At 39.2% G+C, this 69,528-nt stretch overlaps 7 protein-coding genes across 10 annotated transcripts in view; 5 read left to right on the forward strand and 2 right to left on the reverse strand.

Moving 5' to 3' along the window:
• LOC146660542 (cilia- and flagella-associated protein 100-like) overlaps positions 1 to 4,498 on the reverse strand; it is an 8,645-nt gene extending 4,147 nt beyond the window's left edge. The window contains exons 1-12 of the mRNA XM_085420460.1: positions 4,396 to 4,498; positions 3,975 to 4,027; positions 3,032 to 3,169; positions 2,871 to 2,935; positions 1,988 to 2,151; positions 1,781 to 1,864; positions 1,514 to 1,653; positions 1,256 to 1,343; positions 989 to 1,031; positions 747 to 892; positions 340 to 469; positions 20 to 222 (exon numbers count right to left, since the gene is read on the reverse strand). Of these exons, the coding sequence (XP_085276586.1) occupies positions 20 to 222; positions 340 to 469; positions 747 to 892; positions 989 to 1,031; positions 1,256 to 1,343; positions 1,514 to 1,653; positions 1,781 to 1,864; positions 1,988 to 2,151; positions 2,871 to 2,935; positions 3,032 to 3,152 (1,184 nt within the window). The 5' untranslated portion in view covers positions 3,153 to 3,169; positions 3,975 to 4,027; positions 4,396 to 4,498. The remainder of the gene's footprint in view (positions 1 to 19; positions 223 to 339; positions 470 to 746; positions 893 to 988; positions 1,032 to 1,255; positions 1,344 to 1,513; positions 1,654 to 1,780; positions 1,865 to 1,987; positions 2,152 to 2,870; positions 2,936 to 3,031; positions 3,170 to 3,974; positions 4,028 to 4,395) is intronic.
• Positions 4,499 to 8,255: 3,757 nt separating this feature from the next.
• Positions 8,256 to 12,117, forward strand: wasf3a (WASP family member 3a). 2 transcript variants are annotated; one of them, XM_085419584.1, is made up of 8 exons: positions 8,256 to 8,446; positions 9,881 to 10,015; positions 10,117 to 10,270; positions 10,359 to 10,476; positions 10,568 to 10,752; positions 11,219 to 11,440; positions 11,520 to 11,824; positions 11,960 to 12,117. In XM_085419584.1, the coding sequence occupies exons 1-8, from the start codon at positions 8,314 to 8,316 to the stop codon at positions 12,115 to 12,117; spliced, it is 1,410 nt and encodes a 469-aa protein (XP_085275710.1). In that variant the 5' UTR covers positions 8,256 to 8,313. The 2 variants fall into 2 exon arrangements, with proteins under 2 accessions (XP_085275710.1, XP_085275711.1); XM_085419585.1 differs by having other exon boundaries at positions 11,219 to 11,417; positions 11,518 to 11,824.
• Positions 12,118 to 14,007: 1,890 nt separating this feature from the next.
• LOC146660544 (V-type proton ATPase catalytic subunit A-like) lies at positions 14,008 to 21,977 on the forward strand. Of its 2 annotated transcripts, none has more exons than XM_085420461.1 (15): positions 14,008 to 14,159; positions 14,697 to 14,805; positions 15,197 to 15,325; positions 15,488 to 15,702; positions 15,790 to 15,927; positions 16,007 to 16,158; positions 16,575 to 16,737; positions 16,865 to 16,973; positions 17,209 to 17,331; positions 18,808 to 18,922; positions 19,138 to 19,201; positions 19,305 to 19,508; positions 20,734 to 20,828; positions 20,994 to 21,165; positions 21,279 to 21,977. In XM_085420461.1, the coding sequence occupies exons 2-15, from the start codon at positions 14,724 to 14,726 to the stop codon at positions 21,369 to 21,371; spliced, it is 1,854 nt and encodes a 617-aa protein (XP_085276587.1). In that variant the 5' UTR covers positions 14,008 to 14,159; positions 14,697 to 14,723; the 3' UTR covers positions 21,372 to 21,977. The 2 variants fall into 2 exon arrangements, with proteins under 2 accessions (XP_085276587.1, XP_085276588.1); XM_085420462.1 differs by lacking the exon at positions 14,008 to 14,159 and adding an exon at positions 14,297 to 14,561.
• Positions 21,978 to 24,933: 2,956 nt separating this feature from the next.
• On the forward strand, positions 24,934 to 31,053 carry LOC146660545 (palmitoyltransferase ZDHHC23-A-like). The gene is made up of 5 exons (XM_085419587.1): positions 24,934 to 25,145; positions 26,230 to 26,357; positions 27,336 to 27,965; positions 29,730 to 29,897; positions 30,095 to 31,053. The coding sequence occupies exons 2-5, from the start codon at positions 26,239 to 26,241 to the stop codon at positions 30,366 to 30,368; spliced, it is 1,191 nt and encodes a 396-aa protein (XP_085275713.1). The 5' UTR covers positions 24,934 to 25,145; positions 26,230 to 26,238; the 3' UTR covers positions 30,369 to 31,053.
• Positions 31,054 to 33,590: 2,537 nt separating this feature from the next.
• Positions 33,591 to 34,973, forward strand: LOC146660546 (lipocalin-like). The gene is made up of 6 exons (XM_085419588.1): positions 33,591 to 33,683; positions 34,075 to 34,214; positions 34,341 to 34,420; positions 34,525 to 34,638; positions 34,751 to 34,852; positions 34,954 to 34,973. The coding sequence occupies exons 1-6, from the start codon at positions 33,591 to 33,593 to the stop codon at positions 34,971 to 34,973; spliced, it is 549 nt and encodes a 182-aa protein (XP_085275714.1).
• A 15,989-nt stretch (positions 34,974 to 50,962) lies between these two features.
• On the forward strand, positions 50,963 to 52,404 carry LOC146660547 (lipocalin-like). Its single transcript, XM_085420464.1, has 6 exons — positions 50,963 to 51,163; positions 51,468 to 51,607; positions 51,696 to 51,772; positions 51,873 to 51,986; positions 52,071 to 52,172; positions 52,272 to 52,404. Exons 1-6 carry the CDS (start codon positions 51,068 to 51,070, stop codon positions 52,289 to 52,291), a joined length of 549 nt encoding a protein of 182 aa, XP_085276590.1. The 5' UTR covers positions 50,963 to 51,067; the 3' UTR covers positions 52,292 to 52,404.
• A 5,104-nt stretch (positions 52,405 to 57,508) lies between these two features.
• LOC146660548 (uncharacterized) lies at positions 57,509 to 67,496 on the reverse strand. 2 transcript variants are annotated; one of them, XM_085420465.1, is made up of 5 exons: positions 67,325 to 67,496; positions 59,517 to 59,606; positions 59,022 to 59,180; positions 58,603 to 58,698; positions 57,509 to 58,192 (listed from the first exon to the last, which is right to left on the reverse strand). In XM_085420465.1, exons 3-5 carry the CDS (start codon positions 59,052 to 59,054, stop codon positions 57,914 to 57,916), a joined length of 408 nt encoding a protein of 135 aa, XP_085276591.1. In that variant the 5' UTR covers positions 59,055 to 59,180; positions 59,517 to 59,606; positions 67,325 to 67,496; the 3' UTR covers positions 57,509 to 57,913. The 2 variants fall into 2 exon arrangements, with proteins under 2 accessions (XP_085276591.1, XP_085276592.1); XM_085420466.1 differs by lacking the exons at positions 59,517 to 59,606; positions 67,325 to 67,496 and having other exon boundaries at positions 59,022 to 59,485.
• Between the last annotated feature and the right edge of the window lie 2,032 nt (positions 67,497 to 69,528).

Genomic DNA, 69,528 nt, shown 5'->3' on the forward strand with positions numbered 1-69,528 from the left:
TGCGTTCAGTGAGACAAACCTGCTCCTCTTCTCGCTGTCCTTGATGTTCCTCAGTGTTTTCAGCACGTCCTCTGGGATGCTCTCAACTTGCTGGAACAGCAGAGATATATGGTGCTCAAAACCAGTCAGCATCTCCAAAGTGGTGAGTTGGGTCGGCCGTTCATCGACGCATGAGGAATACACCTTTGCCACCTTAATCGCCAAATCATTCAACATAATATCCTGTATGTAAGACAGTTGTAGAAGATGAGAGAAAAAAAGGTTCCCCAAGGCTGCTTTGATTTCAAATAGGATGATATATTAAAAAAGTCGAGCATAACGTACACTCTGCATCATTACCTGGTCCTCTGTCTTTATTGATTCATGGAGACGAACACTCTTTTTAAGCATGGCCACTCTCTTCTTTTTGATGTCAACTCTCTCCTTCATATCTTCTACATGCATGTTTAGCTGCTCTTCTTCCTCTTTCCTTGACACAAAGAAGAGTCTATCTATCTATCTATCTATCTATCTATCTATCTATCTATCTATCTATCTATCTATCTATCTATCTATCTATCCTTGGTGCTTTCCTTTTGCTTGGTTAGCAGACATAGCAGCAGTCACATAAATTGTAAGTTCAAAAAGCAACCAACCGCTGTCACGAGAGATCTGCAAGATACTGTGAGGACTTCTTCACAAAAGCCAAAATTCATGCTGTGTACACCTGGCTTTGAAAGAACTGTTAGAAAAACCGCGATTCTCACATTTTCTTTATGGTGACCTCGAAAGTGTGCTCCATTTTCTTATCCATCCTGGTGATGTTGTGAATCAGAGACAGGTTCTGGTCAGTCAGCTCTGACAGCAGGACGATTACCTCCAGGGGATCGAAGTTATATAGTTCCAGCTTGTCCTGCAGGGAAAGGTAAGTGAGCACTGTAAATAAAGCCTCCTGATGAAAATGGCTGTTGCTTTAATGATCTTTGGTTTTAGACTCACTAACTCTGACCTCATAGATTGTGTTGTTTCCATTCAGCTGGGAATTCTTCACCCTGAAATGAAATAGATTTTAAGATCATAGTTTTAAAAAGTTTTATTCTGCTGGAACTCCTACCACCTTCTTTGCTGTTGTTGCATTGCTCCCTGTTGCTCTGATAACATCACAGATTAAATTATCCAACAAAACTAAAACTAATCAAACTAACTAATCAAATTAAATGACCTGAGAATTGATAGAAAAGAACCAACTGGTGATAGTGTGTGTGTGCTTTCTTACACGGCATCACTGTGGTTTGAGAACAGTGTAGACTCACTGGTGGGAGGCAGCACTCTATCTGGAGTGGAATCCAGATCTTTCTCCAAGCCTGTGTTAAAGTTCATACTTACAGATCAGATGTATGTGAGCTTCTATGCCAGCAGTTATAATGCATTCAATAGTAACTCAGACACGGTTTATTTTTTAATAAAAGGCTGGTCTCCTATTTAAGAAACCCACACCAGTCTGACCCGTATCCATTTAATGTTGTTTTCCTACCATCTGGTCTGTCTGGCAAGCCTTTGGTTGTTAAAGTCGCTGCTTTCTGGGCTTCCTGCCACTCGGGAGGAGAAAGCTTGAACAGAACTCTCCTGTACCTCTTATATTCATTCAGAACCTTCTCAATCTTGGCAACTTCACTATAAAGAAGAAAGCTTTAGCATGCTACTTATTCCAAATTTGTCACTTTCTTTTACAGATCTATGCATTAAACCGATGCGTACCGCATTTAAGTGACATGCATGATATTCCTATTGTTAGCCATACCTTTTTAATATTGCTGTTTCATCGGTGACCTTCTCAATCTTATCATTCATTTCCTGTATGGAGCTACGTGAGTTTTTCAACCTGCTAAAAAAGCAGTTTTACAGTTATTACAACAGAAAATTATATTTAAATCAACCCATCCCCTATTCAAAACAATATTTATATCAAAATATCCCATTTTGATATGGGGAATTTTCTGATGCTTACAGATTTTGGGCATCCATAACTTTCTTCTCGACAGAGGTGAGGAATTCTTTCAAAAAGCAATCTTCAAATGCCTTGAAATCTTCAAGTCTTTGTACTACATACTTCTGTGCAGTCATGGCCTTTGCGGTCGTCTTAATCTTTGAACTGATCACCTTATCATCAAACTGGATTATTTAACAACATAAGATTAACATACTGTAAATTTGTCATAATTAAAAGACAGAAAAGCTTTGATGACTGTTTTCTAACAGAAAACGCATTTATTAAAGAAATAATGAAATATGCTAGACTTTATGTGCATACAATTGAAAAAATAGTTCCAGATTTTAGGAAATATAAATCAAGGAAGAGATAACGCTTAAGAGCCAATACGTCCTTCTTTTTTAACAAACAAAATTTGATTTTATTTCCCCCGCTTCCAGTCTCTCCAGGCTGTAGCGAAATCCTAAGTAAGGCTAATCCCAAACATCTTTTCATTCAAATTAAAAGTTTGTCAGATTAAAATCTCTATAGCTTCATTTAAGAGCAGGATATTTGTACTTTTGCTCACATGAATTTTGAAATAATCTCGACCTCAGGATTAGTCCTTACAATTGAGGGATTCTTCTTGGGTCTAGAAAAACAAGCTAAACATTTTAATAGAAGTAGAACAATGTGCAAAAGTTTTGAGCCACCCCTCAAACAGAAATTAGTTTCAATGATTTTTGAAATATGCAACCATAGTTGTACAATTATAAGAACTAATGTAAGAGAAAATAATAGTGTCTGTATCTCTATCTAATTTTGATGGGCTTATGATGGACCTCTAAAGTTTTCTTTTCTTTTGTTTAATGCAACTGCTGATTTTGCAAAAACTATGCCTTAGACCCTTTAATTACATTACCTTTAGCTGCGCATTCTTCTCTGACATGAGGATCCAGTTCTCACTGCTGTCTCTCTTAGAAATGTCTAAGCAAAGAGAATAAGTCATGTCAACACTAGAGAGCAATCCTTCAAACCAAATGTAACCTTTAAAACACTGCATTCTGCTCTTTCTTCACCCACCTTGATTAACCTCAGACGTTGTCATGCCTGTGAGGTCTTGAGTAGGGAGAGATGTGTTTTTCCTCTTCTCCCTTTCCTCCTGCTCTTTCAACAGCAGACCTATCACCTCATTTGTGGACATGCTTTGTCTGTCCTGCACTGAAGACAGTCAAAACAAACCCTAAAAATAGTTTTCAATACAGTGCTTTGAAACAGTTTTTGTGTATGTGTGTGTGTATTTTTCACACTTGCATGTTTCACATCGTTAAAGAAATGCTGCTGATCAAAAGGGACTCAAAGGCTCGTCTCAAATTTACCAAAAAGCATTCCCCAAGAATTTTGTGAAAATATTCTGTTGACTGATGAGACAAATTAAAAGGTTTTGGAAGGTCTAATTCTTGTTACACCTGGGATAAAAACAAAAACATCATACCAACAGCCAAACATGGTGCTGGTTAAGTGTGATGGTCTGGGGAAGAAGCATGGACCATGGATTCATACACAGTGATTTCAAAGACTCGTTGACAGTTATTCCTAACATGTGACTGCAGTTCTTGCTGCCAAAGCTGGTACAATCAGTTATTAGGTTTGGGCGGCAATTATTTTTTAACACAGATTTAGATAGTATTTTTTTCAAAATAAATTAATTCATCATGTAAAAACTGAATTTTATATTTATGTGGATTATCTTTGCCCAGTATTCAAATTTATTTGATGTTCTGAAACATTAAAGTGTGACACATATGACACAGGAAAAGAAATTAAAGAGTGGGCAAATATTTTTTCACAACATTGGAGTTAAGTGCTATATTTACATTTTACAATTTCACAATACTTTTTTTAACCAATAAGGTCCAGATTTCTAAATAAGTACATATTTCATCCGATGAAATGACACTACAAATATCACCAAAACTTTGTGAAAAACTAGCAATTAATTTTTACATATGATTTGGGTGCTTACCTGGCTGTAGTGGCGAAGACGTCTCTTAGCTTGATGCTAGATTCGCTGTTGTTCTTACAAACAGACGTTTAAAGTCAGGTTTAGCCGCAGTTTCTTCAGACTACAAACAGCAACCATATAACAACACACTAATTCATAACAAAAGAAAAACACTGACTGCCCTACTGAAACGTGATGTTGTCATTCTTATCATTTTGTAATTCCACCAAAATCTTAAACTGGAACTAGCGTTAGCTTAGCTTACTTAACCCTCTGTGTAAGTAGAACTGCTAGCTTATTGACACCGTAGTAGAAGTTAGCCTTTATGCTAACTTGTTGATAACACTTTTTATGCATGCTTTAATTTAAAACATGGTGAATTCAGAAATAAAATAAATTACCAAATACATAAAAACTCAATGACTGCACCCTCTGAACATACTCTTTCTCTTTATCCCATGGATAGGAACACTGGAGCTTCAAACTTTGATGTTTAAGATTAAAAGTAACAGACGACTGTCCTGGTTACTGTTGCCTTGTTTTTCTTCTTCTTTGCGACTATTGTTTAAGACTGAGGAAGTGGACAGTGTTTAGAGGAACTGTGTAAAAAAACTGCAAGAAATGTTTTACATTTTCTGATGTTTAGATGCAAATGTTAGTTCCATGTGCAAAAGATGATTAAAAAATAAATAAACGCTCATAACAGTTTCTCATATTTTATGTATTCTTCAGATTATTTACAGTAACGTGCAAAAGTCTTGAGCCACAGCAACTGAAACATGGGGTAACATAAATGGTTTTCAAACTGAGTTTGTATGAGTCTAACAAGCTTGGACGACAATATTTGGTATGACCACTTGTGTTTTTGAATATTGCCTGAAAGATAGAAAGATAAAAATGTTAAGTTGTCTGGTTCATCCCTTGAGCTGGGTGTCATGTTATGCTTGAATGATTCATAGATCACTGGTAAGTGGCATAACAAATAAAGAGAGAAAGAAATAAACAAACCAAAATCCCCTTTAATTAGTCAGATACAAAGACTGTAAAAAAAAATGCAACTGGTGTCAAAAAAAAGAGAAGAAGAAAACTTTGAAAGACCTTCAGAAAACCTGGGGAACTATTGCTAAAGAGCTTCTTTTTTTAATTAAAAAAAGTCTGACTCCTTGGAATCAAAACCAAAAAAGAAAGAGATGGGTGGCTCAAAATCATATATTACTGTGCATTTGAGTGGCTATGACTAATAAATACAGCAAAAAAAAAAAAGTATACCATTATATTAATGTAATCAGAATGTTTACAGCATGAGACAATGAGGCAATACATGAGAATCGTTATTTTGTAGTGCAGACCCAGAAAGAATTAGACCAACACCAAGGAGAGCTGCAACCCCCAAACTTCTATTAGCCCCAAAACTCAAATAAAAAAAGCATTCAGGGCAAGTGTTGGGATATGTCACAGTGAACGAGCCTGGATACTCATATTGAGGAACCAGCTGTCAGCACCTTTTATTTTAAAAGGAAATATTTATCATGTAAAGAGTGGCAATGCTACCCTCAGACTACTCTTCCGTAAAAGACTCTACAGGAGGCTGGAAAAAAGTAATGCTTCAGTGCCCTCTAGAGACAAAAAGAACATGAAACTCTATGTGTCTTGGTGACGTTTTCTGCAAATCATGAAACACTTTAACAAAAAATATACATGAAAAATTACAGATTCAATAACGAGCTACCCCGTGCACATGTATTAGACAGCAAGCGCTTCAGGTCAGATGACAGAGCTCTGGTCTGATAGTTACCAGGGAATGATGAGTGACAAAGGGTTTGATTTTAGGTCATGATTCCAGAGGACTGCAGCAAGCAAGCAATTCATTGCCCCAGAGAGGCAGTTATTCCACAGCAACTGGAAAAGACATCGCTAGATGACAAAGAACCACCTTTAAAGTGTATTTATGCGCATCTCAATTCTTCCTCTATATTTTAAAAAATTTGCTCAATCTGGACAAAAAAAGAAAGGAAAAATAAGGAGTTAACTTTAAACTATCACTTGTACAAACTGCATTGAGACAGCTGGATTAGACAATGTCTCAGAATAGGGTATGCTCCTGTAATAACTGAATCATAATTTCACAGTGTGCTACTTAAAAAGGTTTAAGCCCTGATATGTGGGTTACAGTACTCCCTCCCACAGGCCAGATTATGCCATCTGTGAGAAAAAAAACAGTATATCTCTGTGTGTGTGTGTGTGTGTGTGTGTGTGTGTGTGTGTGTGTGTGTGTGTGTGTGTGTGTGTGTGTGTGTGTGTGTGTGTGTGTGTGTGTGTGTGTAGCTTTCAAATAAAATTCTGAGTGTCTCATTTCACTCTTAATCCAGGTCATTCCTACTGTGATGTTAATAGCCTAAAGGGGACCGACACACTCCTGTTTACGCCAAGTAGTTGATCTGAAGTGAAGTGATAACACACACACAACAGACACCCATACACACAAAAACATAAGGAGCAAAAGTTAAAGAATGCACAAAATTAACCCTTAGAATTGAGAATACTATGCAGATTTTAACCACTGTATATATTAATTTTTTCTGCTAATTAATCACTTTGTTAAAACGGTCAATAAAATTTTTACTGCTTATCAAAAAGTGATAAGCAGCGTCTGTGTCACACTAAAGTTAAACTTTTCATTCGGTCTTGATTTGATGTCAAAAACTTGAGGTTGGCACACGAATATCCGATTCATAGAAGGTTGACTTGTGGCCCTTAAAAATAGGACTAATACATCCTGAAATAAAATACTGGATGCCATGGCGACTGTGATTGGATGACAGGAGTAATCTGCTGACTAAATCCCCTCATGGCTCAAGCTGTGATTTGGACTGGAGATTTGTTTTCAGAGTGAACTCCGCCCTGCAGAGATGACTGTCAACGTAAAGTACACTACAGACTGCAGCAGGCCAGCAAATAGTCTGTTTAATTTGGAGGAAACAGCTTGGACTCGACTTTGACAGCTTCTTCCCTGCGTGCTGACGTGAACAAAACGAGCCAACCGGCAAGCCAACGCTAAAGCTATTCTATGGTAGGACAATCATGACCAAGTTTTCAGCTGCTGCGAATGTAGGTCTGTTGTTACAGGTTGTGTTTTCTGTATTAGTATAAGAAAAACCTTTTTTTTTTCCTGTACAAGTAATTAATAAAATAATTTTAAAAACTGAAACGTCATACTCCCACCCCCCCAGATTCTGTGATTGAAAACATTTTTTAAAATACAATGTTATCATAGAATTGAACAGTTTTGTATTTTAAGTAATTAGTTTGTTGTTTCAGTGAACTTTTATTAAATGTTAACTGTCTAAATAGGAAGCCTGGTCCAGCTAAAGCTAAAGCAGTCTAAGGAGGACAAATAAAAGTTGTATTTTCCAAGGTCACAAAGTTTTAACATGAACATGCTACAAAACAGTCCTTTTGTCCTTTGTCCATTCAGCTATTGGTTATTAATTGATCATAAATAAATACATGAGGCTGAGCTCAAATTAATTGATAATATGCATGATAATAAGAAACTAACAGACAGCCCATTTGCTCTAACCAACAATATAAGCATGTAGTTTTTTGGGAATTGAAGAATGGACCTCTGATGCTACACCAAAATCATTCCCTCAGTGTCAGTCAAGCATTAAATGAGCATCCACTCCATAATTTAACATTTTCTTTGAGCTTCAGAGCTGCAAAAACAGCTGTTAAAATTACATATGGTAGTTTATGTTCTTGTTGTTACCTATATTAACAATGTGCTGGCATGGCCATCCCTTGTTTTCATCTGATATAGATATGTAAACAGGAATGCAAATTCGCTTAAAAAACAGTCGCACAGTGCCTGTGTTAGCTCCCCTTTTGTCACAATAAGGTTCCTGAATAAAACAGATGTTGCAGCGAGTACGTTAACCTCTTTGCAAAAATGGACAATTACATACAATAGGCGTACCACTTTGACAGGTAGTGATAAACTGGGACATTCAACAGCAAGTGGCCCAATGTACAAAGCAGCAAATATTGGAAAAAAAACCCCTCAAAGGTGTCATTTTTGATTTGTCTCTCTATTACACGTTCCCCACACACTTTTTAAATTGTAAAAGCATGGAAAGCTAACAAGCATACTAATGCATTGTGCATTATGCATTACAGGGTTGCTTTTTAAATATAAAGACACATTTAAAGTGAAATTATTAACTTAATTTGAGAACACTAGTGACTGCGTCGACTTTATGCATTAATATGTTGATTGTTCTAGTCCACAGGTTGCAGTAAGCAGTGAGCTGTCAGCTCTGTCCTCTGACTCCAAGCAGCTGGGGAGATGTGAGAAGGGGTCATGCCTCTGGTGAAGAGGAACATTGAGCCTCGGCACCTGTGCCACAGTGCCGTGCCCGATGGAATTGGCAACGAGCTGGAATGTGTAACCAACAACACGCTGTCCGCTATAATTCGACAGCTCAGCAGTCTGAGTAAGCTTACAGTTGATCAGATTCAGAATAAAGTATCAATGCGTCTTTAACCTGTGCTCATTACATGCAATCAAGGTGTTGCCACTATTAAGCAAATCGAAATTTAAATCATAAGGAAAATTATACAGTAAAAAACCTAAACTATCTAAATATTCAGGGCATAATTACTTCAAGTTGTGAAAGATCGTTAGAAGTGATGGGGTGGGAAACTAATTTGCACACAGTGATTTTTAGCTTGATTTATTATGCATTTAACAGATCGATTTGTCACAACTAATACATAATATGGACCAAAGTACTTGGCCTCCTACACCTTACTTCTAGAGGAACTGCTCAGCCATTGAAACTCAGGCCATGAAGCTCCCAGTGCAGTTTTTGTGCTGATGTTAATGCTAGAGGAGCTTTGGAGCTCTGCACTTTCTCCCTGCTCTGTAACTTTACATGCCACTTACAAATGATCGTGGAACATTTAGGAAGGAAGGCATTTCAAAAAAACTGACTTTTTGTAACAGTAACATCCTGTTGCAGCACCACACTCAAATTCTTTAGGAGGATTGACACTTTTGAAGATGTTTGTAAAGGGAGACTGCTTAGTGCTTGAATTTATACATCGGTGGCAGTGGGACTGAAAATACCTAAATTCAAAGATTAAGAGGTGTGACCTAATCCGTTGGCTACATAGTGTATATCAGTCCTGTAACACAACACAATACGCATTGAGTTTTCTGGGGATAATAATTTGACATATTGACATATACCCTCTATGTCATGGGAGTGCTTTTGTTTTCTTAATCCTTTAAAAGGGATTATCAGATAAGAGTGTCACTTAATTGCTGGCTTTGAATGAGGGGAGAAACAAACAAAGAACATATTTTAAGGGTATCAGATTTGTCAGTGTGTGATTTGTTGCAGTCGTTGCTAAAATGCATTTCACTCTGTACACAGGTTTGTGCAGAAGTACAGTGGTTAATGTTAAACATGTTGTTGCAATGTCTGTATAAAGATTAGAAAGCCTGTGTGCTTTTGTGGTTACAAATAAGTGAGAGGAGACAAGAAGAAATCCTACAACATATCCTTTGATAGTTTGTACATCCGTGTGTGTGTGTGTGTGTGTGTGCGATTAGTAAACTTACCGAAGCTTAGAGCTTAGCGTACAGATTTGTACAACAGCACGATAAGATGGAAAGTAACTGGGCGGAGACACAAACACAGGCAGTCTAATTATAGCTTTTACATTAAGCAGACTAGAGCTGTTTGAAATGTGCCCCTGACTGAGTAATGGAAACAAACATTTTGAGCAGTTTAATTTAGATAGTTGATATCAACACTCTGCCTTTAAGGTGCCATTATCTTTTAAATGTTATTGAGATTTGACACACCTTTCCATTTATTGCTTTTCCTCTATTCTCTCCCGCTTTCTTGCTCTGGTTGCAGGTAAGCATGCAGAAAATGTTTTCGGGGAGCTTTTTAATGAAGCCAACACCTTTTACGTGCGCGCAAACTCTCTTCAGGATCGAATTGACCGCTTGGCCATCAAAGTCACCCAACTAGACTCCAGTGTGGAGGAGGGTTAGTTCATTGGGTATCAGTGAATCTTCTTCTGTTTGTTGCTATGGTTATTCCTACACGCTTTATATCAAACTTTCCTCCTTAATTTTGCTTTTTTAAAGTTTCCCTTCAAGACATAAACATGAGGAAGGGCTTCAGAAGCTCGAGTGTCCAGGACCAGCAGGTTTTATCCAAGGGCAGCCTTCCTAGTGCTGTAGCCGACATGTACAACAGCAGTGACAGACCTCCTCCTCTCAGCAACCTCACTGCTTACAGGTGCTGCACTGTTTTTCTTTCTTTTTTTACTGTTCTAAAGTTAGATATCTGTCTTCAGTTAATGTTGGAAATTGGTTTTTAAATACAGAGAGGATTCTACTGATGCAATGAAATACTACTCTGACCCATCATACTTTTTTGACCTGTGGAAAGAGAAAATGCTTCAGGACACAGAGGAGAAGAGGAAAGAAAGGCGGAGGCATAGGGTCAGAGTGCATTTTACCCATCATGTTTACGCATGTACGTATTTACTTACTGACTGCTTACTCAAACTCTGTATTCCTGTTGTTTCTGCAGGAACAGAAGCGATGTGTGGACAGCAGCACCATTCAGCGTGAGGTGAAGAAGGTCAGAAAGGCACGAAACCGCAGGCAGGAGTGGAACATGATGGCGTTTGATAAAGAGCTCCGTCCAGATCACAGACATCCACAGAGTCTCAGGCGAGGAGCATCATCTGAGGGCTCCCTTTCGCCAGATGGGAGGTTAGAGAAGCTACCAAGATTGTGTTTTGGATAGGTTTTCAATGTATTTTTCTGTATAATACAACGCTACAGAGGGAATTAAAGAATTTCCCATCTTTGGGACTAATGATGTAGATCTTATTTATCCTAGTTGTATTTTTATGGAGAAATTTGTAAAATTATTGTAGATTTATGTTACTTTTAAAATAAAACTTAGCAGATGGGGGGACTTGTGTGTGTGTGTGTGTGTGTGTGTGTGTGTGTGTGTGTGTGTGTGTGTGTGTGTGTGTGTGTGTGTGTGTGTGTGTGTGTGTGTGTGTGTGTGTGTGTGCCCAAAAGGAGGGGTAGATCCGTTTTCACAAATAGGACCTTGTGACCCAAATTGTAATATCTTTGTTGTGTAAAGCGTCGGCTTTGATATTGTAACAACAAATCTACCATCTGGATCTGCATCTGCATGACAAACTCTCTTTTACTGTTTATCCAGGCCTGACCTCTTAGATTACCCCATCCCTCCAGTGCCTGCCCATGCTGCTTGTAACTCTGCCAAGTCTCACGATTACATTCCTGGGAACACGCATCCCTCACCACCTGTGGAGCATGAATACCAAAGCATTGATGTCAACTACAAGAGAGTAACCTATGCCGCAGCAGAGCCTCGTGCTGCAGACCGAATGAACGGTTCAATTCGTCTCCCTGCAGATTACAAGTATGTGAGAGAAATTGAAATATAATATACTCTTTTTGGGCATCTGCAACTTAATCCTCTTTCTTTTACTGTCACACAGGTCTATCCCACCACCTCCTGCCCCCGGCCCTCCAATCCCATCAGCCCAGACAGCCTTTGGTTTTCCACTGGGTGCACATCCTCCAGCGCCACATAATGGCGTTGGGCACGCGGGCCCGGGCTGCCCACTCCCACCAATACCTCCTCCAGGGAATCACACGGTCCCTCAACCCCCGGGTCCCCCACCTCCTCCTCTCCCTCCGCCATCTGCACCCTCACACCTAGCGGGACACAGTGAAGGCTGCAGACGTGAGACCAAACCTGTGAGAGACGCAAGAAGTGACCTGCTGTCTGCCATCCGCATGGGTGAGTCAGCGTGCTTAGACGCAGTTGGCATGGCTTCCAGCTGGTCAGATGAGCACACATGTGAGCAGCTAACACTCTGTGCAATACAGACATATAATATTCTGTCCTCTCTCTACATGTGTGTGCCCTCATTAGGCATCCAGTTGAAGAAAGTCCAAGAGCAGCAGGAGCAGCAGAGCAAGCGGGAGCCGGTGGGGAACGACGTAGCCACCATCCTTTCCCGACGCATTGCAGTTGAGTACAGCGACTCTGAGGAGGACTCTGAGCTTGATGAGAATGAGTGGTCGGACTGACAAAACACTGAATTGGTCTTTTCTCCACTGGATCTTCAGCACAGATGAAAGAAAACTGTGAAACACTCCATCTAGCTCCATCTAGTGGAGTCTTTGTACCAAGCCACTACTGCCAAAATACCTCTACCTTGTAGTTTTTATTTCTACTTTCATAATAAATATTTCATGAGCAACTGAACCACTAATCTAGCACATCTACACAGTTTGCACCAGTTTGTTTTGTAACAGGTTAATATCCTCATTTCAAAACTGAGTCAGTGTGTGATAAATCACACAGTTCTATCACATGGAAATGTGACCCATTAGTTTCTTAAGATTGTCTTTGTATACTGCTTGTTCTAGCAAAATGTCCTTACGTGATGACCTCCTATCTTTGTCCAGCAGCATCCCAGCGGAGAGCATTTCAGTGTAAGAAAAGCATAGGTATAAATAATACATGTTACCATTGGCTGACTTCCACATAGCTTCTTTAGTTTCAAGGTCTTTGTATTAGGTACGCTGGCTCATTGGCACACTACCTAACTAGCCGGCTCAAACACTCAAACACACAAGTAGAGCAAGCCTGTGCTTTCCCTACTATGACAAGTTAAAATATGTGCTGTGATATAAACAAGCACTGAATCATACCATAATATTGAAAGATTCAAGGGTTTTTGTTTTAATTTAATCTTCCTAATCTCACACTTAATTCCATTAGTTTTGTAATAGCTACCTCAAGTTGTAACAATTTCTCAGTTCTGATTGTGTGTATGAAGGTATCATGTCTGACATTAATTCTATTAGTTGTGATGCGTCTTTACAAATACTGATATATCAATAAACTTTCCAAATTAGCAATAAAATCATGCTATCATTAAGTCCTTGTCTTTTTTCTTTTTTACTTCTTTCTTTTTAACTTAAACTCCACTAGATACTAGAGGTCAAAACCCACTTGAAAATTATTTATAGATTTTTGCACAACCTTAATGGGGATGGGCCAGTGGGTCAAAAATATGTTGCAAAGACATATGATGAATACACATAATGACTTTGAATGACCGTAAAGGCAAAAATGACCTAAACAACCCTGCAGACATACAAAGTAGCCAAAAAAGAGGCATAGAGTGGCTACAAAGAGATTAAAAACAGGCAAAATCAGACAGAATATCATAGAATTTGAGCAGAGACACAAAAATATGGTCACACAATGACTACAAAATGATGGAAAATTACCTCTGTCAGACAAAAAGGAGTAATATAATACACAACAAAATCAAAATTAAGTAAATGATCACAAAGAGACACGAGATGGCTAAATTCACTGATCAACTGAGAACTAAAGTGATATGTAAATTTAATTACATAAAAAATGATAATCAAAACAGTCAATGTGCAAATGTGCAAATCATTAAAGGACTTCATATATGAACGCACCAAAACTGGTAACACTGCCTCACACTCAAAAAAAATTTTTTTCATTTAACCAGTTTTTGAACAATAATTTGGGGATATTTAAATAAGGAATGAAAAAAAATTTACTGTGAAAAATTTTCAAGTTACAGTACCTGGAAGGACAATGAGGTGATTTAAAAGTTTGTGCTCTCAAAACTACAACCAAATCAACTTTACAGCCACTTAAGTTACAGAAACCAAAACCGTTTTTAATTCTGCAACCAATTTTCAGCTTTAATTTTATAGGCTATATCATAGTGTCAATAAAAATATAATATAATATTAAAAATGCTAAATTAATTATGGAATATAAGTATTTAATAAAATAAAGAAAACAATGAAACAACGAGGCCTGTAAATTCATTCACACCCAGCAGAGGTCACCCGATGCCAAAGTGTAGCTCAACGGAACTTGAGAAACTGTTAACTATTAGACGCCATGTTGGCTCTGTAATAACTGCCAGCGTTGCAAGACAGGAAGCGAGTTGAGCCGCAATGGAGATGTTTTCGTCCCGTGACAGTGTACTGGTTGGCAGGTGATTAGCACAGCGAAGCTCCTCCTCAGTCTTCTACAGTAGACACAAATCTGGACAGCTGACCATTGTAATAAGGTATAGTATTTATACAGGCTTTGTAGGGTTTTACATTCCCACCAGCTTGCCTTTCAGTTATGGGGCAAATTTCGAGTGTAAAATTCTTTGTTTAGCTTAAACTGTGAACGATGATGATGAAGATAGCTAGTGTGTGCTAACTAGTCACCTGACTTCTACGTGCACACGCTCAAATCAGCTTTACTCTCAGCCTTCCGTATGGAGGAACAAACAAGCTACCATCTGGCCAGGAATGGCAGCGCTGACTCATTTTACCTCATCTTTAGTATCTGATGGAAGGAAAATGAAGCTTTAGCAGAGTTAGCTCACGACCTAACACTGTTAGATGTGGTCATTCATTCATGAGAGAAACCACCAAGTCACGGTGCTCGCATAATTCTCCCTGTCACACTAGCATCTAAAGTAAGTCTGGAAAAATAATAGTAATACAATAACTCTACCCTGGCTAATGATTAAGTATTGCACGATGTCTTAACTTGTGTGTGAGTGTTATAAAATGACTTGAAAGCATATTTTGTCCTCTGTGTGCCCCTCAAGGAATTTAGTAAGATATAAACTATCAAGATGGATACCTCAAAACTTCCCAAGATCCAGGATGAGGACCGAGAAAGCCAGTTTGGATATGTACACGGTGTTTCTGGACCAGGTCTGGTCTTCTTGCCTTTTAAATGGCTAGAATCTATCAGGTTGAATGTAGTTAAAAGTAGTATGGTTGCAATGTTTAGCTAAGTAGCTGACAAATTAAGGAAGTTGATCACATGATGACAAAATCATGACATTTCCTGTTATTACCCGTCTAATCTCACTAAAGAATGCCTCTCTAGCATAGCTGTAGATTATATAGTTATCCTGAACTGCATGACTTCTGCTTAAGGATATCTTTGGTCTGTCACATATGTTCAAGCTATAACATTTGTCATTTTTGTCTTAATAATCTCTTTGAAATTGTCCCAGTTGAAAATATAAACAAGTAAAACTTTTCATTGTTTCTTAATCGTTTCAGTATCTGTAATTTTCTTTCTTGCTATTGCCATCAGTGGTGACAGCTACCGCCATGGCAGGAGCAGCCATGTATGAGCTGGTTCGAGTCGGTCACAGTGAGCTGGTGGGAGAAATCATCCGTTTAGAAGGGGACATGGCAACTATCCAGGTCTACGAGGAGACATGTATCCTTTCTGCTGCCGTGTTTCGTTCATCTTTTGTCAAACATCAAAAGTAAAAAAACAAAAAAACAAATCAGACTGAATTGCATTAAGAAAAGCTGCTTGGCAGATATCACGTTTCAGACATTTCGTGGTTTGTTTGGTGACCCTAACTTGATCATACAGCTGGCGTGTCTGTCGGGGACCCTGTCCTGCGAACTGGAAAGCCCCTGTCAGTAGAGCTGGGACCGGGTATCATGGGCTCCATCTTTGACGGTATCCAGCGCCCACTAAAAGACATCAATGACCTCACTAACAGTATTTACATCCCAAGAGGAGTAAACATTGGTGCTCTCAACAGAGACAACAAATGGGAATTTACGCCCGGGCAGAACCTTCGGGTAAGGAAGGCGCATTGTTGCAGTGATGAGTCCTTCAAAGTCTTTTCTTCTTAAGTGTGCTGACCAAAAATGTGATCCCCTCGCCAGGTCGGCAGTCACGTAACTGGTGGAGATATCTATGGTATGGTATTTGAAAACTCCTTAATCAAACACAAGCTAATGCTTCCACCTCGTAGCAGAGGCACCATAACCTACCTGGCTCCACCTGGAAACTACGACATTTCAGTGAGTGTTGCATTTGAAACAAAGTGCTTTTTATTTTGGATAAAAACAAAACTGATTTGGGGGGGTTTCTTGCATTCAGGATGTGGTTCTGGAGCTTGAGTTTGAAGGCATTAAAGAGAAACTCAGCATGGTGCAAGTGTGGCCAGTACGACAAATCCGCCCCGTCACAGAAAAACTACCAGCTAATCATCCACTGCTGACCGGCCAGAGAGTTCTGGATGCACTTTTCCCGTGAGTATTCATTTGCTGTGCATTATGACATCTTTATTTAATATATGCCGCTTAACAGATTTATTAAACCGCCTGTCATAAAAACAAGAAAACACTAATATTTTTGAAATCTTTCAAAAACATGTTTAAAACAAACTTTTTTTTATAAATCAGTAAATTTGAAATTATTTTCAGCATTAAAAATATAATTTTGTTTAAAAATCGTGCACATACTGGTGGATTAACCATTACTTAACCATAAAAAAAGGATTATAGTGATTATCATTAGAGTTAATTTAGGGCAGCCCATAAGCGTTACAGTGGGTGGTGGTACTGCAAGTACTGCATATCACATATTATGAAAAGTGGGTTTTTCACTGGTGGATTGTTTAGTTATTTATTACATAGTAAGACCGTGTGGCTGTTGTGCTTTACAGCTGTGTGCAGGGTGGCACTACTGCTATACCAGGAGCTTTTGGATGTGGAAAGACTGTGATCTCGCAGTCATTGTCCAAGTACTCCAACAGTGATGTCATCATCTATGTCGGCTGTGGAGAGCGTGGAAACGAAATGTCTGAAGTGCTGCGAGATTTCCCCGAGGTTTGAAGATTACGAAGCTTTCGATTTGTTATTTAAGTTTTTTTCTATCTACTGTAACAAACGCACTACAGCATCACTTTTGACTCGCTTAAGCTAAGGCTGTTGTTCACACTGCTCTTGCCACTAGCTCACTATGGAAGTTGACGGCAAAGTTGAGAGCATCATGAAGAGAACAGCGCTGGTTGCTAACACCTCCAACATGCCTGTGGCTGCTAGAGAGGCTTCCATTTACACAGGTATAAGCTGCCTACATTATAGAGAACTGAGTCATTGTTAACCTTAACTTTTACTACATACTTAAAAAAAAAAGTAATTGAAAAGTAATTGAAAAACTTAAAACACTCTAAAATCCTATTCAGAACTTTATGAAAGTAGCTAGTAGTGAGCTAGTGTGTATTTTGTTGTTGTTTTTTCCTCTTCCTGCACAGTATTTTGAAAGTGTCATCAAATGTCAAACTTTTGCCTGTGCAGGGATCACACTGTCTGAATACTTCAGAGATATGGGCTACAATGTGAGCATGATGGCTGATTCAACGTCTCGATGGGCCGAAGCTCTGAGAGAAATCTCTGGAAGACTGGCTGAAATGCCTGCTGGTGAGTTCAGTGGTCACAATCAAAATCTCAAAACATGTTTGTTTTGTACCTGCTGATCTAGATTAGAGATCAGCAGGTACAAAAGTCACCTCATACTGTAGTTCAGTAACATTTATTTCAGGGCTTTTTTTTGTAATATATTTGGTTTATTTTACTAATTCCATTTTGATTCATGTTCTAAAGCACTTTCTTTTTCATTTAACTAGTGAGGATGTACTATTAATCAGGACTTCATTAGGTAACTTCAGGGGTAGCTCTGGGGTTTCTGTACTATGAAGGTGGTTTATTTCTTACCAGGGTATACTGCCAAGGTAACTTATGTTGTGAATTTAACCTGCTCTGGTTCTAGATTAGAGATCAGCAGGTAATAATAATAATAATAATAATAATAATGGATACTTTATTGATCCCCATGGGGAAATTACTTGTTTTTCTCTGCATTTGACCCATTCACTCAGTGAAGCAGTGGGCAGCCCACTAAGCAGGCGCCCGGGGAGCAGTGTGTAGGGACGGTACCTTGCTCAGGGGTACCTCAGGGTAGCCGTTAAGTGGATTCGAACCGCCGACCTTCCGATCATGGGGCGACCACTTTACCTACTGAGCTATCCCTGCCCCTACAAAAGTCACCTCCTACTGACCATTCAGTTCTCCAGAAAATAGTGTCACTATTCCTGAAGGATCATTTGGACATCTGTGTGGAGATAGGAGGGTTTAAAGTCTTTCAATAGTGTCTAATGTTTACCAGTTTACCTGATGAGCGTTGGTAATAAATATATATTCTTAGACAAAAAATTTTCCCCTTTTATGTAGGGCTGCAATTGTACAGTAATTTTATTGTTCTAGAAGTTTTAATATACAATCCTAAAACAGGACGCCTACACTGTACTTGAAGACCTTCTATCAAATTCGTGTGTAGTCTAAGCCCATGTTTGTTATTTAATCTTTACTCTCAGATGTTAAACAACACTGGAGCTGCAGCTGAAAGAAAGGCAAGCGTAAGAACATAATATCGCATAATATCGGGATGTCGAAATTAAAATGGTATATATGAAAATGAGAAGAATTGCAATGAATGAATCGTTTTAAAAACATAGATGTTAATAATCGCATTGTGTGTGGCAGTGTTCGTGTTTCCTTCAGATTGGCCCACCTATTAAGAAAGAGATGGGGGTGCATATATACATACATACACTGCGATTGTTATAGTAAGAAGAAAATTGTGATTGGTTGCCGACACCACCCTTTTCCTGTGAACGTGCAGAGGAAACACTGGGTTAACTTAGCAAGATGATAATTAGCTTTGTTTGACTGCTTATCCTGAGTACCAGTGCTAGTGTAAGTGAGTCCAGATAACAGAAGGATACCCTGGGTATGTTGAACTCACTTCATAGTACAGTTCATTCAGATTTTGTTAAGACCCTCTCACACAGTAGGTAAACTCATGTGAAGCATTTACCTTTGTGTTGCTGGCTGCAGACAGCGGGTATCCGGCTTACCTGGGCGCCAGACTGGCTTCCTTCTATGAGCGTGCTGGACGTGTGAAGTGCCTGGGAAATCCAGAGAGAGAAGGCAGCGTCAGCATCGTAGGAGCGTGAGTTCACATTTATATAAGCAAGTTTGTGCTTTTTGTTTGTTTGTGCACGTTCTGTAGATGGTCATTGACTGCTGCACGTCGTTATATTGAGTTTGCTTCGGTGGGAAAATTAGTTAGAAAATGTAAAGTTTTTCATGTGAAACCTTTAAATAGAATCCAGCAGGTGATTATTTTATTAGTAAACTTTACCTTTAATACTGTGAACTCCTTAGTGTGTCACCTCCTGGTGGAGACTTCTCCGATCCTGTCACTTCAGCCACACTGGGAATCGTTCAGGTAAGTAAAATGTAGAAACTTAATGTAAACATTTGACCGAATTCACCTTAAAGTGAAAGTGTCTCTCTTTTACACTGTCCTGTGTTTTTGTTGTTGTTTGCAGGTGTTCTGGGGGCTGGACAAGAAGCTGGCTCAGAGAAAACACTTCCCGTCTGTAAACTGGCTCATCAGCTACAGCAAGTACACACGAGCTCTGGATGAATATTATGACAAACATTTCCCGGAGTTTGTTCCTCTTCGCACAAAAGCAAAAGAGATTCTACAGGAAGAAGAGGACCTGGCTGAGATTGTGCAGCTTGTTGGCAAAGTGAGTCAGTTTATATTAAATGGTCTAAAACTGTCCCCAGCAGCGCGATGGATCGAACCCAGAATTTCATTACCATGAAGCAACAGTGCTAACCACTGTGTCACTGTGCAGTCTGTGCTCCTTTATGTGTGGAGTTTGTATGGTCAGAGTCTCTCTGGACACACCATCTCTTTCCTACTGTCCAAACACAAGCATGTTAGGTTACAGTATTGAGCCCTACTCTAAAAGACATTGTCACAGATTGAACTCTGCCTCTGTGGCTGAATTTAAAAAATAAGTGTTTAAAGTTGAAGTTTTTAACGTAATTATAGCGTTTTCTTGTGAGATACAGAACATGACGTCACAAGGTTGATTATTTTGTGTTTGCTAACTAGTCACATACTGGATAAAACTCAGAGACTAAAACTAAAACAGTTTAAGGGCGTCACTTTTCTGTTGCCCCTGGCTGCTGCGATCACTTTTCTTTTTTTAAGCTACATGCACTCAAATGGGAGAATCCACCTTTTGGTAATGCACTGGTTTGTCCATTGTTGGGTTGTGTATACAGACTGAGTGACATAATCAGCTGGCAGAGCATGTCTCCTCTCTTGAATACTGCCAGGGCGGTGCAAAAGTGACCCTGCTTTTCATTTTAGTTTCCATGATTTCCACAAAAACTAATAGACTAATGTAAGTCTATTGGCAGCAACCAACAAATTGACTTAGTGAAGTAATATTCTGTACTGCCACATGATGGCGCCACAAATGCTCTACTGCAAACACTCATTTTTTAAAATCCAGCTTCACGGATAGCGTTTAATCTGTGACAGTTTTTTAAGTAGTGTTCAAAGGTGTAAATTAGCGTTAATGCATGTAGTGTTTTATGTCCATTTTGATGACCAATGAACAGTAAATGGTCTGAATTCATGTTAATCATTACAATTTTTATTCAGTTTGAATGCTTTGGAAGTTCTACGAGCTCTGTTACTATGGACTCTAAATGGGTTTAGATCTGTTGATCAGTTTTACCAGATGAAGGTGGGAGATTGAAGAGAGTGAAGTCTGTACATGAGACTGAAGAAACATGTGTTGGTACAAAAGGCCCAGTGTATCAAATGCAATCTAATGCTTAATCTCTTGTATATTTTTTCTAAGCCAAGTTAGTGGATACATTATATGTAAAAAAAATATATATGTGGCAATGACTAGAAAAATATAACAAGAACTCATCTGGTTTTGTTCCCAGGCTTCACTCGCTGAGACTGATAAAATTACTCTAGAAGTTGCTAAGCTCATTAAGGACGACTACCTGCAGCAGAATGGTTATACTCCCTATGACAGGTGAATACAAAGCACTTACATTTAGACAGATTACATTGAAAGTCTTAAAAGAACATGCTGACTCTTGTAATTGTGCATTTTGGATGTTGTATTTTATGATATTACTGTAATTCCCATGAAAACAGGAAAAAGTATTAAACAACATGTGTGTAAATATTCTTTTAGGTTTTGCCCCTTCTACAAAACTGTTGGCATCCTCTCAAACATGATAGCGTTTTATGACATGGCCCGACATGCGGTGGAGTCCACAGCTCAGAGTGACAACAAAATCACCTGGGCCATCATCAGGGAAAACATGGGGGAGATCCTGTACAAGATCAGCTCCATGAAGTTCAAGGTACACATTTGTTTCTCATGTGGCAGGAGATGTTTGGTTTTGTTTTGTTTTTTCTTTGCCATATTGATCATCAACCCCCTTAAAAGATTTTGTGCCTTTCATGTATCGTTCAGGATCCTGTCAAGGATGGTGAAGCAAAGATCAAAGGAGACTACGCCCAACTGTTGGAGGACATGCAGAATGCTTTCCGAACCTTGGAGGAGTGAGTTTCCTACCTCTCAGCTTGTCTCTCAGATATCCAGACCCCAGTGCAGTGCAACATAGTAAAGACTGATTGGCCCATGTTCTGAATGTCTGCCACAGTCACATAGTCTTTTTTTTTTCTCCTTGATGTTTACGCCCAAACATTCCATGACCTACACAAATTGTATTTCATTTTGCTGATTTTCGACAAGTTTACTCATAAAAAAAAAACAGTACTGAAATCCCCTTAGGCTGTCTCAGAATATTACTTAAATAAATTCGCCCCAATCAAGTGCTGCACTCGCACTCCACTAGTAGCTGCGAAAAAAGAGTTGATGTCTCTTTCCCCCAGATGTAACAGTGATCAATGCAGATATTTAATCAAATGGGAACATGAATGTGGATAAAGGGACAGAGGCAGTGTATTCAGGGGATGTGAGGAGTTCTTCCACGTCTTACCTCTAAAGTGTGATTGTGATGCTGTGGAATATATACTTGATATTATGTGTAAAATGTGAATGAATGAGATTGTTGGTTTGTGTTGTAAAAGAAGTCTTGCTGTTTTGTCCATGGTACATTATTGTCTCCCTAAATAAATGGGAAATAAATAAAGTAGATGGTTTCAGTAAGATTTTATTTCTCATATTTCTTTCAAAACATAAACCAGCAGTTTGAAATCTTTCAAACTTTCATACACAAATTTTGATAATTGATGTAAGAATCGGTCATTGGTGCAACCTTATAAGCACACCTCAATTCAATAAAGGACTCGTTACTGTAGATGGCGCGCAGATAGATTTAGACATATGTACAGATGAGCGGTGAATTATTAGCCCTCGTATGAAATGTAAAGTTTTGTCAACATTTTCTCCAGTGTTTTTCTTTCTTTTTTTTTTTTTTAAATAAAGCAAATTAATTTTCAACATAGCATTTGCAAACATACTAGTTTTCTTTAAAAAGCATTAATTGGGGTCAGTATTATAGCTGAACATTTTGTCACCACAGCACAAACCAGTGTTGTGTAATGATGTGCTGAGTTTCAAACGGGTTGTCTTCCAGTTTACACAAAGTATAAAAACTTCAGTGAGGGTTTGAGCTGTCACTGAAGAAAACGTAATCGTAACAGTAACCAAAGAAATCAGTTTAGACTTGAGAAAAAGAATTGTTGATGCTCACAAACTAGGAGTTGTATATGTAAAGTTATCAAGTGTCAAGAACTGGAATTAGAAGCATAATCAAGGAATTCAAAGAGAGCCACACAGTATTGAACAAGTGTGACTCTGGAAAGAAAACTAGTGAGAAACGTGTCTAAAGACCCCAGAACAACTTCAAAAACATGTGAATGACTTAGCCAAGTTGGAAATTGTAGTCTTAAAGAAGACAATCACCAGAGCTGTGTGCAGGAATGGATTTCAAGACTACAGACCAAGAAAAACTCAACTTTTGCACATGAGACACCTTCAAGCCAGACTGAAGTTTGCTAAGAACCTGGAGAACAACTATCTATACTGGAAGCAAGTTCTTTGGTCAGATGAGAAGAAACTAGAGCTCTTTGGCCACAGAGATGCTGCTTATATTTTTAGAAAGACGGGAGAAGCATACAACACAAAGAAGGCCACCCCCACAGTGAAAAGCAGTTGTGGGAGTATTATGCTGTGGGAATGCTTCAGTGCATCTGGAAATGGAGGATATGCCAGTTTCAGATGCCACAAATCTGAGTCACTTAGTCTTCCTATACAACAACAACCCAAAACATACGTCGCTCCTGGTGAGGAACTACCTTCGAAAGACCAAAATGAGCATTACTGACTGGCCTGCACAAAGCCCTGACTTGAATCCTGTTGAAAATCTGTGGGGTAAACTGAAGACCATGACAGAAGATCACCAAATCTAGAGGAACTTGAGAGATTTACCAAAGAAGAATTGGCCGGGATCGCTGTTATCCTCTAAAAAGGATCGAGAATTGACTATAAGCATCAGTGGTTTTCCATGATGTTTGCAGCAAACTACCTGCAAAGTAAAACGAAAAACTGGTTCTTCTTTTCTCTTTGTCAGTTGACAAATAAAGAGAATTCATGTTATTCTCTTTGAAAGCATCTTAACTCGATATGTGATGCTTTAGTACATTAGAGCACAAATATACAAAATATACAACAAGGAGATGGACTGATTATTACATTTATTTGTCATACTGCATTATCAGCATCTTAGCAGTTTGCTGATGCACAATCTTCAGCATTCACTGTTGGTTCAGTGTATTTCTCTAGCATTAAACCCTCTAAAATAGATTAGAGTCGCTATCTCAGGTTCCGGGCTCCATTAGGACTAATGGAAGCGTAACCCGCTGGAGAAAGAGCAGCAGCTTTTCTCTGCATTGATTCTGTCCATCCAGTGCAGACACTACCAGCCTATAGCTCATAATGCACCTGCCCCTCTTTCTCTTATTCTTGAATTAGTAATGATTCATGGGGCAGTGTGTGTAAAGAGGACATTAACAAAACTGTAAATGGATTTGCTTATGTGCAAGCGAAAGTGGCATGGACTTCCAAGGCATGTCTAACCTTTTGTTTTGCCACGTTGAAAACAGGATAACCATTATTTCATTATTTAAACTGTTCTTAGTAAAGGTCATACTGGCTATTTTGTCTCTGATAAGATACCTTATGGGTCCTAACGTCTGTCTTTCAGGTTCCAGTGTTTCCCCTTTCACTGAGCTGCAACAGCATTTCATTTTAAAGTTGGTTTATGCTGCAGAGTGACCCAGATCAAGCTCAAGTTGGATAAACTGTCCGCTAAAGTGTTCATAAGCATGAAAATGTGTTGTAACAGATGTGAATAAGGACCTTGGCTCCAGGTGAGAAAAGAGAACTTCCCTGCATGGGTCACTGAGCACACCGTTAGTGTCGGTATCCAGTGTTGTCGCACGAAGAGTGCAATGTGTACAGCGCAGGGCTTAATGAGCGTAAACACAGAGGCCTCCCGTGCGCCTTTGATCCCGCACAAATGCACTCTTCGAGAGTTTTCGGTGGGTGAGCCTCAAGGTCAGGTTGCTTGTGGGAGGAAATATGATGCCAGAGGGTGGGGCTGCCCCGTGGATCATCGCTCAGTCTCTCATCTTTGAGTGCCTGTCATGTTTCTCATACGCACCCTCGTTCGGCTCAGCGTGGATTATCAGGGCTGCTGTTGCAGCTTTTGAATACCTCAACACAGCCTCTCAGCTGTGGGCAGAGGTATGAAAAACTCCTGGCTCTCTCTGGCTCCCTCAACCAAATGAGGGAGGGCCTATATTTGCCAAGCACGCCAGTATTAAAATCTAAAATGATAGCTGATGGAAGCTGTAAGGCAGAAGCAGGCTGAGTATCCCCGAGAACGACTTGTGAACTATTTAATGACATGTGAGAAAGATAGTCTTTGGAAATGTGAGCTGGCAGATGCAACACAATATCAAGCTACTTGTCAGGACTTCAAGTTGCCTTCTGTTGGGACGCTTCCACCATGGGAATGCAAGAAATGAAAACCATCTCACTGCACTGATTCGGTGTCGCCACAGCACCATCGGGGCAGGGACATGCCAATTTCCTTTTTCATCACAAATGACTGATGAGAAACTAGGCTGCGCTTTTCATTTTTTCCCCTTCAGTCACTTGCAGAAGGAGCCTGGTGACAAGGGGTCATCTTCTTAAGCATTTCTCTCCTCATTGTTTGCTGAGGATGGCGTAGCTCTCGTGTAGAAACTGTGAATTTTTTTTGAGCCAACGTAGCTTGCTGTTTTTGTGTTTTTGCATTGGAGACAAAAGGTAAGTCAACACAATAAATCTTTTCTTTGTGAGTGTCCCTTATTAACAGTTAACACCTAGAAGTGTTAGATAGTGCTAATTAAGTAATTTCTGAATAATAATGATCTTTAGCAGACAAACTCAGATTGCAATAACTATTTTTGTCTTTAAAATTATTTTTTTCTGGAAATCCCTGTATAGCTATGTGTCAGATGCCACATAATAAGGTTATAACCACAGATACAAATCAGACTAATGTAATAACTCACACAGACAATAACTCAAAGACATCTCAGAGAGTTTAAGTCTTCGGTTTGCTGGCCCAGATAGTTTGTCCCTGCGGACACCGTGGCCTTGTTTCAACAAATTACATTAGAAGCTCTTGGGGACATAATAAGACTGAGAATACTCTGATTATGAAAATTATATATTTTTTTAAACAGGGATCTTTTAGAGTTACAAGTACAGGTCATGTACGCATTGCTATAATCCGTTTACTACTGTATTTGTTACTCTAATATATAATCTAAATATAAATGTGCTGTTACAGTATTAATAGCATCAACAAGTATGAACACAAATATGCTCTACGTGCTGTTCTACATTGCCAGGTGTCTTTTCTGGTATGTATATTGAGAGTAAAGAAATAGCCAGAGTACTTGGTCAATAAAGCTGATTCTGATTATATTTTTTGTTTTTACTTATCTTTTGCACTTGTTTATGCATATTTTTTGTAATAGGCGTTTAAAACTTTTTGTAATTTCTTGTATTAAAAATATAATCTTGAAAACGGATCCTAGATTTGTCAGCACTGTTGCTAATTCTCAAAAGCAACCTACTTAGAGCCCAGTAAGCTGGGGTGAGAGCTGTGTGTGTGTGAGCATGTTTGCTTTTCTCTGTGCACTGCAAGTTAATTGTGAGGTCTTTCAAGGCCACGTAAGGAAACAAGGAATCAATAAAGGGTCTTTGTTTGGATAGTTTTTATTGATCATGACACGATTACTTGCTTGTGTTTTTTAAGTCATGTATCATGCAAACGCAGCACGCTGTAACTGTGACATCTGTGGCATGCAATGACCTTTTTTTGTTAAATCTCCATCTTTAGCAGGCCATTATGCAATGGCAGAAGTTAAAGCCACCGGAGCCAGATGATCCTATTTGTTGCTGTGAATGCGATCTCTACCAGTACGGATGTTGCTGTGACTGCGAGGATCTGGATGAAGCCTTTAACAGGTATGAAGGTGTGAAGAAATGGGTGAATAAACTAATAATCAAGGAGTGTGTGCTGTATGTGTAGTACTGTTGTTAGAAAGCTACACAAGTAGCCGTTGTTTGTGGGCACTAAGAAAGGTTGGACACAAACCAGATACAAAGGAATCAGAAAATAGTGTGAGATTTTATGCTATTAGTTTATTGGCTTTCTAAAGAAAGCGAGAGGAGGTGATACCATTCTCATGTCTGTCAATGAAACATGAAACGAATGCCAACAGCTGGATAACAAGCTTAGCTTTAAGACTGGAAATAGTCCACGCACCCACACTGGTTTACTGGCAATGTCTCGCGGCCGAGAAACAGATGAAGTTTCTTTCTTTCTTTTTCTTCTTCTTTGTTTTGCACAGATAAATAAGATCGAGATGAGCCTTAGCTGTGTTGGTAGGGAGTCTACTGACTTCTAATAAAATGAATCAAACTTTCAAAGAGAAAACCAAAGATGCAAATTTACCATATATTTATTGTGATACCTGAATTATTATATTATCATATTAAGTCTTGTAGCAGGATGCTGTTATTTTTTTATTTAGATTTTTGAATTATGTAAATTCTTAATAATTTGCCACAAACAATTAACTTTACTTCCTAAAATGTGCCAAAATTCACAATGAGAGAGAAAAGGAGGGCACATATAATTCTTTCTTTCTTTTTTTATTCCTTTTTTATTTGGCAGGCCCCTCTTATCGGTTAGAGCGGCTCTAAAAGTTTTCTCTGAGATTACCTGAGAATGCAAAAGTCATATCTTATCTTTCCTATTATTCTAGAGTCAAAGCAAACTATCGTGTATGTCTCAAACCTGAAAAAGCCAACTATGAAATCATTTTACCTTGCATGCAGCTCAAGAACTTGAAAATAAATTCCATCAGTGAAAAGGGAAATGATTAGACACATGAATAAACATTTGTCTAATTATAACTCTATGACCACTGTTCTCTGTAGGTGGCTGAAAGTACCATCTAAAAGTACATTTCAGTCTCCTGTATTTGGTGCCATGGCTGAAAATCTGGAAATTTCCCTGATCCCAGCCCTGCTGATGCTGCCTCTCCTGCTGAAGGTTGCAGCGTTGCACTACCTGCTGGGTATAACCGTCCTGACAGCTCTGCCTGGCCTGGTGCTGTGGTACTACTATGCAACGCACCGAAAGAAGAGACGCACCCTCTTCTTCCTCACCCTCGCATTGTACTCTCTGGCCTACATGTATTACCTCTTCATCACAGAGATTTTACCGCGTGGGGACGTCAGCCAGCTGCAGATGTGCACCGTGACCTCTGGGATGATCTTCACTATAGTCTCTCTTATTCACACCAAGAAAGGCCCAGGATTTGTGACTGCTGCCCTTCACAACTCTCACAGTCAGGAGGATAAAAAGGAGTCCACACAAGTAAATAATGGATCTCTCCAATCAGCAGCCTCTCCCTCAGGGACACCAGCAGAGCTGCAAACCCCAAAGGAGGGCCTCGGAGCAAAGTGGAGCAGGTGTCCTTTGTGCAAAATAATGCGACCACCGCGGGCTGGTCATTGTCGAACCTGTGGCTCATGTGTCCAGCGTTTGGACCACCATTGTATCTGGTGGGTCTGACTTCACGTCATGTTTATATATTTCCTTTGTAAGCAAAGCATTGTGTGTTTAATATTCAGTTCAGTTTGGGTTTATTCAGTTGCCTCAAGGTGTTTTATACTGTAAGGTAGAGATTCTCTCGAAAAACCCTCATAATCAAATGGTCCCTGCTGAGTAAGCACGATGCAATGGTGGGAAAGAAAAACTCCCATCTAAGAGAAGGAAACCCCTGGCAAATCGGGCCCGGGGGCACAGACATCTGTCATGACTGGCTGTGGGGGTATTGGAAAACAAGAGAAAAGGGAAAAAAGAGGGTACATGGAGCCCGGAAAAGCCACAGACTAAGGGAAAGATAAAGCAAAAATGACTTTTTCATCCCTGTCGGTACTGTCACTGCACTGTTTTTTGGAATAATGGAGGCAGGTAAGGAATTTATAGAATAACATGATAATAATTAATTACAATAGCCCAGCCAAGAAGTAATGAATGTATGAACTAGTTTTGTGGCATCATTCTGAGACTGTATGGTTCTAATTGTATATATTAATGTGCACATGAAAAAAAGTGTTACTATACATTTGTTTCATATGCGCATTGAAGGACACATCCTGGTCAAAAACAACTTCCAGGCTTCTCATAGTGTTGCTGAAGGCCCTGATAATGCCATCCAGAGTAAGTGTCTGGTTAACATCATGTTTCTAAGATTTATTAGGGCCGAGTGCATAACCTCAGTTTTATCTGAATTTAGTTTTAGAAAATTACAGGACATCCACATCTTTATGTCTTAAACTATTAGTTTCATTTTTAGGCTGTCTGGCAGCATAATTGGTGGTCATGGTGGCCATTCTGCTGAAATAAACAACGAAATTAAAATGAGCTGTTGAATTTGTGGGTCCACACCTCTTGTGTTGTAATTAGATTAGGGGAACAAACCTGAGCAGAAGCTTGGACCAGGGGGACGTCACATTCACAGCTGATCAGCAGATGAGAACTGAACTCTCTTTTACATTTCCCCACACTAGAAAAAAATAGTTTAATTTTACTGTTAGATCATAATTTAGTAAGCACATGATGGGCCTCATCAGGCCATAAACACATCACATGTCATCAAGTTTTCCATAATCAGTTCCTTTTGACAGATTTTGATAAACGTACTCCAAAACTCATGCAGATGGATTTAGATTTTCCTATTAATATTATTATTTTGGGGACATCTACAAATTAGATTTTTTTTCTGCCACACTGAAAGTCCTCTTGCAGAGTGCTCTGCCAAGAGGAAAAACGAATGGGCACTCCAAAATGCTCACGCTCACTCACACACATCCACAGAAATCCAGACGGCAGGGAAGACCGGCAGGGAATCTAGAAGGCCTGTACACAGAGAAAAATAACGTTAGGAGGAAACTCTAGGTGATCACAAGGAATACTTTCAAAGGCTAGGCTACACTGACGCTAGGTAATCTGACGATCCAGCGAGGAAGCAGCCTCTCTTGCCATCTTAAGTAGTCTGCCAGGATCAGTGTGAATGAGCCACAGGTGTGTGTTCAGGGCGGGTTCAGAGGCGGGGAATCAAGGTCCAGTTCCGCCCTGGTGGGAGAGGCGAAGACAAATAACACACACACCACGACCTCTGCAGATCTTGAGAACCATGACACTTCTAAACTAAATAAAATCTGTAAATGTAGCAGTTCTGTCATTTTATATACAGCATGATAGTGAGATACACATGTAACCTGGTCTCTCTGGTGTTGTGTGTCCCTGTTGAGATGTTGTAGGATAAACAGCTGTGTAGGACAGGCAAACCATCGCAGTTTCCTGCTGACCCTCTCTGTGTTTGTGTTGACCTCTCTGTACGGGATCAGTTTGGTGCTTTGCAGCCTCTGTCCTCATCAGTATCTAATGACAGCGCTCTTCTACTGCCCAGGCGTCTACACTCAGTCTAGGTACAGCACTCTATATGTTTTTTTTTTCTGCTGCAGCCTTGAAATTGAATCACTTTAATCATTAAATAATTATTTCAATTCATCAATGACAATTTTAATTACTGTTTTTGGTGTGTTTTTCTTGAATTTGTCCTGCCAGTATGAGAAGAAAAGGTGGGTTATGTTGCAGTAATGATTTGTTCTCTTTACTTTTACAGCACAGCACTTTGCTTTACCTGTGCGTGGTACAGCAGCATTGTCGCAGGTGGACTGCTTTACCTCTTGGTGGCACAAGTTCTCAATATCAGCTTTAACGTGACAGAGCGAGAGGCTCAGCTGGCTCTGAGGAACAAAACGGGCCAGAGCCGCCTGTGGGGACTCGTTGTTGACACAGGAGAGTATTCTCGTGGCTTCTATCAGAACTGGGTTGAGTTCCTCACCATGACAGATGCTTCAGCTTCTCCTCGGTCCAGCCTTACTGACTTGGTCTAGTTGTACTTAATGCACTCGGTGACATCGTGGTAATACACTGTTCGTGCTGCATGCATGAAGAATTCGATTTCTTTTTTTTTTTTCAATACATTCCAGGACTGCGGTACTAATAGGAACATGTTTTTAATGACTGTTTAAAGATGCATAGATGTGTTTGGGGTTTGGATTTTTAGCATCATTTTCTGTTGAAGCTTTTGACCTGGACACATGCAAGACAGTCTGTGGATTTTGTGCCTTTTATAAAATTTAATCGAAGACTGCAGACATTATAGCCTGCCTTTTTATACACGTGCAGAAAGTAAGAAGGAAATATGTTGTCTTTATAAAAAAAAATAATCTCACTGCATGCAAGTCAAAAAAATCTAATAAACTTCAAAATGATACAAAAAAAACATTAAATGATTCTGGAGTTCAAATCAAAGAAGATAAACCAGAAACAAAACTGCCGGATTCAAGACTAGATAGCTGTCCTTTACTAATTTAATATCCAGTAGCAACGTGGTTTGGCCCTAAGATGGCATCAGAGGGAAAGCCAAAGAAAAGCAAATGGTCACTTTTGACCCGTTCTGCAGACATGCACTCAGTAAATACTGACACCACTGTACTGGTCAAGTTGGAAATTTAAAAAGAAACAAAGATATATTAAAACAATTAATAAGAAGGCAAGAAAAACGAGTTATAGAAGGATCTGCATCTGTGAGAAGAGGCCTAACTAATACAGAACAAAGAGGCTAGCTTAGCTCAGTGTAAGATGTTAAAATAATGTCTAAAATATGTTGCATGTGATGGTTAGAGCAAGAACAAAGTTCATCACCTTGGACACAATAAAATGTGCGTTTTGTGCCTTTCTTCTCTGCAGTGTGCTGCATTATTGTGTGTGTTTTTTAACTAATGTTTTTTGGTCATAACTGTCTCACGGTGCCTTCAACACTGATCTACAAATCTAAACACACATGCCAATCCTTTCTCTAATTATTCTGTTATAGATAATAATTTATGTAAACAGTTAAATCACTGTTCTCAGTCATATAGTGTGAATTGAAAATGAAACCCCATCTATTCTACTGTAATTTCTAGTCTCAATTTTCATTTCACACTGTTCACTAATTAGCATTATTTCTCATAATCCACATTTTGGGTGGAGCACATCAATAAATATTCTTATACCGATACATTTCTTCCATTTGAAGGCATATTTCATCCCTGTAACTTCAGTGCCAGCACTTTTAGCTTTTCCTCTGCTGCCACCCTCAGGCCACTCTGTGCTTAACATTAACAAAAACACCCAATAACATTAATATTAAGTCTGTTGCTCAGTCAGTTTGTGATGTGTATCGATGTCTTGATTCTAGGTTTAAGCAACCAGTCTCAGCAAGGGGTTAAAGTAAGTTTAAAAATACAGTTTCCTTAAAACAAATAGAAATCAAAGAGGGGGGGGGGGGATCTAATCACAAAGAAAAATATCTGTGTCCCTTCACAAAAGAGATGAGTTGGTGGGCTGGGGACAGTTGTGGTTGCTTCCTTAATGGCAGTCCTCCCACAGCTACCACTATGGGTTGAGTTGGTATCACACTTCATCCTCAGTCAGCACTGCCTTGAGATTTGGGCCACAGGAAACATGTCTGCACCCAGAAACACAGAGGAATGAAATGTGTTTGCTCCTTTCAGTCGGTTCACAGCATGTTTAAGACATTTGAGGGAAGTCATTATATCACTGGAAGACTTACCAATATTAAACCTATTCAGCCTTAAATGAGGGAACAAAAACACATAAAAGAAGATTGTGTTGGTGTGTCCATCACTAGTGCCAAGTGCACATAAAGAGATGAAAAAGGGGGATAAACAACATAATTTATGCATCATTTATAGCACTGTACAAAGTGTTAAAGTGAGGCGGAGCAGATGTCGATCAGTTGTCCATCAAAGTCTGGCATTTTAAAAATAGGATAATTTAAAATACAATTTTAAAAAATGTCAGCAAACAAACACAAACTAACGCTTACTCAAGACGACTAAATTAGGACAACTTCTTCATTGTGAGCATTTCCCAGGGAGAGAAAACAATGTGAGACACCTTCACTCAAAGTAGGCAACATCACCCACTGCCTACAATGCAGGCAACAGCAAATGGAGCTTTTGTGTAGCACAGGAGTTACATTAACACCTCCTGCATCTTCCATGTGAAGTATGGGAAACTGCTGCAGCCTTCTCACAACCAAAGCATTCACAAAGTGATTTGTAATCCTTTGTAATCTTTGGGAATGATTTCATCCGGCAGCCAGCACGCTAACTTGCTGGGCTAGTGTTTCCCTAGCAATCAGAGGTTACCAGGGGGTCACTGACTGGCATCTGGCCTAAATGCAACAGTAATTAGGTCACAAGAAGGTAACCCTTATGTTTTAACCAAATTACCAGAAGGCCACAATCTGTGGGTAGTGATCAAACAAGCAAGTTCACTCTGGACCCAGATAGATGGTGGATGGATGGTGTGACACTTTCATTCTTGTCACATAAAAGGTTGTTAGAAGAACCATTGATTACCTTTTGTAGTGAACAAGAACAGATCAAACTTTGAGATTCTTCATCACTCAACAGCAGTGGAAAAAAGATTCCACAAATGTATTTACTTATTATTGTTAGCTTATCCAGGGAATCATTTCAGGTTACTACACAGGGAAGCGTGATTAGGAATCCAGTTTGCAAGCCATGTGTTTTGTCTGTGCGCGTTACTGTCACATCTGCTGACAGCTACATTTGATTCTGTGGTCTCAGTCGCAGAAAGCGCTGGAGTTTAGCCTTGTTTACCACTGTGGATTCAGTGTACTTTGTTTCAAAACAGATTTTTTTTTGTCTCCACTCAAGCTGAAATTTAATTACTACTTTATTTGCTTTCCAATTCTCTGACATCCCAGCTGATTTGTTATTCAAATTTTTGATTTGTTTTTGTGTGTTTCTCCTGCCAGCTGTTTGCTATATACCTCTCATATGGTTCACTGAATTCTGCCTTTGCATGGTTGTGAAACCATGCATGCAGGTTCATGTGGTGAACCCATCCCCGAACCCGGGTTTTGTCTAGGTGTGTGTGTGTGTGCGCTGGCCTCGAGGGAAGAGGTAATCTCCCTCGGCTATATAAAGGAAGTCAGGCAGAACCTCAACAGCACACTTCCAGATCTTCATCCACACTCTCCCACATCATCATTTCTTCACTCATCATCAGCAGCCATGCATTTACTTCTCACTCTGCTGGGAGCTGTGCTCTCCTCTCTGATGGTTTCTTCTGAAGTCCAACCTCAGGCAGACTTCAATGTACAGGCGGTAAGACAAATGGCTACATTAGTATGTTTTATTTTACAATATTTATTTCTATGATCATTGTATTTATTTAATTCCCTATATCGTTTGTAAGTCCAGCAGCAATGCATGTTCAACTTGCTTATATGGTTTTGGCTTTTCACTTTTTGACTTTTGTGTTTCATGCTGTGATAAATCTTTTGTTCACTGCCTTCATAAACAAAAGCAATGTAGCTGTCTTCAAAAACAAAGAAAAAGAAGAAGGCGCACATGAAGTGTTTTTTTCCCCTCTGTCTTCCAAAGCTTACGCGAGTTATTAAAACACACTTTTTTGTAAAGGTGATCACAGAAAGTGTTTCAAAAACGCTTCAGTAAAGTTTTCAACTCCCGATGCTTTCCTCTTGTGTGCCCACAGATGGCAGGTAAGTGGTACCTGATTGGAATTGCCACTGATGCCCAGTGGTTTGTCAGTCACAGAGCCAGCATGAAGATGGGCACGGCCATGATTACCCCAACTGCTGACGGGGATCTGGAGATGTCATATTCCAGTCTTAGGTAAGTGTGAGGGCATGAGGACAATGGACATTTAAATAAATAGGAATATATATCTATATATCTGTATATAAATATATATGAAAGACAACATGTGAAAGAATTAATGTTTTAGTGATCTCTTTGCAGCCCTAATGGCTCGTGTTGGAGAATGAACAATCTGGCCAAAAAAACTGAGATACCGGGAAAGTTCACATACACAAGTCGGCGTGAGTGCACCCACACACAGAAGCACGATTTAACGATCTAGTACATTTGCCTTTTCTGCTTTCATAATTTCATGACCCCTTTTCTGCTGCATTCCCTTTGTCAGGCTGGGGGTATCTCAGTGACTTGCGCATGGTCGACGTGAAGTATGACGAGTATGCCCTGATTCATTCCATCAAAACAAAGGGGAAAGAAAGCTATGTTGTTAACAAACTATATGGTAATATGGCATTTATCTCTGATTCTACACTCTGCTCAATCCATTTTAACCTGTTCTGCTGGTCGGTAAAGCTATACCTGCTGCAGCAGATTTACATCATCTGTTTTCACAGGGCGTGGTGTGGACCTCAGCGCTGAGGTGCAAGAGAAGTTCATTCAGTTCTCCCTGCAAAGCAGCATCCAGCCTGAAAATATTGTCATCCTTCCCAAAAACGGTACTTTTACCTCTGAGATGTTTTATTTAAAAGAACTGCAATCAAGAGTGATGTTATGCACTGATCACTTTTCCATTTTCTTTCCCTTTTCCTCTCTATAGAGCAGTGCCCAGCTGCCTAACCTTGTGTCCAGGTGATCATCTCACCGAGGAGCTTTCACTGTTCTGAAAATCTCACGTCGATGACCTGAGACAGTTTGCTTTTTACTTTACTATCTCTGCTCTTTCGTTATTAAGAGAGCTCATAATATCACAAAATTATATTCATCACTTTGCATTTATCCACCTGCTGTTATAACCACAGAATTAAAAAGTATGAAATGGCTAAAATCTTTTGATTTACTCAATTTTTAAACTAATACTTTGAATTACATCCATAACAGCACAGCTAAAACCTTCTTTTTATCAAGTCTTTGTATCTACACACTTTGCAAAGATTTAGATACAAAAAATAATAGAAGAACCTGTGAATTAAAAAAATATAAAATATACATAATCACAGAAGATGACCAAAACAATGCACCAGTGTTCTGAATTTGTATCTACAAACATGCAAGTTTCCCTTTCTACAGGCAAAAGTACGTAAGTAAGTCGAGAAAACAAGGAGTTCAGCCCTTAATTTTAAAACAGCAGCAGCAGATATACTGTTCATCTTTCATTTAGACGAGACAAAGCAACAGGGGTGACAGACTTTGACCATTTTGTCACAGCACACAGAGTTTATTTGAATCCAAACAAAACACCCACCAAGTCCGAAGTAGATCAGATGAACTGTCGACCAGACAGACTGACAGACAAACATACAGATTGCTTGAGCCATTAGTGCGACAAAACTTCATATATTTGTTTTCCAGGATTAAAGATCTATTATAACTGGCACGGAATGCAGGCAGGAGAAATCATTAACAGCAAAACACGTTACTAGTACATCTCCTCAGCCTAGTGGTGTCATGGTCTCAAAGCTGTGCAGTAGATAAAAGAATCTGAGGGATGATACAAAGGTGACCAAAGTTACTGTAACAGTTGGTGAAATGTTAGTATTTGACCACTAGGCGGAGCTCTTGTAATGATAATGTAACTAACTCATTTTATTTTGTATGTTTTATTTTTGTGTTGAGCATGTTAACATTTTCCTTTTTTGCCTACCGGATTGGTGTACAGTTAATTTGATACATGGAAAATAGCCGGTTAATTTTGTAAATATAAGGTAAGGGCAGAGGTCACTTCCTGTTTTGGAAAAAAGTCAGAGAAGCTGCGCATGGTGACGGTCTAGCCGTGTAAAAGTCAAGCTAAGAAAGAAGAAATAAGCCCTAAGTTCCAGTTACACCGGTTTGTCTACTTGCAGGCCAAAGTGGTATGTTTGTTTATATTTTGTGAATTTTATATTGTAATATGTTTTAATGCTGAAATATAATTTTCTTGTACATTTGTATTCACCAGTTCTACGGTGTACCTGTACGTTAAGAGAAGCACAGTAAACATCAGTAAAGAAGAACTCTCGTGTCTCTCGTGTATGTGTACAAGCCGGCATAGTAGAACACTCCACTGCTCCGGAGAAGGCAACGAGATGGTTGGACCGACGCTACTAGCAAGAGACGCTACTAGCAAGAGAAGTTACTAGCAAGAGAAGTATCACATGCTCCAGCAAATGCATTGAATACGTAAAGAAGCAAGCTAACAAGTGAAAGATAGTCAAGCAAGCACAAAAGTCCGTGTCTTGGAAGTAACAAAGCACTTGTAAATTGTTATCAAGCCTCAGTTCCATTTGAAATTCAAAGTGACCTTTCATATTAAGGAGCAGCTAAAATCAAGATTTATTAAGTAAATGTTAAAGTCAAGTGAAAATACTATTAAGACAACATGGCAGATGAAAATGAAGATGCAATACAGCCCACTGAAGAAGAAAGTGCTGAGGATAATTTTCAAAATGATGAAAGTAAAGAGCAGACAAATGGAGAAGAAACTCCACAGTGCTCAGTATTTACTGAAGGCACACAGTCAGAAAGCTTACGCAGAAGCCAGCGCACACGCACTCTCACTGAAAAGGGACAATCCTTACAAGAAGCCAAGTTAAATGACTTGACAAACAATTTTGAGCGAGTTTACAAGAAGTGGAAATACCACATAAACTTATTTAAAAGAATGGTGAAGAGTAAAGACATTGAGTTAATACCTGAAGCTGTAAGTGTTATAGACACTAGTATGACTGACATCTGTAACATTCATGATGAGATCAGAAAAATACAAAGTCCTGATATTGAAATGCGCAGAAGATGTGATGTGTGCATGGCTATCAGTGAAACTGCCAGAGCAAAGGCTCGGTGCCTTTTAGAAGAAGATGGTGATCCAAATAGTATACCCTGGCCTGATTCAGAGTCCGTGTATGACAGCAGTTCATCCAGTGCTTCTTCAAGGATCACATATAAGTCAAGGTCTATCTCTGGGATGTCAAAGCAATCATATCTGGTCACACTACAACAAAGACAAGAAGCTGCAGCTGATGTAGCAGCTACAGAAGAAGTCATTAAAATAATGAAAACACAGCATCAGTGTGAGGAAGAAATCAGAGAACTTGAAGTTGAGGATGCAAGGAAAAGAGCTCAATTTCTAACTGAGAGCACCTCAATAAAGACAAGGTTAGATGAAAAGAGAAAGGAAGTGGAACTTTTGAGAGAATTGCAAAAGCGTAATGCAGCACAAGCAAGATTGAAAGTGTATGCTGAAAGTGTGAATAGTGAGGATGAAGACAAATCTCCTGTTCATTCCCAAGTAAGACAAGATAGTTCCGTCCCGCAACCAAGCTTTCCAAATGTGAACTCGAAACCATTCATCCCATCTCAAGTTAGAGCTCCGCAACAAATTGCACCTCTCCGAGCCTCTGTCCCTCAAACAGCAATTCGTAGTGCAAATGAAACGCCCTCCACTGATCTTGTAAGGATGCTCGCTGAAGCTATCACTGCAAACAGAATCCCAATCCCAGAGCCTCCAGTCTTCACAGGTGATCCACTGCAGTATAATGACTGGAAGTTGTCTTTTCAAACATTAGTTGACCGCAAGAATCTGCCAATTCAAGAAAAGCTATTCTTCCTGAGAAAGTATGTTGGAGGTTCAGCGAAGAAGGCTATTGAAGGACATTTTCTGGTTGGAACAGACACCGCTTATCATGCTGCCTGGGAGATACTCAACGACAGGTTTGGAGATCCCTTTGTGATAGGCAAATCATATCGTGACAAGATTCAGTCATGGCCAAAAATTAACAACAAAGACACTAAAGATCTATGTGAGTTTGCAGATTTTCTAAGCAGTGTTGAGTCAGCCATACCTTATGTTCAAGGTTTACAAGTTTTGCATGACTGCGTGGAAAATCAGAGGATAGCTGCAAAGCTGCCTGATTGGCTAAGTGCACGGTGGAACAGAACGGTGACAGAGTTTCAAGATGAACACAGAATGTTCCCAGATTTTAGTCATTTTGTCAAATTCCTGAATAAAGAAGCAAGAATTGCATGTAATCCTATCACTTCTCTGCCTGCAATAAAGCCGACTGAACAAGACAAGCATGCATTCAAAGACAAGCCCAAAAGAAACTACATGCTGAATGCTAAGTCACTTAGTACAAGCTCTAGTGAAAGGACAAATGTCACATGTCTCTTTTGTAAGAAACCTGGTCACACGCTTCAGAAATGTCGCAAGATAATGGACAAGTCAGTTGAAGAGAGAGTAAAGTTTGTGCAGTCTGAAAAACTGTGCTTTGGTTGCCTCAAGACTGGTCATAACTCTAAGAACTGCACTTCCAGAAGTGTGTGTGACAAATGCCAAAAGCCTCACCCAACTTGTCTACATCAAGACAGAGAGAAAAGAGACAAGGAACAAAGAAAGAATAGCCAACAACAATTTAAGGCTAACCAGGAAACAGAGGTTTCTGAAGTACAAGAGCAAGTATCTAACCAAGTTACATCCAACAGAGTTGTGCAACAAAAGTCAAAAGGTTGTACTTCCTCAGTTGTCCCAGTTTATGTATCCACTGTGGATGAACCAGAGAATGAAAAGTTGGTGTATGTTTTGCTCGATACTCAAAGTGACACCACTTTCATCTTGAAAGACACAGCTCAGTCGCTCAACGCCATGTTAGAGCCAGTTAAACTCAAGATTTCCACTATAACGTCCAAAACAAAAGTTGTTTCAAGCAGCAAGTTAAAGGACTTACAAGTAAGAGGCATTTACTCTGAAACGAGAATCAAACTACCAACAAGCTATACCAGAGACTACATTCCTGCTAACAGATCACATATTCCCACAAACAAAACAGCAGAGAACTGGTCACATTTGAAACATTTATCAAAGGAGATGGCTCCCAAGCTTGATTGTGAAGTTGGACTACTGATCGGATATAACTGTCCTCAAGCATTGCTCCCTCTAGCGGTGGTCAGTGGTGATCGAGACCAGCCATTTGCACAGAAATCTCTGCTTGGCTGGAGCATCATTGGCTACAGTGACTCTGAAGGTGATTGTGAAGATGAAATAGGAGTAAGCCATTGTGTTATTGTTAGACAAGTCTTGCCAGCTGTAGGACCAGCTCACAAGCTCAAAACGGAAGTTCACTTTGTAAGCAGAAACAAAGTCAAAGAAATACTTACTCCAGCCGAGATACTTAATGTGCTAGAGATGGACTTTGTTGAAAAAAGTGTTGAAGAAGAGTCAATGTCACAAGAAGATCTACTGTTTCTAGCCAAAGTAAAAGAAGGCATAAAACAAAGGCAAGATGGCCACTTTGAAATGCCACTACCCTTCAGACAAGAAAGACCTGACTTGCCAAACAACAAACTTTGTGCAGAACACAGACTGAAGTGTTTAGAAAGGCGTCTCAGAAAAGACGAGCGCTACTACAAGGACTACGTGACTTTCATGCAAGACATCATAAAGAGAGGTGACGCAGAGAAAGTGCCAGAGGCTGAGCTAAATAATCAACCAGCATGGTACATTCCTCACCATGGCGTCTACCATCCGCAGAAGCCAAATAAGATCCGCGTCGTCTTTGATTGCTCTGCAAGGTTCCAGAATACATCGCTCAACGAGCATCTCCTGTCAGGACCTGACCTCACAAATACTCTTGTTGGAGTTCTGTGTCGTTTCAGGAAAGGACGTGTAGCTGTCATGTGTGACGTGGAGCGCATGTTTCACCAGTTTCATGTTGCCCCAAAAGATCAAGATTACCTCCGATTCCTATGGTGGGAGGATGGTAACATGGAAAAGTCCACATCAGTGTTTCGCATGAGAGTCCACTTGTTTGGTGCAGCATCTTCACCAGGATGCGCAAACTTTGGATTCAAGCATGTCGCTGCGCAAGGTGAAAATAAGTTCAGTGAAGCCACGGTGAAGTTCATGCAACGCAACTTCTACGTGGACGACGGTTTGGTGAGTGTGGATTCAGTGCAAGAAGCTATTCAACTTGTAAAGGAAGCTAGAGAACTGTGTGCCACCGGTAAGCTGCACCTGCACAAGTTCATTAGCAACAGCAAGGAAGTGATTGCTGCTATCCCAAAGGAAGAATGTGTAGCAGGAGCAACTGATCTGGATCTGGCACTAGGAGAGCCAAAGATAGAAAGAGCCTTAGGGGTCCAATGGTGTGTAAGCTCAGACACCTTTCAATTCAGGGTGATTGTAAAGAATAACCCCTTCACTAGAAGAGGAGTGCTCTCGACAGTGGCCTCAATATTCGACCCACTTGGATTCGTCGCTCCGTTCATTTTAGTTGGTAAGAAACTCCTCCAAAGAATGTGTCAGGAAAAGCTGGACTGGGACGAGCCGCTTCCAGAAGATCTCAAGCCTCAATGGGAAGCTTGGCTCAGAGACCTCCAGAACCTGTCCTCCATAAAGATATCACGTTGTTATGTCCCATCAACATCTGACCAAGTGAAGCAGTATGAGTTACACAGCTTTTCTGATGCCAGTGTAACCGGTTATGGTGTGTGCTCATACTTGAGAACAGTGACCAAGTTTGGAGAAGTACAGTGCACTCTTGTGATGGGTAAAGCAAGAGTCGCTCCTACTAAAGTGACAACCATCCCAAGATTGGAGCTTTCTGCGGCTGTAGTAGCTACGAGAGCAGCTGACTTTCTAAAGAGAGAATTGGAGATCCAAAATATTCAGGTGTACTACTGGACTGATTCCAAAGTTGTCCTTGGTTATATTAACAACGACGCAAGGCGCTTTCATGTATTCGTTGCTAACAGAATACAGAGAATCAGATCAAGTACAGAACCAAGTCAATGGCGATATGTTGCCTCTGAACAAAATCCTGCAGATCACGCATCACGTGGAGTCATGACAAAAGAACTAGTACAGTCCAACTGGTTCACAGGACCAAGTTTTTTATGGCAAAAGGAACTACCACAAGAAGATGCTAAAGTGAAAGAGATCAGTATCGAAGATCCAGAACTCAAAGTCACAACAGTATTCGCAGTTAAGGCAAAAGAAGAGAAATCCATTTTAGAACGACTGGAAAAATTCTCAGATTGGACGAGAGTTGTGAAAGCAATAGCAAGATTAAGACGACGTGTAAAGTATGCAAAGAACTCAAAGTAAATGTCCAATGAAAGTACTACGTTGGAAGAAAGGAAAGAAGCCGAGGAGTTCATCATACAGACAGTTCAACAAGAAGCATTTGGAAAGGAAATTAAGATCATAAAGGATAAGGAGGAAGTCAGACCATCTCACTCAAAGCTACTTCAGTTAAGTCCATTCCTTGATCAACACAATATCTTGAGGGTAGGAGGAAGACTTACAAAAGCATCAATCCATCCCAACATCAAACACCCAGCCATTCTGCCAAAGAAACAAATCCAGCTGTACTGGAAATGTTTTCAGAGGTCCAAACTCTTTGGCTTTGTCATGATTCGAGTTTTGAGGAGAAGACAAACGACTGCATGGTCTCAGTAGATGTCAGAATAGTGATCTTTATTACACACTTCTGAACCAGAAGTATGGGAAGACTGACGTACAGCAACAATCTCCAAAGAGTGGACCGTTCCCCATCCTTATATAACCCATGATGACATCACACAGTTAGACCTTACTGGAAATGATAACAGTCTCCCCATAGTCCAAAGTTCTCCTTATACAAACATCAGATGATACTTTAGAGAAAAACAAGTGTGTGACATGTCATGTTGTGCAGTTCTGTGAGCCTGTATGTCCAACTAGAGAATGTCCTGACATGACCTCCCTGTGTAAATAAGGGTGAACGTGCATGTTTACATAACTCTCTATGTGCATGTTCTGATGTAGGCCTGCAAATGAATTAGAACAAGGTCCTGCTGGACCCTCCAGTTATGGACGGTGAATACAATGCTGTGGGTACCATTTGAGACTTGATTACAATGATGATAACATGCATACATTAATCTTTACTCAGATTACCATAGATATAAAACAAAGATTATACTGTCATCAGATTCCACAATGGTAAATGATTAATGATTGATACTTCTAATTATAACTGTGATCATAAGAATACAAAATAAAATATCTCCTGGTCACATTCCTCCTCTTTGGGCTGGCTTGCCAGCCCAACTCACACCAGGATTTGTCTCCAAACCAAACAAACACGTTATGACACTTATCAACCCCAACACCTCCGTTGTTTTCCAATTTTCCCACAACCCAGCTGTTCTTTTAGCTTCAGACTCGAGTTTCAGCCTGTCACGCTTCAGGCCCCTTTACCACCTCCTCTTGGAGTGAAGAAACGCCCTCGGATTCTTCTTTCTTCAGCTCCCCAGGTAGACTACTGAGTGAGCTAGCCACGTTGCAGAGGATTATTCTGCCTCTGTTTTACCACCCGTGTTGTGACTTGGAATGAGCTTTTCCCTGAGCTCCCCTCTGCTCATTCACCTTGAGACCACTAGAAGCAGAACTATTACTTCCGGAGCTTGGCACGCTCCCTCCATCCTTCCGGTTTTCATGTTCCAATGCTGCTGAAGGTTTGAGGCAGAGGAGGTTACACCTCTCCATCCCCTGGAAGCTCAGTAGCACAGCTCTCGGTGCCAGTTCCGCTCAGATCTCCTCCACGCACTCCTCGAGACCTCATTGTTCTGGTGTCTACTCCTTTCTCTGCAAGAGACAGAAGCCAACCCCTCTCCCGCGCTGGCTCTCATAACCTAATGTTGTTAACTGTATGTATTCCAATCCTATGCTATGCCTATGTGTGTAAGCGTGCATACATTTAACCCTCTGCACGTGAAGTCAATAGCTCCAATATATCAATCCGATCCGTTGTCGGATGAAGCTTTTGACCTTCACAGACTAAGTGCCAGCTCCTTATAAGCACATTTGCAATGTGTGTATAAAAGTGAACAACAGACCTCAAACAAATTGGGCATTCTTAATTCCAACTTAAGTGTAGTACTCAGTTTCTGATCATCTAATTATGCTTCTGACTGGTCCCCTAAATTGTCTAAAAACCTTTAATTTTGCCATACCTAAATTATTAAAACACAAAGCAAATCATAGACCCCCTATATAGCTTTTGCCTTTATGAGCACACTTCAATAATGAGCAACAACCTGCAATCTGTACCAAAAATCTTCATGGTCACACCTGCAATTAAAGATCAGATGCATTTTATACCTGTTTTAATTCTTCCTTATATAGAACCTCCTCAGTTTCAGGTTAGTTGCGATTAGTCTCAATTAATCGTTCTAGTTGTATTTTGCAATTCAGCTAAAAAGCAAACCTGTTAAAGCAAACAGCTTATTTACAACCACCTGCAAATCATGAGAGTAATAAAAGATTCAGGACAACAGACAAGTATCATGTTCAGGATTTCTCTGATCATTAAATCACTATTATTGCCACAATTTATTTTATTCACCCTTTGGGCAATGTTACTCCACTTGTGTATCCCTACCAAGAGCTCCCTAGTGGCCAGTTAGTGAGCTCTGTCAAACAGTCCCCAAATTAGTTATTTGTTATTATTACTTGTTTTATTATTATTCTTTTGTTTTCATGTCACTTGTCTGTTTTCTACTGCACCCTCCTCACACATTCTTAACAAAGCAAAGCAAACATTAGCAGCACATCCACATTCCAGAGGTGCTATAAAAAGATTTCCTGTAAAAAGAATCACACATAAATTCATCCACCCTCTTGTTCTATCTCGGTGGAGGTTAACCTTAAGTCGTAGTCAAGTCTTGTCAGCTTTTACCAGTCAGTCCGTTTGTTTTATTTCCAGTCTTTCATCCATTCTTTCATTCATCCATTCTTTCTTTCTTTGCTGATAGTGGAAACCATCGCCACATTTAGATTTCCGCCCTCAGCAAAATGAGCTCATTTCAAAAAGAAAAAGAAGAACTTGAGATCGGATTACCTCGCTGAATCCTTTTTTGGGCAGGGACTCTCATTTTCTAATTGTCCCCATAAGTGGTTTCCTCCAGAGCCAATTCTAATGCGGAGAAACTCACTTACAACAATTTTCTCGCCGACGTGTAATGCTTGTAATTTTCGATGTGCAGATCTGCTTAAAGAAAAGATTCACAAACAAAAATCAGTGCACTGTTCAAAATATAAAACAAAATAAAATGAAAGATAACAAAAACAAAAATGCAGACGCCCGGGTCTTAGGACTTGTCACTGAATATTCCTCCTATCAGTAAAAATGCCAAACCTAAACCTAAACAGAGTCAAATCAACACCACCTCAACCTTTTCATATTCATAAACCTATATATTTTTGTGTTCGTGAAACAAAATTGAACCGTTTCCATATTAAGTAATTTGAGCTCTTGAAATGTTTTAGTTCTCTTAATTCTGCCAGTTTACCTCAACACTCATTCCATAACTTTTATTCAACTGCTACTTGGTCACTCAAATCTTACCTGTTCAAATTGCCTAGGGTTCAACAAAGTCTAGATCCTAGTTATCATGAAACTTGAACGGGTCTACACTGATTTACTTACAATAATTTAGAATCATCACTCAACCTAACTCTAATACTGGCACTGCGTGACTTTTCTCACACTGGAAAGCAGAATTTCGTACAGATCTTTAATACCTCAGGCAATCGGGGTCAAGGGCTGCCCCCCCCCTTTCTCTTCTTCTTTGTCCGTGTGTTCCTCCTTTTATTAAATCTCCATCACAATGATGTGGCGCTCTGAAATAAGACTCACACTGTTAATTCATCGTTTTCACTCTGCACCACTGCTCAGGCTGTTTTCTTTTCTTTTTAGTGTACAGTAAACAATTGAGTCGAGGCCTTAAGCCCCAGATATCTCGCACGGGCATCGTTTTCATAACCAAACCGCTCTGGACTCTGCTCCCCAGACCACACAGATGCCCTCTGGGCTTATTATTGTAACAGATTCTGTATTTGAATTTGTTGTGTGCAGCATTGAGCCTTTGTCAGTAAAGCATTCTTCATTGCAGCAGCTTGGAGCATTGTGTGTCACTTCTTAGTGAATTGAATCAACATTTTGATTTTGGTGCATGGGTGTGTATCAGTTTTCACTCACTCAACGAGTGCATAAGTGTTCATGTGTGTGTTTCTCTTCATTCTAAGTCGGCGGATGCAGAAGTGTGTGTTTGTGTGTTTGTGTTCATCACCTTCCTGTTCTGTTGTTTGGGTAAACCAGCGGCCTGAAGCATGCCCTGAGGTCCTGCCCTCCTCTTTGGGTCTGTTTGCATCCGTTGTTGCAGCTGCCTGCATCTTCTCCTTGTAACTTGACCCTTTTGCTTCTGTAGCTCCTTCAGGGCTTGCTCCTGCTGTTGGAGCTTTGCATCAGGTCTGGCGACCTCCTGCTCCAGCAAGCTTCCGCCTGATTTCAAGTCCTGTATGTGGGACTCCAAGTCTGAGTGATGGGTTCAATTAGCAGCCAGCTCCTCCGGAGCCATGCTCAGTTTCTGCTCTGATGCCTTAAGCTCTTACTGAGGGCAAAAACCTCAGAGTCTTTTCCTTCCACGTCAGATCGGAGTCTATTTATGTTGTCCTTATTTTGCTTTTTGCTTTCTGCAGAGCAAGAATGTAAGAAGTATCCAAGCTAACTTAACTTTAGACAACATGAGGAAAAATGCCTCTTCCCAAAGTTTCCTACAAGTACTTGGTTTATATTTAGAGAAGCAAAGGCTCTTCATCCTGACAGATGTTCCCTGGTGGATCTCTGTCCTGTGACAGTGGCACAGTATAGTGTATTATAATCAAAGCCACTTCCCTAACCAATTTTTAAAGCTATTTAGCAGATGGACAAAGTGGATGTAGACTCTGTCTGCTGTGTACAAAAGGTTATATGATTAACCACATAGCAGATACTGCACAACAATAGTAGCAGCAGTTCACACAAAGTAACACAGTGCTCAGTGTACTGTAATATTAAAACAGTTGACAGTCTCGACCTTAAGATTTCTATTTGCTGTAGACTAAGCCGGGACAATTAACTTGCCAAAGGACCACTGATTAAAGTTTACTCTTAATAACAGTAGCAGTTTATATGAATATATTGTTTATGGGTGTTTTGCCTACTGGTGCAGCAACAGTCCAGTGCTCCTTAGAAAAATGAACTACCGTATTTCCCGGACTACAAAGCGCACCTAAATATTAGCCGCACAAGCTAAAATCAGGGGAAAATCCTGTTTTGTACATACATTAGCCGCACCTGACCAAAAGCCGCAGGTGTTTCAATGTTGACTTATCATATGTAAGAGAATATGCACAAAGGGAATTGTCAGGAAAGAGATGGCTGTTTGGAGACATCACTTTTATTAATATTTTGAAAAACAAGTTATGGGTACATATTTGCACATGTAGTACATAACAATAACCTACAGCACACCAGAAAAATAGATTCGGACTACCTTTTAGGCTCAGGTGCAGTGACACAGCTTTAACAAGAAGAAAAGTCAGTCATTCACCACCATCTTTCTCTTCTTCCTGCGCACTAAAACTACCAAAGTCCTCTTCTCCAGTGTCGGATACAAACAGGCTCAGGATGGCTTCGTCATCCACTCTTCTTCTCTCCTTCGTTGTCACTTTCAAAACCAAAGAAATCCTCATTGTCAGTGTCAGAGTCGAACACCCTCAGAAGGGCCGTGGCGGTGTCCTCCTCTCCATCATGCAGCAGTCCAGCCCTTCAAAATCCGTTGGTGATCGTGGATGTTTTCACACTTTTCCACGCTGTCAGAATCCACCGGTGGAGTTGGGCATAACTTGCTTTTTGGGCATAACTTGCAAGTTTATCGCCGCTCATCATCCACGCCTCCCGCTGAATGCGTAGCGCTACTTTGAAGTTTGTTTTTCGCGCTACTTCGTACGGCACTACGTTGCCTGGCGGACGGACATGTGACTAACATACCACTCTTGAACCCCGATCCTTCCGCCAGGCAACGTAGTGCCGTACAACAGCGGAACACACAAAACAAATCGTCTTACGATATGACAAAAATCATGGACAATCCATAGAAAAGCCGCACCTGACTAAAAGCCGCAGGGTTCAAAGCTTGTGCAAAAAGTAGCGGCTTATAGCCCGACATTTACGGTACTCGTGCCTAAGCTAACAATTTCAGTCACACCGATGTCTTTTATTTACAGAGTTAGCTTAGCGACTTAGCTTAGCAAGACTTTATTTGAAAGTTCAGGATTTTTTGTTCACACTGGCAGCACATTCGGCCAGTGAGGTTGGTTCAACGCCCTTTTTGACCCATGAAACAGCAGAAAATGAAACATTCTCATTTCAACACCCATTTGTTAGCGTTAGCTATTCTGCTGTTTTTCATCATGTCACAGCTGAATAGGGTTGCCAACCGTCCCTTAAAAAACGGAATCGTCCCGTATTTCGAAACAAAAGTACACGTCCCGTATTGAGCTAATAAGGGACGCACTTTGTCCCGTAATACAGTGAGAATCAAAAGTAGTCTATAAATGTTTATGGAATTAACGCTTTGTTTGAAAACATAATTCCCAGCCCCTCTCCTGCTTTGTGACCAATGAGCTGACAGCACACTTATGACAATTCGAGTATGACAATTCAGATTACCGCTCATCTCATTGGTCGAGGAAAGGTCGCTTACGGAGAAAATACCGGAAGACAACAGATGACCACAACAAGAAGCATGGCCAACAGGGAAACAAACGCCGACACTGCGGTGCAAGTCTCGGACGACAGTACACCTAAAGCTGGGCAGACACTGTGCGATTTTTTTCAGTCACGTTATTCAGCTCCTGCTCAAACTGCACGATTGACTCGCAGGGGTTAGAAGTTGGTAGGTCACGATGCAGGGTTTCACACTATACGGCCCGATGCTCTGATGCGACCTGAGTGCTCACACTGTGCCTCCAGAAAATGAAGGTTATAACAGAAAATCTGTCGCTCGCTCTCTCTCTCTCTCTCTCTTTCACTCACACAGACACACCACCACCACCAACTTTGCTAAATTGCTAATGAAAAACATTGATCAGGCAGCTGTGATTGAGCAGCAGTGTAGATCCAACTATTTTCACGGTTGTTGTGGTCGTGATAATTTTGTGAGGCCACATCGAAAAGGCTTGGATGAGCTTTCCAAAGTTCTACAAGTTGTGCCTCCATCGCTGGTGTCCAGATCACACGCTGCACAGCCGTGCTGCTCCGTCTTTTTCACAGACGTTTACGTGTTTGCGCGTGAGCAGTGTGAGCGGCTGTGTCACCACAGCCGCTTCTCGTTACCCCACGTATACTAAACGATGCACGATGAAGGCCAAAATCGGGCCGATCACCAAATCGGTTACACGACTCAAAAATCGTCTCAAAATGGGCCAAAAATCGCACAGTGTAAGCCCAGCATTAGAGCAGCAATGTTTGTTCGCTCAGAGAAAGAAAAAAAGGCTGCAAAAGTACAGGGAGGAATGGGAAAAGGAAAACACCTGGCTGGGAAAATGCACGATAACACCTTTAAAGCGCACTGCACTGTGTGCCGGCGCACTTTTTCCATAGGCATGCTTCTATTGGTGGGCACATGAAGAACATGAGGGGCATGAAAGCTCGGGGAACCCTTTACCAATTTTTTGTCCGCCAGGCCAAGGCAGAAGCAGATATGGTATGTGTTGTGATATTTTGATACCACGGTAGCATTTACAGGATATTGCTTTGTAGTGAAAACTGTTACTCAATAAGGCCCATTTACTAGTTGTTTTTCTCTTTCTCTCTGACCCAAGAATTGATGTGTAAGACTCACAGGCTGGTACCCCAAGGTCGAAAATACCACAGAGACGAGACCACTTCCTTACTCCCATCCTCCCTTCTTTATCTCTTAGAAAAAGGCTCGTTAAAGGCCAGGTGGTTTGTTTCAGAATTCACTAATGAAAGAACTCTGTATTCTATGTCTAGGAGTGTATTTTGCTGGAATGATCATAAATTGTAGCTGAACTGATAAACTACACACAGGATACTTCTTTGCTCACAAGGCAGGAAGACGTTTCCTTATTTGGTCTGTACCGGTTTGAACTGAGAACTTGCTGACACACGAATCTTTTTTTCCTCTATATAAGCTGTTATGTACTAAATAAACCTTTGAGTCGATTGGGAAGGCAACCTAAAGCAGTCTCTGTTTTCTTGTTCTCCCAAGCTGCTCCCGAGCTCGTACTAACACGCTGAATGGCATACCTGAGTGTTACTTTAAATAATTAGGAATCTTAGAAGGAAAGGACAGAACTCTGCTTATCGCTCGTGCCTTGGAGGGAAAACCGGGATGGACATTTTTTCCTTCAGTATGTAAACATTGGTTTGTTTTTTTTAAACCCTCTGGTTAAGGATATGGGCATGTGCAGTGAATATCAGCGCTATGTGGCCAGAAGTGTGATAATATAATTTATTTTGTGTAATAAACAACTGCAAGGATAGATGATTACAACAAATAGATGACTAATACATAAAAGTAATACATATTTTAATAATGATGATGAGTTATGATGCGTAATCATGGGAACAAGTGGGTTTACAAACAGGAGCAGCTGATTAGCTTTAGAAAAGCTGAAATAATACCTCAACTGAAGCCATTTGTACTAAATGCATATGTGCACTGTTACAAGAATATTTTTCGTTCTATTGTTTTCTATTAATTTATATAATTTTAAGTTAAGCAGGACAGTTCTTTTAAAGAAAGATTTACTTATATTCTCAAAAGTTAAGCATGACAGGCTTCTGTTTAAGAAAGAGACCTGTTTTACTGTGTTAATGTTTTCATTTTGAGCTAAAAATAAATGGCTAAATGATCATTTGTTTCACATATGGTCATATCACAAAGAATATGCATCTGCTTAAATCAAATTCAAGTCAAATGGTTAAAAAATAATTTCACACACAAAAAAAAGAGCTACAAAATTCACCACACTGGGAAGGGTGAACTGGGTTGCCCGGCCCTGGCCACGAGGTGTCCCTTATTTATTTTTCAGGGAGTTGGCAACCCTACAGGTGAAATGAAATGATAGTACATTTACTTTGCTTCCTGTAGGAGTGATCATGTCATGTGAGACCGTGTATTACTTATGAGGAAACCCAACTTTGGGATTCCTAATCAGTCAGCTTTGGAAAAAAAATGTTTGAACTGTGTGTGAACAAAGCTCTTCTTTTTACTCTGGGGATGGTACACACTGCACAGTAGTTTTTAGACAAATGAGGGTAAAATGAGACATTAAAGCCTTAAAAGACAAACCACATTTTCGAAGAAAGCATCTCAGGTTAATATCTCTGTCAGGGCGTGTGTTTTGTCTCTGCGACTGTCGCAAATGCTGATAGGTGCATTTGATTTTGTGATCTCCGCCACAGAGAGTACTGGAAGGCAACTACTACGTTGTTAAAAGTAGAAACGTAGTTTATAAATGAATCATGTAACTATAACTTTACTACTTTGCAGCTCCTTAGTTTGTGATTTCTATGATATGAACTTAGATGTCCTGTTATTTGAGTTTTTTTGTTTAGTTTGTGTGTTTTTTACTGTTTTTCTTGGTAACTGTCTGACATTCACCTCTCACACAGTGGATACAATTCTGCCCCTGCAGGAATAAACTTTGTGGTTATGAAACTGACCAAGTGTTTGCATAAAATGTCACGTGTTCAAAGCCGTCACAGAACCTGGGGTTTGTATAAGTGCAGCTGTTGGTGGGGAGATAATCTCACTCTTCTATATAAAGAGTCACCGGACAGCAACTTCCAGATCTTCATTTGCGATCTCCTCCATCATCATTTCACCACTTATCAGCAGCTATGGCTTCACTTCACACCCTTCTGGGAGTGGTACTGTGCTCCCTCATGGTTTCTTCCTCTGAAATCCTACCTCAGGCAGACTTTGATTTACAGGCGGTAAGAATCATTGATAATCATTTTTATTTTACCACCCATCTATTTTCATAACCATGTCTCTATCTTAGGGCCATGGAAAGGGGGTACTGGAGGTTATCTAACAGGGATAAGCAGGGACCCCCCCCCCCCCAAGACAGTTTAGCAGTCTACACGGGAGGCTAACCTTTGCACAATTTACTTTTATAATGACTTCACCATTTATGTTATGTGGTTATGTTTCACGCTGGATTTATATTCTGTGTTACAATAAACAGCTCTTGTGCTTCTGTCTAATTCTCAATGCTTTCCATTTGTGTGTCCACAGATGGCAGGTAAGTGGTACCGGACTGGAATTTGCTCTAATGACCAGTGGTTTGTCAGTCGCAAAGCCAATATGAAGACCGGCACGGCCATCATTACGCCAACTGAAGATGGAGGTCTTGAGTTGTTGTTCTTCAGTCTTATGTGAGTGCGAGAGGACAGACAGAGCAAATATCATTTGAATAGCATTAAAATATTTACACTGGAGATTAATGCGATGTCTTTGCGACAGTAATGATACATGTCAGAAAATGGAGAATTTAGCCAACAAGACCGAGGTGCCTGGAAAATTCACATACAAGAGTCGGCGTGAGTACGCCCACAAAGAGAGGAAACGAATAATTTTCCATCATCATCATCCAGTATTATTTTTTCACATATTCTCTTCTGCTTTTTTCCTTTTTGTCAGACTGGGGGTATGTGAGTGACATGCTTATGGTTGATGTGAAGTATGATGAGTACGCCCTGACCTATTCCTTCAACACCAATGGGAATGAAACCTTTGTCATTAACAGACTATTTGGTAAAGTTGCATTTAGCTGTGTTCAGTAAACCGTTTAGCAAAGTTACACCCACTGCAGCAGATTTACATCACGTGGTTTCACAGGACGTAGTTTGGACCTCAGCGATGAGGTGGATGAGAAGTTCAGGCAGTTCTGCTTGCAGACCGGCATCCTTCCTGAATATACTGTCCTTCTTCCTAAAAGCGGTACTTTTACATTGGTGGTGAAGTTCTATATAAAAACAGCTTGGAATACAGTGATGTTGTGCACTGATCACCTTACACTTTCCATTTTTCCTTCCACAGAGGAGTGTCCACTTGCCTAACCTTCTGTCCCACCGATCGTCTCACCAGTACTGCATGAAGATCTTACACCATCTGTTATGGAAATGTGCCTGAGCACCATCTTGAGATGTTTTTAACAATAAAAATGCAAACATCGAGAATATTTTTCTTCATTATTCATCCTTTGTATGAAATAAACTGAAGAACACCCATAACAACACAACCAAAATGTATTTCCCCCCCCATTCACACACTTTATAGTATTCAAGCAATCAATCAATCAATCAATCAATCAGTTTATTTATAAGCACATTTAAAAACAACAGAGGTTGACCAAAGTGCTATAAAAGCAAAAAGTAAAACAAACACACCTAAAGAGAACAAAACAAAAACTCAGTCACAATTAAAAGCTAGGGAGTAGAAATGTGCTTTCAGACGGGATTTAAAGTGGTGGAGACGTCCTAATTTGAAGAGGCAGACTGCTCCAAAGGGTCAGGCAAACGCTTGGTCTCCTCTGTGCTTTAGTTTGCTTTTAGGAACAATCAGAAGCAATGTAACAGCTGACTGAAAAGTTCTATTTGCAGTGTTTTTAGTTAAAAGATCAGAGAGCTACGAGGAAGCTAATCCACTTACAAACAAGCAATAAAATCTTAAAATCAATTCTAGAACATACTGGAAACCAGTGTAAACGAGCCAAGACTGGGGAAATATGGTCACGTTTACGAGTGCCTGTCAAGAGTCGGGCTGCAGCATTCTGAACAAGCTGAAGACGAGAGAGCAGAGAGCATTCGATTGTTAAAAACAAACAGTGGTCACATTATAAGTTAAATGCATATTCAAGCTTTTATTTACATCCGTTTACAATTCACTGAGTTTTATTTTATGTGATTAAATGATCTTAGATCATCCACCTGTAGATGAAGGTCAGAATGACTCCTTGTTTTATCTGCCCATATTGTGGTTTTAGTCAACATACTAAAGGAAATATGCTACCGAGTGGTGAGGTCAGAGTACCTCATAGCACACCAGTTGCTTACACACACACACACACACACACACACACACACACACACACACACACACACACACACACACACACACACACACACACACACACAGTGGGGCAAAAAAGTATTTAGTCAGCCACCGATTGTGCAAGTTCCCCCACCTAAAATGATGACAGAGGTCAGTAATTTGCACCAGAGGTACACTTCAACTGTGAGAGACAGAATGTGAAAAAAAAAAATCCATGAATCCACATGGTAGGATTTGTAAAGAATTTATTCGTAAATCAGGGTGGAAAATAAGTATTTGGTCAATAACAAAAATACAACTCAATACTTTGTAACATAACCTTTGTTGGCAATAACAGAGGTCAAACGTTTACTATAGGTCTTTACCAGGTTTGCACACACAGTAGCTGGTATTTTGGCCCATTCCTCCATGCAGATCTTCTCGAGAGCAGTGATGTTTTGGGGCTGTCGCCGAGCAACACGGACTTTCAACTCCCGCCACAGATTTTCTATGGGGTTGAGGTCTGGAGACTGGCTAGGCCACTCCAGGACTTTCAAATGCTTCTTACGGAGCCACTCCTTTGTTGCCCGGGCGGTGTGTTTTGGATCATTGTCATGTTGGAAGACCCAGCCTCGTTTCATCTTCAAAGTTCTCACTGATGGAAGGAGGTTTTGGCTCAAAAATCTCACGATACATGGCCCCATTCATTCTGTCCTTAACACGGATCAGTCGTCTTGTCCCCTTGGCAGAAAAACAGCCCCATAGCATGATGTTTCCACCCCCATGCTTCACAGTAGGTATGGTGTTCTTGGGATGCAACTCAGTATTCTTCGTCCTCCAAACACAACGAGTTGAGTTTATACCAAAAAGTTCTACTTTGGTTTCATCTGACCACATGACATTCTCCCAATCCTCTGCTGTATCATCCATGTGCTCTCTGGCAAACTTCAGACTGGCCTGGACATGCACTGGCTTCAGCAGCGGAACACGTCTGGCACTGCGGGATTTGATTCCCTGCCGTTGTAGTGTGTTACTGATGGTGACCTTTGTTACTTTGGTCCCAGCTCTCTGCAGGTCATTCACCAGGTCCCCTCGTGTGGTTCTGGGATCTTTGCTCACCGTTCTCATGATCATTTTGACCCCACGGGATGAGATCTTGCGTGAAGCCCCAGATCGAGGGAGATTATCAGTGGTCTTGTATGTCTTCCATTTTCTGATGATTGCTCCCACAGTTGATTTTTTCACACCAAGCTGCTTGCCTATTGTAGATTCACTCTTCCCAGTCTGGTGCAGGTCTACAATACTTTTCCTGGTGTCCTTCGAAAGCTCTTTGGTCTTGGTCATGGCGGAGTTTGGAGTCTGACTGTTTGAGGCTGTGGACAGGTGTCTTTTATACAGATGATGAGTTCAAACAGGTGCCATTCATACAGGTAACGAGTGGGGGACAGAAAAGCTTCTTACAGAAGACGTTACAGGTCTGTGAGAGCCAGAGATTTTCCTTGTTTGAGGTGACCAAATACTTATTTTCCACCCTAATTTACGAATAAATTCTTTACAAATCCTACCATGTGGATTCATGGATTTTTTTTTCACATTCTGTCTCTCACAGTTGAAGTGTACCTCTGGTGCAAATTACTGACCTCTGTCATCATTTTAAGTGGGGGAACTTGCACAATCGGTGGCTGACTAAATACTTTTTTGCCCCACTGTACACACACACAATTTTAACAAGTTGTTTCTGTGCTTAAATTTCTTACATTTTTTTCTTCCATTGATTAACCCACTATTTGAAATCAGATATTTTTCACTATTCTTCTTGGTTTATACATGAACTCTCCTTTGAGTACATTTCCTTACAACCAGAATATTATGATTGTTGGACAATCATGTAGTCAGACTCTGGTTTCTTTGTTTTCTGGTCTTCATGAAAGCCAAATCAGAACGTTTTTCCTCAGAAGTAGCTATTCCACTTCTGGGGTGAGCAACCTGTGCTCCCAAAATATCATTTTTGAGCATTTTAGTGGCCAAAAAGAATCTATATAGAGCTGCAAAACAAATCTGAATTTTATTAGAAAAAAAAAGAAAAAAAGGTGATACAGCCTGTTCCTGTTAAATATACATGTGTCTTTCAACATTACTAATACTAATACATGAAAAATAATTAATATCTTTTACCACATTTGGCTACTCTACAGTGGGCTATATGATTATTTGGTACTTGGCATGGTGGTAAAGGGCACAAAGATCCACAGCCCATCTGTTCCCTTTTAATTCTGTAGGTTTTCTCTCAGTGCTCTGGTTTCCTTCCACACCCACAGACATATGTGTTAGGTTAACTGGTTATTCTAAACTTGCTCTCTGAGTCAGCCTTGCAGCAGAGCGATCATCCTATCGGGGCGACGTCTCTGCTTTGAAAGGCAGTGCCTCCAACATTCAGCAATAAAAAGAAATTCTGCTGACCATAATGAATCTCAGTTACATCATATTATCAGAAGGCTCAATTTTAGGTGGTCAGGTAGAGAGCATTGAGAGAGTTATACAATTTAACAACTGTCCCAAATGTCTTTATTAACGATTCCAGACATTTTCGCAGTTATTTACTGTCAGAAGATTAGACATGTGACCCTCCAGACAGCTGACAACGACCTGGCTTAATAACAACAACACCAGCTGGTTATAAGCTAACATTTTGCCAGCTAATATTATCACTGAGTCTCCTAAGAAAATCACACTTTCCCTCTGGTAAACAGTGTGATACCCACACATCATTTGAGGATTTATTCTCTAAGCGTCCAACAATGAAAGTTTTACTAACACCAGCTAACAGAGGCTTACAGTGACAAAAACAGCAGCACTTACCAACAAAAGAAGTTCAGGAAAAACTCAGCAACTCAGCTCAGTATCACTGTCATTCGACAGAAATGGCCTTCAGTAACTAACAAAGCTCTATTCAGAGCTCAGGTAAAGAGCAGACTGACAGCCTGCACTCCATATGGATCAACCAGTCACAGTTTTTCGTCCTCCTGCAGCCACCATTGCTAGGATTATGCACTTTAGAGGGGGTAAGACAACAGAACTCAGCTGACTGCAGTCTGTACTCTACTGACATCTAGTGGTGAGATATCACACCAGTGAAAGTTACAACTTTAAACAAAGTTCCAAAAACAAACAAGTGAAACTCTCTCTTGATTGTATACTTTAACAGTAATACACATGCAACCTTCTAAACTATGGAACGCCAGGACTGCCATAATGAATTAATTAAATACACCATTAAATAATTAATTAAATGTGTCAATAATTAATTAAAATTGGAATTAATTAATTAAATAAATAGTTATGACACATGTAATTAATTAATTATTGACACATTTAATTAATTATTGACATCAGATTTCCACAAGCTAACGCGGTTTTTGCCTCTGTCAGTGCACCCCAGGGTGGCTGTGGCTACAATGTAGCCTGCCATCACCAGTGTGTGAATGTGTGTGTGAATGGGTGGATGACAGGTTGTGTAAAGCGCTTTGGGGTCCTTAGGGACTAGAAAAGCGCTATACAAATACAGGCCATTTACCATTTACCATTTTTTTTGTTGTTGTTTTTGGACAAATTATTTCAGAGCTGGGTTACATCAGGGGGAACAGACATCTCATTTAAATTTAATGTCTCATTTTTCCAAGTGTGTAAGGAACGTCATCCATCTACAATATAATCAGCAAGCACATGGAGCTATTTGAAGCTTTGTGAAATCATTAGAATTAGAAGTTTGTATTTCTTGTATTAATATTATTTTAATATCACATTTATATAGCGGATGGAGGTTCAGTTAGTTCTGTACTTTGTACTGCTTCAGAGGAGTGCTCAGCTGCCCAGTCTTCTGTCCCAGTGGTCATGTCACAGAGGACCACTTCCACTCGCATCCATAACCTGCAACATGTATTCCTAAATTCACCAAACACAGATATTCTTGTTGAATAATCATACAATTCTTACTCCAGTGAGTTGAAAATTTACCAATATTAATAAAGAAAAATGTATGCTGTTATCGTACTTGAAAAAACACTCAAACAGATATAGAATAAAACAAAGCACAACTGAATGTTATGTAAAAACGTATTTATTTTTTTCAACAGTGCTTTCAGTATATTTCAGAAGGTCATGGGCAGTGGGGTGAATTTCTGTAAAAAAGCAAACAAACAGAAAAAAACGTGTTGCCAGTTTCTTTAGGGTGCTTTGAGCACCCCAGCAGAGACATTAAAATTCCAGAGTCCAGAAAAAAAGAAAAGTGTCCAGCAGCTTAGTCATTCACGTTCACACCCTGACTGTCCTGTAAAAGCTTAACTTAACTATTGCACACTAAATAGGGTAGTGCAACAAACAATTGCCTTTGTACCCAGACATTGACATTTTACATGGGCTCACTATGATGAACTACAGAAGTCAAAAGTTATTAGAAATGTTACCATCAATGAACAGTGAACTATCAGGTAAAATGAACGATTATATAGAGGGAAATGGGTTGAACTACTGGGTTTTGTTTTGTTTTTTTACATGACTCTACAATGCACTTGAACATGTTTAAGAACAAGTTAAACTCATGTCTGGCTTCCCCGTTAACAGTCACAGCAAAAGCTTTGTTTTTAGAGACCTTATGCGCTGTGAGCATCGAGAGCCACCGAGTTCAAAAAAGATGCCCTGAATTGCTTCAAAGGTAAACTCATCTGCTTTGGATAATCAATGTTGAGGGCATACAGAAGGCCAAAGAGGTATGCCAAGGCAGTAGAGAGGTCTGGAATGTTATGTAGCACGATGTCCCCTTCCAACACAACAGCATGTTCTCGCACAGACGTATCGGCATCGTCATCTTGCAGGATGGTGAGGATGGCAACTGATGCACCGTTCAACACTGGTTCCAAAATGTCAGTGTCCTGAAGAGAAGAAAAGTAAAATATGAATTATTGAAAGCTAAGAAAAATTAAAGACAAAATACATTTCTAAAGATCTTAACTTTAACCTCTATACCATGATGCTCATTTGACTCATGGAGGTTTTAAAAAGAAAAAGCTTATTTTCCTTTAATTAACGGCACAATATCTTTCACCAACCAACCTTGTGATGAGTTTTGTACAAAAATATTTTCTGCTGTTGAACACCCGCTAACAATGCCCAGGTGCTCCTCAGCAGAAAAAAAAGCAGCGAGAGTTATGACAACTGCAATCCTCACCATAAAATTATCTGGACTGCACTGAGGAAGTGGACATTTCCATTTTGGATTAAATCATCTTTTAAAAACATCTCATAGTAACTAGTTTTTCTTGCATTACTTTTTTGTACTTACTAAGCACTTCAGGAAAACCTGTGTTGCATCCTCTCCGAGGAAAATGGGCAGGCCTCTCAGTGCTGCTGTCTTTTGGTGGGACACAATGTCAGATGTCTAAAGAGTATTCAGTGGAAAACAGACATTTAAATTAGTATAGTAACGTGGTGTACCTACACACAATGCAAAATCAGAACTCTTATAGTAATGAAAATAAAATACAGATCAGGCCCAGCAACATGTAAAACTTAAAAAAACAAAACACCATTTTAACAATTTTACTTTCTTTTTACAAATTAAATAAAATACCGCCAAATAAAAACAAAGTAATGACTGATGACATTCATTTCCATTGATGTGTTTTGGCTGAAGCCAACATTTTTTTCTGTTATGACAAAGGTATACTCTCTTCTAAAAATGTCAGGTAAAGGAGCACTTACCTGTTCATCAAGTTTATCAGAGATGTCTTCCATCTCCTCACCAAGAGCTCCCTTCTTAGACCGGTATAGTTTCAGCAGGCCAGGCACAAATTTGTCCAGGGATGCATTGAACGTCCCCAGGAGGTCTTTGCTTGTGATCCGATGAAATTCTTCAGATATCTAAACAAGACAATAACCAAAATATTGCCATTTATTCAGCACAGAAAATTTCTGGGTAGCTGCCTTGTACAGTCTGCACCATGTTATATGCCTGACTGTGTTATCAACCGCAAAACCTACTTCAAAAATCTCTCATGAATACACATTTTGCACAGGAATAGAAACACCCTCCACAAAAAACAGTATCAATATGCAAATATATATTATGTTCACACTGAAATGTGGAATTTTTGTGGATTTTTACTATTGAGTGTGACCTTGAGAGGTGTGATCGTAATGCTCCAGGTGTTTTAAATACACATACAAAGTCTGTGTGAATGCATGGCCAATGTGCACCTTGTCCGTGATGAAGGCGGAAATGTTTCAAAAGAGTCTCTTGACTGGAGCTTGTGAATTTGCAAAATCGGCACTGCATGAAATCCACCCCTGAAACACAAGAGACATAGTCAATTTTGCCAAAAGCACTTTTGCAATGGGATAAAACATCCATATCTAACACACAGAAGGAATCCATAGATGCAGGAGCTGAATACATCAACAAGCCAAAACCAGAGACATCATGAAAAAAATATGTAAGGAATCATATTAACTTACATATGACCACTTGTCTACTATATCAAGTATATGATTGATAACATACATGACATGTAACATAAATGCAAGCTTGAATTCAAACATTTTTTTGTTACTATGATAAAAAAATGCAATAACTATAGAAAAATTAATACTATCTGTAACACAGTATACATCAACAACACACAATCATTCCTTTAATATTGTCTCCTTCCCCATTATGTAAAAAGCTCTGAAAATGTAGCAATCTTATAATACAGAGCATGAAGTACAACTTTAATTTGCGTGTGACATTAACTTACAGTACATTAGGCAATCTTACACCAGCTGACAAACTGTCAAGTCAGCTTTAAACATTAAAGTAACAGTGCTGCACCGGATAAACGGTGACTATTGAAAAAGTGAAAAAACAATATTAGACAAATATTAGACAATATGCAAGTTACTTATATCACTGTCATATAATTGGCGCACATATCCTACACCGACCCATGAAAGAGTCTCCATGACAACGCGTGCTTGGCCCAGTTTGTTGTCAAGGTTAACATAACGTTTTCATGCAAAGATAACATTGAAACTGGTTACAAAACGGGTAATAAGCTAATAAGTTTTACCATGGCAGAAGTGCTGTAAAAAGCCAGTGTGAGATACCGTCATTTAGTGATGTCTGTCTGAATTTCAGAGTGTTTAACATTAAACATTACTTTTTGCGCTGGCCACTACTCTGAGCTAAAACCTTTTTTTTTTTTTTAATATTAAACTTTATTAAGAAACAGTATACAGAACATGTATACAATCAGAACAAAATTAACATATGCCAGGGGGTGTAATACAAAGAATTACATACATTCAAATAATTTGTAATTACTACAAATGGTAATAGTTTTCATAGCCTTTTTGTTAAGTGATCCACTAATCAATTTTATGTAACATAAAACATCATTATAGTAATGTTTAAAATTAGGTTTTTTGTTACTGTATTTGCATTTGTGAAAATAAAATTTAGCTAAGATAACTAATAAGTTTATTATAAAGTAAACATCTTCTTTTTTTTGCCTTCGAAAGAAACAAAATACAACATTTTCCCATTTCACAGTAAAGTCATTATAGAGATGTCCAGCAATGAATCTACTGAAGTCTTTCTCTGAGCTAAAACCTTCAGAGGCTGCTTGTAGCCCGATTACGACACAGCGGCGCGACGAAGGCTGCCCAAATTCATAGTGGACTCCTCTAAATGACTGGTGTCAAGCCAGCCTCCAATTCGAGACTTGCAGTCAAGCCAGCCTCCAGTTTGTTTTACGTTCCCTGTGTATTCAAAGTATTACGGGAATGGATGTGGAAACCGGATTTCAAAATAAAAGCCAACTTCGAGTGAATTAACAGATATGTTAAGAACATAATAACATATAATTTAGGCTTTTTTTTTTTTACAAACTCTAATGTTAGATCTATATGACACAGCCTTGTACCCTAATTGTGCCCTGTCACTATCAAGGCCATCTTATTTTGGATTTCAAAGTAAAAGCCCTGTGAATCTTCATTTTTGAACTACTCTTTCAATGACTTAATAATGCTCTTAAAAGCAAAAGTCGTATTTCCAAATACTATTTGAACTTTATATCAACACTTTCCAACCACAGTCTTTTTACAGTGATACAATATCAATATCAAGTCAGTCTGATTTTGCCTTTCATAGTAATGGCCCTTTGAAATTGTCCATAATTGACTTAATCTTCTAACGATTCAAAATGCTCTAAAATGAAAAATTCTTGTTTCCACAGGGTAATTCCACTCCAGATCAACAGTATACAACCTCACGATGTTACCATATCAATATCAAGACATTCTGATATTGCTTTAAAAAATAAAAGCATTTTCAAACTGCCCATATCTGAGTTGCTCCTGGAACAATTTCAAAATGCTCTAAAATGGCACATTCCTGTTTCCACAGGGTAATTCCACTTTAGATCAACAGTATACAGCCCCACAGTGATACCATATCAATATCAAGTCATTCTGATTTTGCTCTCAAAAATAAAAGCCTTTTCAAATTGTCCATAATTGACCTAACTTTCAGTGATTTCAAAATGCTCTAAAAAGGAAAATTCCTGTTTCCACAGGGTAATTCCACCTTAGATCAACAGTATACAGCCCCACAGTGATACCATATCAATATCAAGTCATTCTGATTATGCCTTCCAAAATAAATGCCCTTTCAAATTGAGCATATATACGACCTACTTTTTTAACGATTTCAAAATGTTCTTAAAAAGAATTTTGCTGTTTCCACAGGATAATTTCACTTTAGGTCAACAGTATACAACCTCACGATGTTACCATATCAATATCAAGTCATTCTGATTATGCCTTCCAAAATAAAAGACTTTTCAAATTGCCAAGATACGACCTACTCTTTTAAAGATTTCAAAATGCTCTAAAAGTGAAAATTGCTGTTTCCACAGGATAATTTCACTTTAGGTCAACAGTATACAACCTCACGATGTTACCACATCAATATCAAGTCATTCTGATTTTGCTTTCAAAAATAAAAGCATTTTCAAAATGCCCATATCTGACTTGATCCTGGAACAATTTCAAAATGCTCTAAAATGGCACATTCCTGTTTCCACAGGGTAATTCCACCTTAGATCAACAGTATACAGCCCCACAGTGATACCATATCAATATCAAGTCATTCTGATTATGCCTTCCAAAATAAAAGACTTTTCAAATTGTCCATAATTGACCTAACTTTCAGTGATTTCAAAATGCTCTAAAATGGAAATTTCCTGTTTCCACAGGGTAATTCCACTTTAGATGAACAGTATACAGCCCCACAGTGATACCATATTAATATCAAGTCATTCTGATTTTGCCTTCCAAAGTAAAAGCCTTTTCAAATTGTCCACAATTGACCTAACTTTCAGTGATTTCAAAATGCTCTAAAATGGAAATTTCGTGTTTCCACAGGGTAATTCCACTTTAGATGAACAGTATACAGCCCCACAGTGATACCATATCAATATCAAATCAGTCTGATGTTGCCTTCCAAAATAAAAGACTTTTCAAATTGCCGATATACGACCTACTCTTTTAAAGAATTCAGAACGCTCTAAAAATGAAACTTGCTCTTTCCACAGGATGAATCCATGTTAGATCAAAAGTCTACATCCACACCATGGTACTACTTCAATTTCAAGTCATTCTGATTTTGCCTTCCAAAATAATGGCCTGTTGAAAATGCCAATAACTTACCTAACTTTCAGTGATTTCGGAATGTTCTAAAAAGGAAATTTTCTGTTTCCACAGAATAATTTCACTTTAAATCAACAGTATACAACCCCACAGAGATACGATGTTAAGATCAAGTCACTCTGATTTTGCCTTCCAAAATAAAAGTATTTTCAAATTGCCCGTAGACGACCTACTCGTTTAACGATTTCAAAATGCTCTTAAATTGAAAGATGCTGTTTCCAGAGGATAATTCCACTTTAGATCAACAGTATCCAACCCGACAGTAAAACCATGTAAATTTCATGTTGGTCTGATTTCGCCTTTCAAATTAATGGCCCGTCGAATTTGTCCATATGTGATATACTCTTTCAATTATTTCAGAATGTTTTAAAAATGAAAATTGCTGTTTCAACACATATTGGGTTTTCATTTTGAAAAGCAAAATCAGACTCAATTGATTATGACAGAATTGAATCATAAAGATGATGTAAAAGGAAGCTGAAATTGCCACTAGGTTGTAATTGATAGTACGTTTATATTTTAAGTCTGTGGAAAGATGTCATTCTAAATAAAGAAATTACAAAACAGCTTGCAAACCAACCATGACATCTTTCCACAGACTTAAAATATAAACGTACTATCAATTACAACCTAGTGGCAATTTCAGCTTCCTTTTACATCATCTTTATGATTCAATTCTGTCATAATCAATTGAGTCTGATTTTGCTTTTCAAAATGAAAACCCAATATGTGTTGAAACAGCAATTTTCATTTTTAAAACATTCTGAAATAATTGAAAGAGTATATCACATATGGACAAATTCGACGGGCCATTAATTTGAAAGGCGAAATCAGACCAACATGAAATTTACATGGTTTTACTGTCGGGTTGGATACTGTTGATCTAAAGTGGAATTATCCTGTGGAAACAGCATCTTTCAATTTAAGAGCATTTTGAAATCGTTAAACGAGTAGGTCGTCTACGGGCAATTTGAAAATACTTTTATTTTGGAAGGCAAAATCAGAGTGACTTGATCTTAACATCGTATCTCTGTGGGGTTGTATACTGTTGATTTAAAGTGAAATTATTCTGTGGAAACAGAAAATTTCCTTTTTAGAACATTCCGAAATCACTGAAAGTTAGGTAAGTTATTGGCATTTTCAACAGGCCATTATTTTGGAAGGCAAAATCAGAATGACTTGAAATTGAAGTAGTACCATGGTGTGGATGTAGACTTTTGATCTAACATGGATTCATCCTGTGGAAAGAGCAAGTTTCATTTTTAGAGCGTTCTGAATTCTTTAAAAGAGTAGGTCGTATATCGGCAATTTGAAAAGTCTTTTATTTTGGAAGGCAACATCAGACTGATTTGATATTGATATGGTATCACTGTGGGGTTGGATACTATTGATCTAAAGTGAAATTATCCTGTGGAAACAGCAATTTTCACTTTTAGAGCATTTTGAAATCTTTAAAAGAGTAGGTCGTATCTTGGCAATTTGAAAAGTCTTTTATTTTGGAAGGCAAAATCAGAATGACTTGATATTAATATGGTATCACTGTGGGGCTGTATACTGTTGATCTGGAGTAGAATTATCCTGTGGAAACACGAAATTTCCATTTTAGAGCATTTTGAAATCACTGAAAGTTAGGTCAATTGTGGACAATTTGAAAAGGCTTTTACTTTGGAAGGCAAAATCAGAATGACTTGATATTAATATGGTATCACTGTGGGGCTGTATACTGTTCATCTAAAGTGGAATTACCCTGTGGAAACAGGAAATTTCCATTTTAGAGCATTTTGAAATTGTTCCAGGATCAAGTCAGATATGGGCATTTTGAAAATGCTTTTATTTTTGAAAGCAAAATCAGAATGACTTGATATTGATGTGGTAACATCGTGAGGTTGTATACTGTTGACCTAAAGTGAAATTATCCTGTGGAAACAGCAATTTTCACTTTTAGAGCATTTTGAAATCTTTAAAAGAGTAGGTCGTATCTTGGCAATTTGAAAAGTCTTTTATTTTGGAAGGCATAATCAGAATGACTTGATATTGATATGGTAACATCGTGAGGTTGTATACTGTTGACCTAAAGTGAAATTATCCTGTGGAAACAGCAAAATTCTTTTTAAGAACATTTTGAAATCGTTAAAAAAGTAGGTCGTATATATGCTCAATTTGAAAGGGCATTTATTTTGGAAGGCATAATCAGAATGACTTGATATTGATATGGTATCACTGTGGGGCTGTATACTGTTGATCTAAGGTGGAATTACCCTGTGGAAACAGGAATTTTCCTTTTTAGAGCATTTTGAAATCACTGAAAGTTAGGTCAATTATGGACAATTTGAAAAGGCTTTTATTTTTGAGAGCAAAATCAGAATGACTTGATATTGATATGGTATCACTGTGGGGCTGTATACTGTTGATCTAAAGTGGAATTACCCTGTGGAAACAGGAATGTGCCATTTTAGAGCATTTTGAAATTGTTCCAGGAGCAACTCAGATATGGGCAGTTTGAAAATGCTTTTATTTTTTAAAGCAATATCAGAATGTCTTGATATTGATATGGTAACATCGTGAGGTTGTATACTGTTGATCTGGAGTGGAATTACCCTGTGGAAACAGGAAATTTCCATTTTAAAACATTTTGAAATCACTGAAAGTTAGGTCAATTATGGACAATTTAAAAAGGCTTTTATTTTGGAAGGCATAATCAGAATGACTTGATATTGATATGGTATCACTGTGGGGCTGTATACTGTTGATCTAAGGTGGAATTACCCTGTGGAAACAGGAATTTTCCTTTTTAGAGCATTTTGAAATCACTGAAAGTTAGGTCAATTATGGACAATTTGAAAAGGCTTTTATTTTTGAGAGCAAAATCAGAATGACTTGATATTGATATGGTATCACTGTGGGGCTGTATACTGTTGATCTAAAGTGGAATTACCCTGTGGAAACAGGAATGTGCCATTTTAGAGCATTTTGAAATTGTTCCAGGAGCAACTCAGATATGGGCAGTTTGAAAATGCTTTTATTTTTTAAAGCAATATCAGAATGTCTTGATATTGATATGGTAACATCGTGAGGTTGTATACTGTTGATCTGGAGTGGAATTACCCTGTGGAAACAGGAAATTTCCATTTTAAAACATTTTGAAATCACTGAAAGTTAGGTCAATTATGGACAATTTAAAAAGGCTTTTATTTTGGAAGGCATAATCAGAATGACTTGATATTGATATGGTATCACTGTGGGGCTGTATACTGTTGATCTAAGGTGGAATTACCCTGTGGAAACAAGAATTTTTCATTTTAGAGCATTTTGAATCGTTAGAAGATTAAGTCAATTATGGACAATTTCAAAGGGCCATTACTATGAAAGGCAAAATCAGACTGACTTGATATTGATATGGTATCACTGTAAAAAGACTGTGGTTGGAAAGTGTTGATATAAAGTTCAAATAGTATTTGGAAATACGACTTTTGCTTTTAAGAGCATTATTAAGTCATTGAAAGAGTAGTTCAAAAATGAAGATTCACAGGGCTTTTACTTTGAAATCCAAAATAAGATGGCCTTGATAGTGACAGGGCACAATTAGGGTACAAGGCTGTGTCATATAGATCTAACATTAGAGTTTGTAAAAAAAAAAAAAAAAAAGCCTAAATTATATGTTATTATGTTCTTAACATATCTGTTAATTCACTCGAAGTTGGCTTTTATTTTGAAATCCGGTTTCCACATCCATTCCCGTAATACTTTGAATACACAGGGAACGTAAAACAAACTGGAGGCTGGCTTGACTGCAAGTCTCGAATTGGAGGCTGGCTTGACACAAGTTCTAAATGCGTCCGAGAAATACGTCCTCCTTATAATAAGCATCTCTTAAAATGTTTGCAATATTGAAACATTTCAATATAATGTAGAAAAAAAACGAGAGAAAAAAGTTACGGATCGGACTCCCCGATCCTTATTGCGCATGTGCAAATTCTATCTGTGGAATTAGTTTTAATATTACTCTTTCTGGGTCACAAAATAAACTTTTAAGATATTTTCAGGCGTTAATGTAGCTGTGTAAATTGCTAATATCTGTTCAGTTTATTAAGACAACATATACTTGCAAAAGTGCTCCGACGCTTTCGGAGACGTCTGTTACCCACCAGCTCGATAGCTAGCCAAGGGGGGGGGGGGTCAATTAAGTCACTTAGATAACTTAAAAATGCTATAGTTGGCCTTTTTCAGTGTTTTACTAGTTCCATCCTCCCGGGTCCTCAGGAGGATGCAGCCTAGGCGCTTGTAGAAAATCTTAATAACACATGTAGTTAGCTTACCTGCTAGGGTAAATGGTCGGCAGCTCCAGCACCTGTCCAAAACTGCAGAAGTGAAAATCCTCAATGGTCGAAAAATTGCATTTTACATCCAAATCTAGCCACGATGGTTCAAATTTTCTTAGGAGGTTTTTAGTCTAGAACACATGGTAAACCACTATCACACAGCTCAGGTCTGCTCAGGCTCAGTTGAAAGTCCGTTTGGTTTAGTTCAAACTTGTTCAGACCACATGTGCCAGTCATCTACGGGGTTTCCCACTGGTTCCCAACTTGACTCAGAAACTCTGCTCAAAAGTTGATAATCTTTGTTATGCTGTCTAGAAAATCTTAGTTAGGACAACAATGAAAGAAATTTGTTGGGTAGACAAGCTTTTTTAGGTTGTAAATGGAAAGTTTTATTTCTAAGTCAGTTTAATTTAAAAACTTTAGTGAAATCAACAATTGCTAGTTATCGTTTTTACAGTGTATAAACGTTAATCAGTGTCGTTGACGGGTTGTGACGGCGTCCTTATGTGCCGACACCGGCGTTTTAGTTAGTAAAGCGGTGTGGCCAATGTGGAGTGGCTGAGTGAAGACATGCTAATGACAACGTGTACAAGCATTGGAGATGTGAGCAGGACAGACAGAAAAATGAAGGTGAAGTTTAAGTTCTCAGTCAGATTTGTGCTTATCCAGTGCCATTTATTTCCAATTCTTATTTGTGGATATTGATCATTAAATACTGACACTAGTTTATAAGTAGTGGAAATGCAAATAATCGTGTCATTATCAGTGATGAGAATAACGGCCGTTACTTTTTTCAGTAACTAGTAATCTGATTAATTACTGTTTCTATATTTCTATTGTTACATGGCTATTACTAAGAAGAAAATGCGGTGTGGACTCATTAATATTTTTCAACACACAGATGGTTGAATCTGTCTTCAGTTTACTGGGAGTTGGAGCCGGGGGGCAATCGTACAAGTGCTGCTTAGGTGGATTCACCTCTGTTTGCACCATTTAGTTATGAGCTGTTGCATCTGTGGATGCCAAAGAGAAAACTTCCCACTGGATACTGAGCTGACTATACCTGTCTTCCGTGTGTAGCACAAGCGTTTACTAGTGTAAGGCTGTAGAATTTCAATTTACAAAGTCAGTTACCAAAACTGTTAATACTTCCATGAACCATTGAGCAAGGCATATTACTTGATAGATGCTATTAGGAATGCTTTCAAAAGGCATCAACAGCACAGATACAGTAGATATCATTCACAGAACAATGTTTTCAAGCAGCATGTAAACATTTTTATTTCTGCTGTTAGATTGTTCTAATTTGACATTTTTACATGTTTTAAATGAGACAAAATTACAGGTTCAGACAACAGATTTTTTGGTTAATGCAATTTTTTATTTTTATGGGTAAGATGTTATAATACCCTGGTTCACTCTGTGACTTACTTTGTCTCCTATAAATCTTCTTTAATTCAGTTCAATTCTACGGTGGCCCCTAGAGACAAAGCATGTATAAACTCCAAAACACTTACAAATTCCAAATAGCACGCACAAACTCCTCAACACATACAAAATCCAAAACACATGCAAACTCCAAAACACATGCAAAATCCAAAACACGTACAAAATCCAAGACACGTACAAGCTCCAAAACACATACAAAATCCAAAACACGTACAAAATTCAAAACACGTACAAAATTCAAAACACATACAAAATCCAAAACACGTACAAAATCCAAAACACATGCAAAATCCAAAACACGTACAAAATCCAAAACACGTGCAAACTCCAAAACACATACAAAATCCAAAACACGTACAAAATTCAAAACACATGCAAACTCCAAAACACATACAAAATCCAAAACACGTGCAAAATCCAAAACACGTACAAAATTCAAAACACGTGCAAACTCCAAAACACATACAAAATCCAAAACACGTACAAAATTCAAAACACGTACAAAATTCAAAACACATACAAAATCCAAAACACGTACAAAATACAAAACACATGCAAAATCCAAAACACGTACAAAATCCAAAACACGTGCAAACTCCAAAACACATACAAAATCCAAAACACGTACAAAATTCAAAACACATGCAAACTCCAAAACACATACAAAATCCAAAACACGTGCAAAATCCAAAACACGTACAAAATTCAAAACACATACAAAATCCAAAACACGTACAAAATCCAAAACACAT

Source organism: Rhamphochromis longiceps, linkage group LG10, assembly GCF_057381845.1.
Source record: "Rhamphochromis longiceps isolate RC_006_pf linkage group LG10, R_longiceps_female_GT1.1, whole genome shotgun sequence".
NCBI lineage: Eukaryota > Metazoa > Chordata > Actinopteri > Cichliformes > Cichlidae > Rhamphochromis > Rhamphochromis longiceps.

Coding starts and splice junctions, on each gene's coding strand:
- LOC146660547 (XM_085420464.1), top strand. CDS start 51,068: ATGGCTTCACTTCACACCCTTCTGGGAGTGGTACTGTGCTCCCTCATG. Junction 51,164..51,467: donor CAGACTTTGATTTACAGGCG/GTAAGAATCATT, acceptor GTGTGTCCACAG/ATGGCAGGTAAGTGGTACCG. Junction 51,773..51,872: donor ATTCACATACAAGAGTCGGC/GTGAGTACGCCC, acceptor CCTTTTTGTCAG/ACTGGGGGTATGTGAGTGAC.
- LOC146660546 (XM_085419588.1), top strand. CDS start 33,591: ATGCATTTACTTCTCACTCTGCTGGGAGCTGTGCTCTCCTCTCTGATG. Junction 33,684..34,074: donor CAGACTTCAATGTACAGGCG/GTAAGACAAATG, acceptor GTGTGCCCACAG/ATGGCAGGTAAGTGGTACCT. Junction 34,421..34,524: donor GTTCACATACACAAGTCGGC/GTGAGTGCACCC, acceptor TCCCTTTGTCAG/GCTGGGGGTATCTCAGTGAC.
- LOC146660545 (XM_085419587.1), top strand. CDS start 26,239: ATGCAATGGCAGAAGTTAAAGCCACCGGAGCCAGATGATCCTATTTGT. Junction 26,358..27,335: donor CTGGATGAAGCCTTTAACAG/GTATGAAGGTGT, acceptor TGTTCTCTGTAG/GTGGCTGAAAGTACCATCTA. Junction 27,966..29,729: donor TTGGACCACCATTGTATCTG/GTGGGTCTGACT, acceptor GAGATGTTGTAG/GATAAACAGCTGTGTAGGAC.
- LOC146660548 (XM_085420465.1), bottom strand. CDS start 59,054: ATGGAAGACATCTCTGATAAACTTGATGAACAG. Junction 58,699..59,021: donor CTGATAAACTTGATGAACAG/GTAAGTGCTCCT, acceptor AATACTCTTTAG/ACATCTGACATTGTGTCCCA. Junction 58,193..58,602: donor AGGTTTTCCTGAAGTGCTTA/GTAAGTACAAAA, acceptor TCTTCTCTTCAG/GACACTGACATTTTGGAACC.
- wasf3a (XM_085419584.1), top strand. CDS start 8,314: ATGCCTCTGGTGAAGAGGAACATTGAGCCTCGGCACCTGTGCCACAGT. Junction 10,271..10,358: donor AGCAACCTCACTGCTTACAG/GTGCTGCACTGT, acceptor TTTTAAATACAG/AGAGGATTCTACTGATGCAA. Junction 10,753..11,218: donor TCCCTTTCGCCAGATGGGAG/GTTAGAGAAGCT, acceptor CTGTTTATCCAG/GCCTGACCTCTTAGATTACC.
- LOC146660544 (XM_085420461.1), top strand. CDS start 14,724: ATGGATACCTCAAAACTTCCCAAGATCCAGGATGAGGACCGAGAAAGC. Junction 16,159..16,574: donor GTTCTGGATGCACTTTTCCC/GTGAGTATTCAT, acceptor TGTGCTTTACAG/CTGTGTGCAGGGTGGCACTA. Junction 19,509..20,733: donor TTGTGCAGCTTGTTGGCAAA/GTGAGTCAGTTT, acceptor TTTTGTTCCCAG/GCTTCACTCGCTGAGACTGA.